At 43.5% G+C, this 65,897-nt stretch overlaps 1 protein-coding gene across 2 annotated transcripts; it reads left to right on the top strand.

The window, feature by feature from the left end:
- Positions 1-5,745: 5,745 nt before the first annotated feature.
- ALX1 (ALX homeobox 1) lies at positions 5,746-36,220 on the top strand. Of its 2 annotated transcripts, XM_033162434.1 has the most exons (5): positions 5,746-6,473; positions 12,593-12,897; positions 22,795-22,923; positions 34,700-34,756; positions 35,543-36,220. In XM_033162434.1, exons 1-5 carry the CDS (start codon positions 6,251-6,253, stop codon positions 35,861-35,863), a joined length of 1,035 nt encoding a protein of 344 aa, XP_033018325.1. In that variant the 5' UTR covers positions 5,746-6,250; the 3' UTR covers positions 35,864-36,220. The 2 variants fall into 2 exon arrangements, with proteins under 2 accessions (XP_033018325.1, XP_033018326.1); XM_033162435.1 differs by lacking the exon at positions 34,700-34,756 and having other exon boundaries at positions 5,750-6,473.
- The last annotated feature ends 29,677 nt before the right edge of the window (positions 36,221-65,897 follow it).

Below are 65,897 nucleotides of genomic sequence, written 5' to 3'. Positions count from 1 at the left end.
CAAGCGAAGAAGGAGCTAACCCACCTGCAACTGGTGACACAACCAGCCAACGTGCTGTTTAATGGTAGCAGCGTTTTTGTCATTGTTTGGACAAGTCGATCAAGTTCAACGACAGATTGGCTGCTGACTTCCACGTCTAATTCGCTGGCTTATTTCGGAACCCGTTTGGAAAAGGAGCATTTAAAAATATCCACCCGTCTTCCTTGGTCAGGCTCAGTCCCTTCTCCGTGGATAATCGCAGGCTTACGTTCTAGCAAACAGCCGGTAGCGAGAAATGCGCGCCTCCCCGGAGTTCGCCTTCAATGAAACAAGAAAAGGGGAGAGCTGTACGCGCGCATTTTGAGTTCCATAAATACTCGCGCCACCCTGGAAAGGCAAGGCAATAAAATCAGTTCCTTGTCTGTAAGGAATAAGTCGAGTGGAAGGAGATGCTAAGCAGGCAGGGCCAAAACTATAGCCGGCTGGGAACGAATTTTGGGAAATTGACACCAAAGAGTGCCTGGGAAAGGCACCTTGTCAGTTTCATACAAAACATAGCTACAGAATACCCTAACAGCTAGAAACTATAGACTTTTCTTTAAAGCTGCAAGCTTGCAAAGGAATTGCTCCTAAAGGCAGGTGAATGTTCTCAGATAGCGAGGCTGCGTGAATATGGAGGAGGGGCGGATAACGGTTGACCCCCCCAAAACCGGTATGATCCTCCCCATATGTACTCATCCTGCTCTGATCAAGACGACTTGCCCTTGAAAGTAGTTAACGTTTCAACTATATCTGATGGTGGGAGGAAATTCGGTGCAAATCTTAATATATAATAATAATAATAATAATAATAATAATAATAATAATAATAATAATATCCTAGAGCTACGTTGCTGACCCGCTGATCAGACGATTCTCCCTGGGAAGCTCAGCTGCTGAGAAGAGGGCTCGTAGGGAGCATATGCTACAGAGAGAGGCAGTGACTTCCTTCTGACAACAACTTTTGCCCACCTGGAAAAGAGGTCCCTATGGGAGGCAAGCCCCCTACGGTGCCCCCTAGGCTGCCAGGCTGCCTTGCCCTCCCTCTCTCCTCCTTGCTTCCTGTCCTGTTCCGTTTCCCTCTCACGCGCAGTGCGGATCTTTCGCACTTTCTTTCAAGCAACCTTTTCTCGAGCCCGCTTTGTAGCCTGCAGGAGTCCGACTCCGCCGCCTTCCCTTCTCCACTTGCCCCCCGCTCCCCCGGTGCGAGGGTCCTTTCCCCCTCCCTCCCCTGCAGAGCATTAGCTCAGTCGATGGCCATCTCCAAAGGCGCCTAATCGAGGCGGACCTGCGAGCTTAAGGGCTGACGACGCAGCGCAGCAGCTGCGCTTTTCAGTGCACTCAGATCTGCGCCCCGAGCCCTCCGCCGGCCTCGGGAGTAGGGGAGGCCGTTTGCCCGGGAAGTCTCTCTCTCTCTCTCTCTCTCTCTCCTCTCTCTCTCTCTCTCTCGGGGTTATCTCAGGGGACTGTCTCCCTCCCCTCGCGCACACGCTCCTCCTGGCCAAGAGCCGTCTTGCGATCGAGCCGACACCCTCTCGCAGCCGGTTCAGGAAAGGCACCATCTCGCGAAACACAGCGAGACGTCTGCAGCCCGGCCCGTATTAAAAAAAAAAAAAAGCGCGGGGTTGGGTTGGGTTGGGTGGGGGTCTGGCTGGTTGCCTGTCGTAGCCGCGGGAATCCGTCCTGAAGAAAGAAGCTTTTCAGAGCGATCTCACCTCCAGCCTCCTCTTGGAAAAGGAAGCGGCCCCGGCTCGCTTCTCTTTGCAAAATATCTTCTGATCCCGCTTTGCGCATCTCCAGGCTGCGAGAAATGGACATCAATGGCCTCCGCTTGCCTGCTGGGACCCTTTGGAGACATAGATGGAGCAAAGCCAGAGAAAAAAGAAAATGTGGGGTGGGGTTTTTGGGGGAGGGTGGGGGGCAAGCAGCTTAGGTCCCGGGCTGCAGCCAGAGGATATTTTCCCCCTTTCCTTCGTAGCTCCCCCTCTCCCTGGTGTAGAGGATCTTGTTTCTGCGCTGCAAAGTCTCCCTCCCCGGCTATACACCCGCGCGGCCCGATCTTATCAAGAGCCGAGGCCTATAAATCAGGGGAGCTCGTCTGGCGATGGTGGGGGCGCGGGGAGAGCTTTCCAGCCTCAGATCCAGGGCGAAGCACAAACTGGGAACGATTGGGGGGGGGGGCTCAAACACGCGCGCACACGCGCGCAGGAGGGCGGAAAGGGGCGACCAGCCAAGTGAAACTGACCAGAGGGAGCCTTGTATCCGTTCTGTTTTTGACTGGGGGACGCGAAAGGGAAATCCCATCCGGGAAGCAGAACGCGCTAAGCGCAGGCCGTGGAGAGCCGAAGAAGAGCCTCGAGGCCGCCCTGGGCCCAGGCAGAGGTATCCTTAGGAGGCCCCGTTTGAACCACGTCTTCTCGCTCGTCCCGGCGGTCCCGGCGAGCCTATCTTGTGTGGTGGCGCTGAAAGCTGCGGCTGAAGGCCGATTCTCTCTCTCTCTCTCTCTCTCTCTCTCTCTCTCCACCGCCCCCCGCCCTGCGCAACCCCCGTTCCTTCCTCCCCTGCAGTTTTGCTAGCTGACTGCCTTGTTTTGGGAGAAGGGGCGCGCCGCGAATGCAGCAGACCCGCCACGTGGCTTTCATTTAGGAAACACCGAGCGAGCCAGCAACTCGCTGCGCCGAGCGCGCTTTCTCTCAGATACCTTCTCCTAGCTCCCTGGCAAAGCGAGGCCGAGGGGCCCCGAGGATGGCCGAAGGGCCAGGGATCTTCAAGCCGAGGGAGAAAGAGGAGGAGGAATCCAGCAAAGGCCGATCGGAGCTCCCGACTCGGCGTAAGATGAACGCCTCCAAAACAAAACAAAAAAAACACCCACACTATTATTTGTGCGCCGTGTGTGGCTTTCTTGCTGCAGTCCCAACTGCTAGATCTCTTCATATCTGATTCTTTTCCCCCCTTCCTTTCTCCATCAGGACTTTTCACAGTGGGAAGAAGGCATTTTTCAACCTCACCTCCACTAAACACGCCGACTTGGAATGAAGGCCTCCCCCCCTCCCCCGTTTGCAATCATTTCTCTCCTGCACACGGAAGCAGCTAGCTTCTGGTCGTAACCCGGACTAGGTGTGTAGAAAAGGTTGGGCTTTGGGAAGTCAAGCATTGCCAGCGGCTGGGATACAGATAGCGATCTGCACACCATTCAAAGTGGTGGTGTAAAATGGTGTGTGTGTTTGCGCCCGCGCGCACACACACCACCACCCAATGAAAACCTCCGTTGGAGAACGTCCAGTACAGACAGTAGCAGGAGCCGACGGATTAATGCCCAGGCCGCCTCGCACCTTGAGCCAATGGCAACGTTACTATGTGCTGCAATAGACCTCGAAATCCTATAAGAATCTCCGGAAAATGGCAATTGTTTTATAGTTTCATAAAAGACTGAAGAATTATTATATTATTATTATTATTATTATATTAGTATTATTATTATTATTATTAAATACACGCCCGCAAATCTGGGCTACAACCCACTGCAGTGATGGATCAAAATGGGGGCTATGAGGAAGAATATTTATAGGCTGATTGTGGCCATTTCTGCTGGTGGATCATAATGATCCCTTAATGCGGGTCTCATTATATTGGTTTATATTGGTCATTTCATTAGAATGGTGTAACAAAAAGCAAGCAAAACACAAGCAAACCGCCCTGAGGACTTTACAATGTTGACACCCCCCCCATTTTAAGTACATGCCTTGGATGTCTATTCTCAGTCTCGTTTAGGCCCAGGGGACACCCCGACCTAGGAAATCCCGCCCCCTTCTTTGAATTGTCTGTCACATTCGTTGTTAGGCCCATTGAAATTAATGGGGCTTATTTAATAAACTTAACTAAGTTAGGTCCATTAATTTCAATAAGTCTACTCCGAGTAAAAATCTTAGCTAAATATCGCCCTTAGAATTAATGAAAATTCTTAGGGTCTTTTGTGAGTAAACTTAGTTGAATACAAATGATGGTGATGATTATATAAAGAAGAAGAAAGGTGTTAGATGAAGGCTAGGTTTTGAAACGACTAGGAAAATGATTGACGATTTGTGCCTCAGGCCAGGGGCTTCCTCCTCCCGCCCCCAGCAAAAATCCTGATCGCCTGTGTATCCCTTCTGACGTCCACACAACAGCTGTTCCCAAAAGCCTCTCCTATACATCTCGACTTCGTCGCAAAGTGCGAGAAAACTTGTGATGGACGTAATCAGTGCCACCGACCCGCAGGCGTTTCTGATGCCCGCTTAAAACGAAGCAAACAAAATACAGTACTCCAGCGACTTCCAATGAGGAAAGCAGCATCGGTTATTTATTTAACCGCAGTCCCTATGAAAGAGGGCGAGGAGAAGGCAGAGACATATGGAGAGATATCGGCAGGTCGAACCCATCGATTCTGCGCTGCAAGAAACGTTCCAGATAGGAATCGAGGCTGCTAAGAAAGGCCGCAGGGAGACGAAGCGTCACATGATTCCGACGATCATTTGACACGCAAAAGATCGCTGCTGGCAGATTAATTATTGACGGGGGCGGGTTTGGTAGGGAAGGAATGGAGAAAAGGGAATGGTGCAGCATTGGAATGTCAGCCCCTCCTAGCAAACACTTCTGAAATAAAGAACAAGGGTTAATATTGGACAAGGTTGTTTTATAGATGAACGATTGTCAGAATTATGTGCATTTACTAGCATAAATAACAAAACACTTTGGAGGCATTTTGTGTGTGTGATGGGGTGGGGATGAGCTTTCCTACCTGCCCATATCTTAAATAAATGGTTAACCTTTAAGGTACCACAGGGACTCTTCATTTTAAAAAATCGGTATATAAAGTGGTTAACAATTTGTAGCTCCCTTATCTGAAGTTCCTGCTGAAAACCCTGATGCACACGCATGCTTGAAATATATCATATCTAAACTTGAAACACACATGTGAGCCGATTAAATATATATATATTTCAAATAAGGAAAAATGCCTCCGCCTTTTGGTTGGCGGAGCCCTGCTATATCATTAATAAAGAACAGTATTTAAACTTTGGGGGTGCTCCTTCCCCTCCTCCTCAAACTAACCGGATCAAACTGTTGCTTTCTATTGCTTACTTTGAAATATTCCCCTTGAAGCCAACGGGGGCTCCTCTGGAGTCAGTGACTTGAGAACGCTTAGTAGCCGATTGCAGTCCTCAACGTGTTTCCTCGCGAGGAAGCAAACGCCAAGGATTCTTCTCCAGCAGGCTTACAGATCTGCTTCCGGCTGTAGGCCGTGTCCTAAAAACGTTTCTCGGAAGTAGAGAATATATTGCAGCCTTGTATGGAAATCATACCTGTTGAGGGGATCGCTGCCCACAAGCAACGCAATATCGGACCCGGAGTTGGAAATCCGGATGTAATGAGACCAAGGGCGACTTACTTCCGAGTTAAAGGCGCAACGCTCCTTCGGGGATGGTGACCCTCCGACTTTATTTCTCCGCATCCTTGAAACCCGGGCTTTCCAGACGCTGTTGGCAATTATTACCCTTCTTCACCTTTCTCGCACCCAGCCAGGACCCCTTTCGATTCTCTTGGCGATTCCCACACAGGTCCCCAGCCCCGAAGTGTAACTCTCCGGAGCTGCCGCTGCAGTTTGGCAACGCGTCGCGGGAACCCCCCTTTTTCTTCCTCTTTTCGTTTACAGCAAAGTCCAGAGACCGCGGGACACCCTCCCATCCCGCCTCCTCCGCCACGCTCCTCGGCCTTCCTTGTGCTCCAGATCGCCGGCCCGTTTCCTGCTGCCCGTTCATACGGGCCGAAAGCAAACCAGAGTCCCTCCGGATCGCGGCGGCATCGCGGGCGAGGGAGGGGGAGAAGGCAGGAAGAAGGCAGGGGGTGGGGAAGACTCCTCTCGACTTGCAGAAGTCAGGGCGAAATGTGAGTTGGCTGCGGTTGGCCAGGGACTCTTCTCCGACCCCCCTCCCTCCATCATTCGCTTGTCTACCCATCCGCTCTGGGCCGCCGAGGTTGCTGCGGGGAGTGGAGAGCGAGGGGGCCAGAGACGGGGTGGAGCCAGCGGAGGCCGCAGTTTGGGAAGGTTGCGCAAGAAGCCCCTGCTGCGCTTCAAGATATAAAAGCGCCGTCGAGGCGCCTCCGCCGCAGCACCAGCGACTGCAAGAGCAGCAGCAGCAGCAGCAACAACGACGTCGACTGGCCAGGCGCGACCGCGGCTCCGTCGAGGATTATGGAGTTCCTGAGCGACAAATTCGGCCTCAAGAGTCCCCCGGCGGCGACGGGCAAAGGAGGCGACTTCTACCTGGCCTCCGGGGGCCCCCTCGAGCACGTAATGGAAGCGCTGGACGGCGGAGAGGCCTTCTACGGCAAAGGCGGAGGCAAATGCGTGACCCAGGCCGCCTATAACCCGCACACCAGGCTGGACAGGGCGTCCCCAGGCAGGGACGGCTCCGGTGAGTGAAGGGCTGGCCGGCACCGCGGCAGGTAGTCCGCCTGCACTGCGGCCCAGGATCTGGGGCTAGTGTGTAGGGTGCGGGGTGGGGAGAGGGTGTCCCAAAAGCCGTCCGGGATCCGCTGCTTGGAGCGGCTGTCCTCCGGAAAGGGGTGGCTTGGCCTTCTGTGTAAACGGGATCCGGGTCGGCGAAGCGAAGCGGGTTCTTTTGGGCGTCTGCATGCCGAACGTTTCTGGAAAACTGATTTTTTTGGGAGGGGCAGTTCTCTCCTCTCCAGCAAAGCTCCCCACATACACACACGCACGCACAGCAGGCCGGACAAGATTGGGGCCCAATCCACCGCAGATTTGGAGTGTTCTTCTCGGGAGAACACCCCCCCTCTTTTTGATCTCATAAGAATCTGGGGCGCAAACGCGGTTTCCTAAAATGTGATGGCGCCTTGGAGGCACCTCGAGCGGGGATGCTTCTCCCTTTGTGGAGAAGCCTCGCCACAGATGGTCGCCACCTTAGTTACAGAATTTAGATTAGTTTATCCGCAATCCCAACAGCCCTGGCCAGCTAGAAACATCCCGATCCGAGGACTTGGAAGCCCGCAAAAAACGGATAGCTAAAACCGGTTTGCTTTGGGGAGGAGAGTGTTTTTAGACGGGCCGCTCATTAAATGATGAAAACGAGATAAAAGTTGACAATGTGAAGGTGATGCTCCTCTTCTGTTGCATTCCGATTTGACTTTAACTGACTCCCGTGCCTGTAATTCCTCCGTCGGAAGTTGCGGCAGACGCCAAGAGCTCCATACAACCAAGATTCATCCCACCAGCAGCCGGATGCCTTCCGACGGCCTCGGGCTTTTCTTCTTCCCCTTTTAAAGTCCTCCTTCGGGTGTCACGCAGCTTGGAGGCGTTCAGCTGCCCTTGCTTTTCTAGATTCCCCCCCCCCCCGGGCTTTTTACTCGTGAGCTCTGAAGCTGCGTCCCGCAGGACCTCAGTCAGATCCGCTTCCCCGCTCATCCCTGTCTTTACGGGTATAAGAAAGAAGGTAGCCCCCAAAGTCAGCATTTCAAAAAGAAAACACTCCCCTGACTCCTTTCCTTCTCCGTCTCTTCCCTGAAAGCCAAATCTGTGGAAGGATTTACAGCCGGAGTCTGGAAGGAGAAGGAGGGACAATAACGCAAAACAGAGAGAGGAACCGCGGAAGGACGCACATTTCGGTCTTGCCCTGCTATAGATTAAAATGGGCCTTTAACTTTGCGCGTGTATATATAGAAAGAGAGGTTGCAAAGGCTTTTGGCTACTACTGTTATTACTCCTACTACTATTAATAGTAGCCTACCCCGCCCATCTATCTGGATTGCCCCGACACTCTGGGCGGCTTCCAAGATATTTAAAACACAATAAAACTTTACACTACAATAATGCCTTTATCAATCTAGTGTGCGAATGCGTTTACCCACGTATTATCTTGATCATCTTCTAAATCCGTCTGTCATCCATCGGTTTTAAGCAACACAAACATAAACGGATAAATTAATAATACTGTATCATCATATCGACTAAATTATAACGACAGGCAAAACGGTGGCGCGCAGTTTAGTTACACAACAGAAGGAAATAAGGAAGGCATTTAACTGTCAGCAACAGAAAAAAGTAACAGCCAAGTATCGCAGGGAGTCGCGAATAAGCCGAAATGATCCTTCGGGGGCGGCTAAAATGTCCCAAAGCAACGAGAGAGCTCTAATGAGTGTGTATGTCCATTATGAATGCTATTAGGTATATCAGCGCATTTTGTATCTTTATGCTATTACTGAGGAAATTAGAAGCCGAAATGTTTAACTGCCCGACTTACTTCTCTCACTCCCCACACGCCAAATATTAATATACATATTTCCTCCTGATCGGCTGCATTCGTCCAGGATCCGGAGTGTATTTGAATGCAGCACCGTTTTTCTGATCTTCTCTCACACTACATTATAGCGACAATATTATGTCGCATCCGATCCATAATGCGGTTAAACTATAGTGCTTGAATCTGACGCCAATGGTTTTAAATTCAAATATTATATCCGCTTTTTGGAGATCAGTCGCTCGCCCTCCCCATCTTTGTCCACTGCTACTTTCTTTACTTTATACTTTTCTTGACTGAAAACAAAATAAACGAATAAACAAACAAAAACGACTACGGAAGGAGCAAGTAGGGAATACTTTCTCCCAAAATCCCGTCGGCCCCCTTTACCCTTTCGCTTAATTTTCTACTCACCGGAAGTGCTGGCTAAGTTCGCTGGAACATCTGGTCGTGTCTGTAGAAAGCCTCCAGTCTGCGAACTCTCCAGAAAAACGTGAGATCACAAACCAAAATGCCAATCCATACCGTCTTAAAAAGCACACAATTTTTCAGATCGTTATTGGCCAGTTTCCTCCTCTTCCTCACCGTCTGAAATGATGGTGACAACAGTCCTACAAAATATGCAAGCCATTACATTTGGTAGTACCATAGAATCATAGAATTGGAAGGAACCGGCCAGGACCATCTAGTCCAACCCCCTCCAATGCAGAAATATTTTGCCCAACTTGGGGGTCGAACCCACGACCCTGAGATTAAGAGTCTCATGCTCCACCGGCTGAGCTATACCACTTGGTGTTAAAACCAAGGGACGCGTCGAGTAGGGAAAAAAAAAATCTCGTGTCTACTCGGAAGTAAATCTCGTAGACTTCAATGGGGCTTACGCGTCGGTAAGTGTGCCCGTTTAGTTGCTGCCGCGGGTCATGTCAGTGGCAATTATACTTCCGCCCCTTATTTATAGACGCCATTTAAACTTCCGGTTCTTGATGAATTCACTTGCCTTTGGGCATCATCTGTATCCTTTCTTACACCTTCCTGATCCTCGAGGCAATCGTGACTTGCAAATAAACCCCACAGATTTCCATTAGCATTGGTTGGAATGGGGCTCGTTAAATGTTCCGGGGTGGGGGGGGGAGAAGACTGTGCTGCGCGTGTTACATTATGTAGCAAAATCTATAAAAACTGTCGCAAAATCTACAAAAACCTGCTTTCAAACACCCAGTTTTTCATCTCAGAATGCGGGCGCGACATTCTCTTCCTCCTTCCTCCTTTAACCTGCTCGCTGCCGTGTGTGCTTTCAAGCCGACAAACCAATGCGATGTGAAATGTTTATTGCAACCTCGTTCAGTTTAACGAGGTTGGAGATCTTTCCCATTATATATAGCGTATGTTAAAGCAAGGCGATTAAAAAAGGAAATTAAGCCAAACGATAAAAGAAGCTTGTCTGAAACCTTTTTATGTCTTGTAAAGTGGGGTGGATTTTCTTGCTAGCAAATGTTCGCCAGGCCAAAGAGATCACAGCAGAATTTTGATTCTGTTTGTTTCAACGTTAGACTCAACATTTGCCTGCAATTTGCCTTGACTGTGAAATCTAAAAAACGATCAGCTCTGTTTATAGTTCAATATTTGGAACAGTAACGAAGAATATAAAAAGGAGGGAAGTATAAGGAAAATTTTGTAATTCCATGCATAAATCTGCCTAAAAACGTCTAAATAGTAACAAGCGACACATTTATTATCCTGCAGCAAGAGGTCTGTAAATAAGATTCTTATTCTGAATTATTGGAATGCTGGATAAAACATTTTGGAATAGTAAACCTAAAATAAAAAAGAGAATCAATACTTCAGTAGGAAGCACGAGTACAGCACAAACCTATGTGGCAGAATATTCTTCTAGGTAAGTTTTTAGATCACAGTCGTAAGAATCAGGGTTTTTTTTATATATCAAAATGCAATATTTTCCTTGGTGCTTATAATAATGGAATCTGTTTGGTTTTTTAAAAATAAAATTAAAAAACACTCCCCTTTTAATATTGTTTGACAGCAAATTCACACATCTTCCAAAGGCAATCATTTTAAGTGTGTAGGACAAAAGTGGGGGAAAAGACCCACAAGATCCCCGGGGAATCTAAGATTGCATGTTTATGATAGGTTTGCCATCATTTGTATAGGTTTGGTTCTTATTTCAATTTGAGTCAAGGACAGTACTAGAGCATTTAACAGAAAGTAATACTATTGGTAGAGTGTAAATCGTTGCTGGTTAGCTTCCTTAAATTGGGTACTTTAACTATATTTTCTTAAGAACTTCCTTAAACTGGGTACCTTAACTCTATATTTTTAAGAACTTATTGCTGAGAAGACTTGACCAACTGTGAACTCCTGTTCTATTTTATAGCCCCAAACTACATTTACTCAGAAGTAGATCCCTATTAAAGTCAATAGGAAATGTGTTTGCAGCCTTACTTGGGTGCTAGCTTCACTGATTTCTAAGCAAGTGTGCTGTTCTAGTTTGCAGCCTGTGTCTGGTTAAAATTACAGCAAATGAACAGGAGGGCGTAAAGAAATTACAGGGAGTGGCAGAGAGCGTTAAAACAATCTTGAAAGGGCAGCTTGGGTGCCATCCTTTGTAATGTTTTACTGCCCTGAAGGACTGGAATTTCTCTACGCCCCACCTGTCAAAAAATAAAAAAGGGGGGGGGAGAGTTGGAGATCATTCAAATCTTGTAACAGGCTGCATCAGTTATCTCAGAAATATTTAGCAAAAAAAAAAGCTGGGAATTAGTTCAGAAGCTAAAGGGGGAAAACACTTTAATCCTTATCTCGGACAGCAAGTGTTTTTTCAAAGATAAATGGTTCTTGTAGGGCCAGTGCAAAAATATAGGAAATAATCCCTTTGACTGAGTTACGATTTTGAAGAGAATCCCCACCACTTTGTAAAAAAAAATACACCTTAATTAAAAGCAAAGCCACTATACAAAACCAAGAGCATTTTAAAAAAAAGTGGGGCGTTTTAATTTCCTTTCACTCCCTTCATTATTCTTGATTCGTGCGTGCGCTTCTTTTCCCCACATACCTTTCTTATACACTTCCCTCCCTTAACAATTTTAAGCTACTATACTAGTTTAAAAAATGAAATAGTTTGGAAATTCATCCAAAGCAAAGCACTTTATAAAAAAGTTTCATTGTCATATTTTTTCGGGTCTCTGCATATTACTCAGATGGAATTCTCTTCCTCCCAGGTAAGCATACAAGGGGCTATTGCTGAAGTACTTGGGTGTGAAAGCTGAAATAGGTTTGGTAGGGACAGGAATGAACCTAAGCACACTTCTAAGAACAGATGCATAGGATTGCAATGTGCCTTTGCAAGTCTATTTTGATCTGATGTTTAATACTACTACTACTACTACTACTGCTACTACTAATAATAATGATAATAATAATATATATGCTGCCTGTCTGACTGGGTTTTCCCAGCCGCTCTGGGTGGCTTCCAACAAATCAAAACATTAAGCACAGTAAAACATCCAACATTAGAAATTTCCTATTACAGGGCTGCCTTCAGATGTTTTCTAAATGTCAGATTTCCTTGACTTCTGATGGGAGGGCATTCCACAGGGCAGGCATGACTACTGAGAAGGCCCTCTGCCTGGTTCTCTGTAACTTTGCTTCTCGCAGTGAGGGAATCGCCAGAAGGCCCCCAAAGCTGGATGTCAGTGTCCAGGCTGAACGATGGGGGGCGGAGACGCTCCTTCAGGTTTATAGTGTCAATTATTTGGTTTGCTTGCACTGCAAAATGCACAGTTGTGATCTTAAATGTAGGCACCTCAAAGCAAATTCTCTTTGAATCTCCATGGGACTTACTTCCAGGTAAACGTGGTACCCGGCACTTTGCGAGAATGTATTCCAATAGCATGACTTAGACAGCAACCTTATAGATCAGGGCTAGCCAATGTGGTGGACTACAGGTGCCACCGTCCCTGCCCATTCCCCAAGCTGGCTGGCGGTGATGGGAGTTGTAGTCCAACAAGATCTGGAGGGCACCACACTTGGTGGACACTTTCCCTGGGAGTAAGTCACATTGAACTCCAGTAGGCATGCTGAGGGACAAGAAAGGCATGGCTAAAGGCAGTTGTTAATATAAGCAGTCTGTGATTCTGGCATGGAAGCTTCATCTTCCGCTGCAGCCATTCCAATAATAATTCCACCCCTCCTCCCCACAAAATGCTTCCAAATTTAAAACGAAAGGAACCCCAAACCAAGCTTGTTTCCCCTTTGCTGTACAGTGAACTATGGAATTACCAAAGTGGAAGGCCAGCCGCTTCACACCGAGCTGGGGAGACCACTGGACAACTGCAGCAGCCTTCGCATGTCCCCCGCCAAAGGGATGCAGGAGAAAGGCGAGCTGGACGAACTGGGAGATAAGTGCGACAGCAACGTTTCCAGCAGCAAGAAGAGGAGGCACCGGACCACTTTTACCAGTTTGCAGCTGGAAGAGCTGGAGAAAGTGTTCCAGAAGACGCACTACCCCGATGTTTATGTACGGGAGCAGCTGGCTCTGAGAACAGAACTCACCGAGGCCAGAGTTCAGGTAGGAGCAGCGGTTCCATCCAAAAACAAAGCCGCTCATTCTGGAGGCTAAAAAAGCTCATTAGGCTGAGCAAGAGCCTTGTCTGAATTATCCCTCATACAGAGGGAGGATGTTGTGTTTCGATCTGAGGCCGGGCCAGCTGACTGTGCGTCTATTTTGGTAGCTTTGCTACTCAACCAGTAAGGCATGTCAGCAGTCATAATACTGAACAGATTGTTTCAAGGGCTTCACATCATTTCAAGTCCCACACAGCTTTAGGTACCAGACTGGATGCCTCTTCCTATAGGTGCCTATCTGGGTCTTAAGATCTTGCAAAGTGGCTTTTCTCCTCTGAGTATGGTCTCCTTTTGAGCCATGAAACAGACGGAGAGGGGCCTTCTCACTGGTGGCTCCCCATTTCTGTGAAATGCACTCCACAAAGAGGCTAACCTTGCAGCAATATTAATGTCATTGTGGTATGAGATGAAGGTTTTCATATTCTGCCAGGCCTAGTTAAAACAACAACCCATCACTTTTAAGTAGTTTTTTTATTATCTCATTTTGGCAATCTTACAGAATATTATATGTCAGTTCCTCTTCTGGTATTGGGGAAAGAGGGTTAGCAACTCAGTGCATTGCCATCTTGTTGAGTAATAGCCATTGTTTATTGAGTAATATTTGTAACTGTTACCTCGGCTTGTTTTTAATATTTTGTTGTGTGTCACCTAGAAGCCGAGGTATTAGGTGACAAATAAATTTGATAAGTCATAGTCATCACCACTAGCAGCTGTTTTTTCAGCAACTCTCACAACAGTCCTGTAAGGTGGACCAGGGTCAACGGTCTGAGACTAAAGCGCAACGGCTTGCTTAGGGACATGTACCAAATTTGTGGGTTTTGAACTGAGCCAGACTAGCCCTATTTCACATATTCAGGGCTTTATTTCTGGATGGTGCCGAAAGCGCCTTTGTGCCTTTGCTGCACTATTTGCATTCTGGATGTGGATGATGTTAATGAGGGATAGAGAGTGGAAGAGAGGAACGCATAGTTCATGCAATACATTAACATTATGGGCTCTGGAAATGCAAATGCCAGTGTAAGCAATCACACATGACAAGGATTTGCATCTGCAGAAGGGTTATACAGTGTTGCACAATAGCTACCCACAGTCTCTAAAGGGTTGTAATTACAATTTTTACGTCTCCGAACCATTCTAGTCAGTGAGCTGACGCTGGTTGCAGTGTGGAATTAGCAGCATTTTACTGCTAATTACTTCTTCTTCTTTGGCGATCACTCGTAGCCGAGTAAGATTGTCTTCCATGAACATGGTTTTAACAAGTGAGTCCGTAAGTGACTGTGGAGGCCAATTCTGGATCCACACGTCCTTCCACAGTGGGGACATTGGTTTCTGGGTGGGAGTTGATCATGGTGAGGGTTTGCCAAATGTGCAGTCCACTTAGCACGTTTTCCCCTTTCATCATATCGGTATCAATGAGGTGTTTTAAAAAGGATGGAATCTTGTATCCTATGGTCTATTGCATTAACCTGACTGGCTTCTATGCTTTGTTGTTGATGCCCCATGGTTAATGAACAATGCCATGCTAATTGTTGGCTTAAATACCCTTATACATCGTTGAATGTGAATACTGGTGACTAATTAGGGCTGTTTAATACACCCCCCATTTTAAGCTCCACACATCTAAGCTATTTTAATTGTACACTTAAAAATGCAAATTATGAGCCATGTACATGCAACCATCCACACAGCTAGGACCGCCAGCCTGTGGTCTGTGAAGCATAAACTCAGTGGCCAAACCATTATGCAATGTATGAAAAGGCTTCACATTAGTTATAGCTATGTTCTTCAGTGTACGTTCTTGGAAGCAAATCCCATAGAAGTCAGCGGAGGCATGTTCAGAAGCTTGAAAACATAATACACACTGATGCTGAAAGGAGAAATGGGTCTGCAGTTTAGCATGGCTACATCACTGGGGTCATAAACACAAAACAGTTCAAAGTAAAAGTTTTTTTTTTTTTTTTAGTACATGCCATCCAATAAACTCTTGCACCTACTGTGGGTGTATTGCTGGAGACAAGATGGGAGAACGTTCTTTGAATCAAAGAATGAGAAGAAGTAAATTAAGAAACTGAAAATTCAGAGACCAAAACTTGTGCTGCAGTACATTACATTGATTCCAGTGTTACTTACTAAACATACATGCTTTGGCTAACTTTTGTAAGTTAAAAAGAAAAGTACCGGTATTGGTTTCCTACCCCACCCCCCTCCTACCCCCACCCCCCAAAAAAGATTAATCCATGGAAGTTTTTAGAAGTAACTGCTGTCCATTTAAAGCAGTCTTCATTGAACTGGCATCTTCTATATGTTTTGGATTCCAACCCTGAAATATCATTTCTAAAAAGTTGGAGTCCATAGCATCTAGCAGACATTGGGTTGGGGAAGGTCATTTTAAAAGCATTTGCATCTAGAAAAACACCCTGAATACCGTAGCTAAGACCACAAAGAATCTTGTGGCACATTAAAGACTAACAGATTTATTATGGCATAAGCTTTTGTGGACTATAGGTCATGTCACTTCATCCGATGTATGGAGTGTTATCCTGAGTTGCAGGTATGTATAAATACCATGGGGTTTTGTGTGTGGGGGTGTGGGTGTGGGTGTTAGCCGAGGTCAGAGGGAAATTGAATGCAGAAAAGTACAGACAGTGATAAGTACCTAATTAGCAATAGGAGTTCACAAAACAATTGTTGATGACACAGAGATCCTGGCATTGGTAAGCCAATTAACATGCATAACGTGCTAAAATCCTTTGTCTCAGTTCAGTCCTCAATCCCGAGGACTGTGTGGGTGTAAAAGATTCATGCAAAAACATGAAGGACGGAAACCTGGATTATGTCTTTTTACTGTTGCATATGTATGTATGTGGGTCTTTCTTTTCATTTTTTGGTGGGGGAAACACCACCCTTCCTCTAGGCTTTGGCTGTCTGGATCACTGCCTAGTACCTATTGGCCTGGGTCCAAAGAGCTGCTTAGACTCAGGAAAGGGATTTGCTTGTTTCCCAGTGGAATTTTTGGCTTTTCTGTCCAACAGCTGACCCCCCCCCCATGGCTATATCGCAAGCCACTCTTGAAACTTTTCTTAGTTTGCCATGTGCCAGGGGAGAATATAGCAAGTTTGAGGCTGCAGTCCTATAGCAACGTACCTGGGAACAAGCCCCTTTGGGCATGTACCTGGGCAAGGGCTGGAGTTCAGAGATGGAGCATCTGCCTTCGACCTAGAAGGTCCCAGTTTCAATCCCTGCTGTCTCCAGGAAGGGCGAGGAAAAGTCTTGCTTGAAATCTTGTCGAGCAGCTGCCTGTCAGAGCAAGCAGTGCTGAGCTAGATGGATGAATGGTCTCTGACTTGGCATAAGGCAACTCCCAATGTTCCTTTCAGGCATGACGAGCTCCCACATTGCTGTTAACAGGCAAGGAGTGGGGGTTGTGCTGAGCAGTCTCACCCCCAACACCGTGGTGTTCAGCCTGCCCTTCCTCTGATGTCTACACTAACAGCACCAACATTTGTGGAGAGGGTGCCATGGAACTTGAATGCTTCCAGATTCCATTGAAAGCTTTGGGTGCACAGCTATGCACAAAACTCTCTTCATTGCAGACCTTTGTAAAGTAAGTGCCACCCAGTGGCATAGCGTGGGTTGCCAGCACCGAGAGCAAGTATTGTGTCCTCTAAGGCAAGCATTGCACTCCCTACCCAGCACCTTCATGCGGCGCTGCTGCTGCTGGATGGAGCTGCGGAGCAGTGGTGGGACACATTTATGCGCCTGCTCAGGCTGGGGCACCGCCCCTGCCATGAGTCTCACCAGCCATCCTCTCCCAGCTCCTGCTTGGCATGCTGCTCAGGTGTGATGGGCAGGTGGGATGGCGAGTGCCTCTGGTCAGGGTGACAGCTGCAGAGGCACACCCCTAAAACTTTTTGCACCTGTGTTTAGCAACGTGGAGGCAACCAATGGTCTAAAGGGAGCTTCCAAGTTGATATGGATAGGATTGTACTGCAAAGCTTTCACAATCAGCCTCTCAGTTCTTTGGATCCTGCCCATTGAGCCGAATAAAGTCCCATTGAACAGCACAAGATGAAAATGGGGATCTACAGCACATGCAGAGAATGCTGTAGATCGCGATAATTTGCAAACCAATGAACTGTCAAATTCAGTGAAATGTCTTTTCATTAGGAGGCAATAGATTTTTACAGTCTCCTAAATGGATGCCTGCCTTTAGGAAGTTTTGTACAGTGCTGAATTGGGAGAACAGCTACAGAAACTGGATTTTTTTAAATAAAAAAAAAATTCTGAACAGAGTAACTGCCAATGTGAGGTTTACTCTTCAGATTGAATACAATTTTGTAATTTAAAAAGGCTTTGCTAAGAAATAAGGAGACAGATATTCAAGCATGAGGAACTGAACAAAGGTGTCTGTTCCTGAACTTTCCAGGGCACTGGCACTTCTTATAAAAAGTCCGTTTGACAAGATATGCTCCTTCACTAGCAGATCTGCACACAACAAACAAACAAACAAACAAACAAACAATATGACTATTCTCAGAATTCTAAAATGACATCCCTTCAATGGCATTCCTTCCCCTTAAATCCAGAATGTTCAGCAACTCTTTAGACTCTGAATTCTCTTTGAATGTCTTGGTGCCATAAATTAAACAAATTGGAGGTTATTTTAAAGTGTGTTTCTGAGAGTAAGCTCACAGAATCCAGGTATCATGTTTTCAGATTATTTCCCCCCCTTCATTTGTACCTTGATGTTGACATAATTGCAATTTCTGACCATGTTTAACATCATTTTACACTCTTTGAGTAGAATCAAGAGATCTGGCCGTAAGTGGGATGGAGCTTGGTTCCGTTTTATCTTCTGGGTTGCAATAAGTTTGGGACCTCTCATGCCACATTGTTGTCCAAGATGGGTAAAGGTGCCAGAATCAGATCTGTCTAGTTTTGTGTGGAGCACGATAAAGAGAGGGTGGATTTACAGTCTGTATATATTATGTGCTCTCCTTGGAACAAAATTGCTGGTTTCAGTTTCCCCCCTTGAGAATGTTTATTTTATGCTTTGTGTACACAGAGATTTCCGCGCTTATTGAACTAAATGCCCTGGATTTTTGCATTTCTGATCAGCCTACTGAAAAAGGCCAATGCAAGAAACTGGGGATCTTTCTTCCTCTGAGTCTTCCATCACAATATTAAGCAATTTTCAAAGGCCTGACATCATTAGAGACCCGCATCTGGCTAGGCAGGGATAACAAGCAGCAGATTGTTGCCTTGTTTTGTATAGGCAAATGGTTACTTTATCTTTGCCAAGAGCCGGCTTTGAGTAAATCGATGTAAACAGAAACATTTTGGGGGAGTGTCAGCATTAAAAAAATGTGGGTTTCTTCCCCGTCAGTTCCTTTAAATTCAAGCAAATTGTTTTATTTAGTTTAGCCAAATGACTGGCTGGATATGCTCCGTACGTCTCCCTTCCGCGGCATTTCATCAAGATCCAATTTAAGTTTCGTCCTGCATCCATGCCGAGAGAGCCAGCCTGAACCTAATTTATCGGAGTTGTTCTCTTTCCTGCCGCATGTCAGTGGATTAATTGGCACCCAGCTTAAGGAGATTGTCAAGGACTTTTTCAATGAAAGGGCCTCATTACTAAATTCCCATAATATGTTCTCTCTGCCTCCTGTGGAGACAGCAAGCGGGGAGGGAATGGTTTCTTGTAGCCTTCGGCACAATAGATAATACAAATTTGCCCACAAGAGGTGCAATCCTGCAATTGGTTAAGGACTGGAATAGCCCCATTGACTTCAGTGGAATTTCTGCATGAATCGCTAAGGATTGCACCAGCAGCCTAGGTTCATAAAAAGAAAAAGAAAAAAAATGCTTAACAGGTTTGAGCCGGGGTTGTGCTTTGATTGTTTGGGGGGCATTTTTCAAAACTGACGCATTAAATTCGCAACGGGTCTATGGAAATTAAAAGGCCGTCCCTGCTGCTTTGGGCGATATTAGGAAGGGGCGGGTACATGTGTGTTTGGGTATCCTGAAGGACTAAAAGCAATAAATAACCTCGACAAATGATTAACACTCAAATCAGTTTCAGAAACATTTCTGTTTAAAGTTCCTGCTCCGATATTAGATTTGAAATGCATTAAGGGCTTTAGTTCTTTCCTCGTTTGCTGATCTTTAAACATGAGCCAGGGGGAACAGCACTATTTCTGAGCTGAGTTTAACACTGTGTAATTTGACCAGAAATGTTGTGGCACAGAGGAGAACAACCTCCTTGCCATATGACACCACAATGCTATTTTGATATTTGTTTCAAGTTGTGTTTTGTTGTTGTTGAAAGAAACAGGATCCATTTATTTATTCAGAGGCTTTGAAATAGGGTGAGTGAGAGGAGGGGAGTAGCTTTGGCAACAGATGCTATGGTAATAACGTGTAACTCACACGGACAACCTTTTGGCAATGATTTATATAAATATGTGACTAGTGATATGATTTAAAGTTTCACACACATTTGTCACACTGTAATGACTTTCTCTGGGTGCAGGAGCTGTGTGTGTGTGTGTGTGTGTGTGTGTGTGTGTGTCTGTCTGTCTGTCTGGAGCTCCTCTGATCACCAATGCTTCCCCTTTCACTTCAATGGAGTGTAAGTTTTCTTAGATATGTGTGGGGCTTCCTCTCCCCAGAAGTGAACAAGGGCAAAGCACAAGTACAGGAGCTCCACATCATTACCGTAGACTATTGTAACATATTAGGCATGGTGCAGCCTTTGAAGATAGTTTGGAAACTTGTCATTCCTTTTAAGAAAGCATTCCACTCTTCTGTTTTTTTGTTTTCAATGGTCACTGTGCTCAGCATGCTTTAGGTTGCCCCCACTCAATCTTTTTTAAAGACTCAGATCACTGCAAAGTGCCTTGCGGATGAAACTCTAGATTTCCACCACCTAAATTCCCCATACACATATTTACATCTAAATTAGCACATGCAGATATCATGCCATGGACCTGTGCCCCAAGTTCTTTAAGTACCTAGGGACTTCCCTGATCCTGGTGGCACTTACTAGCTGAGTTCACTATTTGATGGAGTGAAAGCATCCTCTGTATGCATCAGAGGTGGGGAACCTGTGGCCCATTGCCGAACTCCAACACCCACGATCCTTGATTGTTGTCCATGCTGGCTGGAGCTGGAATCCAACAACATCTGGTTCCTGTTCCAACAACATTACGGGTTCCTGATTCCTCCCCTACTTTATGCAATTGTCATTGGTTACAACTATGTTTCCATTCTCAGTTTTTAAAAAGTGTAAAGCCCTAAATAGCTTAAGAACCACATTTTCTTTCACCTGGTCTGAATGCTGAAGACTGGAGACTGTTCTCCTGCCTTTGGAGATATGAGGGGCAGGAGCTTTCCATCATCATTTACCATTATGGTAGCAAAATTAAGGTTGTGTCAAATTTTTTAAAAGAGACCCACTTGGCTCCATCTTTGATTGTCTTTGGTGGACTATGAAATAATGTTTATTCCAGTATGCTACCCCCCGAATGTGTTATATATGAAATGACATCATGCTGAGGGGTATATTCACATTTTGTAAATGTTACTGCTATGGTGATATTTTAATCTGTAACTTTATCCATTTTGTGTACCATTTCAAGCATTTTTCCTTTTTTTAAATGGACAACAATACCCGAAAACAAATAAATATTAAAAATATGTAAGTCACAGAGACCTAGACTAGAGAAGTCACCATAAGGTATGCTTGGCCCTTAGATTGCTTGCTCTACATTTTTTAAAGTAGGTCATCCCCTTCCACCAATAACATTGTTTGGGAAGGCATTCAGTCAACTCTCCTGAAGGGATTTTGGAAGTAACCAAGGGATGCCCTTTTTAAAGTGTGGAGGTGACAGGTTAACCTGATCCATCATGAACATATGGGAGGGCTGGAACTCAGAACAGGGTGACTCCGAATTTGAAATCTGAACGAAGCCAGGAGACAGTGGGCTGCCATCTCAGCATCTGCCAGAGCATTCAGATAACTGAGTCCTACACAAGACAGTAATCTGCTGCTGCTTTTACCAGATCAGTCACAATCTCAGAGTTCTCCTCTAGCCAAACACCACAAGACAATAAAAATAAGATGTTTGTTACATTAGGAATGAATGAGCTGTTTTATTCAGAGTTAGACGATTCATCCAGCCAATCATAGGAGCCAACTCCTAGGGGGCGAGGTCCCTTTGGCCACCCCAATAAAATATTTGAGCCTCCCCCGCCATGTTGATAGGCATTGCCATTCAAATGGTGTGTGTGTGTGTGCACTGTGTCTTGTGATTGAATATGGGGTGGGGCTTACTTTGCCCCCCCCATATTTTATTCAGGTTGACACCCTTGCAGTAATTGGCACCAATTAAGGAATAAGGAATAAGGAATAAGGAATAATTTTATTGGCTGAGTATCAATCATACTTGGAATTTTGCTTCAACTACATTTCAAATGATCTCTTATTCTGTCTGGTAGCAGATTCTAAGTGTTTCCCAGTGTCAATATTGTATAATTGACTTGGGCCAACTCCACCCTTAGGCTGTGTGAGGCGGCTTCCTCAGGCAGCAGGTGCTAGGGGGCAGGCTGTGGAGGTTAGATACTGGAGGACAGAGTTGTGTGTGCCATGCAGCCAAAACAGCACCTCCTTAGCCAGCCTTCTGTCCTCAGTTGTGGCAGAGGGACATGGTACTGTCACTGGTCATAAGAATACAAGAATAGCCTGCTGGATTGGGCCAATGGCCCATCTAGTCCAGGACTCTGTTATCGCAGTGGCCAACTAAATGCCTGTGGGAAACAAGTGAGCATAGCATGAGTAGAAGAGCACAGTCCCCTCCCATGGTTTTCAACAACAGGCATTCAGAAGCATTGCCACCTCTAACTGTGGAGGTACAGCATAGTCATCATGGCCTGTAGCCATTGATAGCCCTCTCCTCCATGAGTTTGTCAAATCCCATTTTAAAGACCTCCAAATTGGTGGCCATCACTGCCTCCTGGGGGAGTGTGTCCCATAGTTTGACTACGTGCTAAGCGAAGAAATGCTTTTGTTTAATCTGTCCTAAATCTTCCAATGTTCAGCTTCATTGGATGCCCACAAATTCTAGTGTTATGAGCAGAGGTTGGATGGCCATCTGTCATGTATGATTTAGTTTAGATTCCTGCATTGCAGGAGGTTGTACACGGGTGATGCTGTGGTCTAAACCACTGAGCCTCTTGGGCTTGGCAATAAGAAGGTTGGTGGTTCAAATCCCCACGACGGGGTGAGGTCCTGTTTCTTTATCCCAGCTTCTGCCAACCTAGCAGTTTGAAAGCACACCAGAGCAAGTAGATAAATAGATACCACTGCAACGAGAAGGTAAACAATGTTTCTATGTGCTCTGGCTTCGTTGCTCCAGGAATGGTTTAGTCATGCTGGCCACATGACCCGGAAAGCCTTCTGTGGACAAACACCAGTGCCCTCACCTTGAAAGTGAGATGAGTGCCGCAACCCCATAGTCGCCTTCGACTGCACTTAACTGTCCAGGGGTACTTTACCTTTACCTTTTACCTTACTAGAAGACCCCCTGGGTCCCTTCTAACTCTACAGTACTAGGATTCTATGAGTGGAAAAAACCTTTTCTCTAACCACGTTCTCCTTTCTGTGCATATTTTAAGAAACTTATATCATGTTGCCTCTTACTCACCTTTTCTCTAAACTTAAAAAGTAAGTCTTGAAGTAAGATTCAGCTGCCAGTCCAGCTGCAGAGGGCTATGTTATCTTGCCCTTTGCCTCAGGTCATCCCCCTGAGTAGTCTAACCATTGTTGTCTTCTCTGATGTAGGTCTGGTTCCAAAACCGAAGGGCAAAGTGGAGAAAGAGAGAACGGTATGGGCAAATCCAACAAGCCAAAAGTCATTTTGCTGCCACCTATGACATATCTGTTCTACCGAGGACTGATAGCTACCCACAGGTATTTAATATAGCAAAGCTTTGGTTCTTTAACTACAAGATCTCTGTGTTGACACTTCTGAAATCGACTCAGATTTTGGCCATCAATGGCACCCAAGCCAGAGCCACACGGGACACTTTGGCGTGTACCATGGGGTTCTTGCATGGAAATCTGTCACATCCGCTGGGGAGAGAGAGTAAGCTCAAGATGTACTTTTTAGTTTGATAGGAACTCTGATCTTCCTTCCTGATCTGAGGCCAAGAAACAGCCCTACATGCATTAAAATGAATGGGAGAGCCCCTGCATGTCAGGGGAGCTGAGCTCCATGTGTTCACTGGAGTTTCTCCAGCTGTAAGGAGTTTCAGTGACTAGGATGATTGCTTCCTAATTTGTAGGTATGATTTAATTATAATATATATTAAGCGTTTTAATAGAATTTCTAGATGAGTACAAATTCTTGAAAGGCAACCAGATGGTAAATGTGTTACACTTATGATCAAACCATTGTGCAATTTTGCTCTTTAGAGTCAGTGCATTTGTTAACTATTAGAAGAAATCTAACCTCCTGTAATATGATAAGACAATATTTCTAGTTGTGTTTTTTTTTTTTGGCAACTTATACCTTGCTTGACTAAGAATTCTATAAAAACAGTAATTGCAGCCAACCATCTGTTTTCTTTTTATTCCTTTCTGTGCCCGACCGTTAATTGTATAATTTTATTTTCCTTAACACACATTTTTTATCCCCCCCCCCACCTTGCAAATGTCACAAGGCATTGTAATCAGAACAGCTGAAGTGTTCACAAAGATAAACAATTAGCTGTTGGAATATTGTGGGAATGTATTCCTATTAAAAAAAAGACAGTTTGGAGGAAATTCATTAAACTCTTTCCAAAGTCACAAAGTTGGATAGCTAGTAAACTGTCAGGCACTTGCTATTTGTCTGGCATATCAACCATTTTTCTCTTTGGCCAATTTGGCCAATTCTTCAAGGTGATTTAGGCCTTCTCACATGTCATAAAATTAACCAAAAGTTAGCTACCTCACACTAAAACAGAATTTAACTTTGCTGTAATCATAGAGCTAATATTGCGCCTTTATTATTATTATTTTAAAGTCTCAAATACATGAGATTTGCTTCCAAGTAGCAGTATTTAGTCTGGGAACACCAGTGGGGAAAATGGCAGCACAGTTGGTGGCAACTGGGTGGCACTTGCCAAACAGGAGGTGACTTTGTGATCTCAATGTTAGCTTTGAAATTTAGCCTGCAATCCTATGTATATCCATCTTACTTCTGAGTAGGCATGTATAGAATTGCACAGTTAGCCTGATTTCCTGAAATTTCTAGGTGTATGTATATTCCCCCTGCCACATGTGTATACTAGATATGCAGGGGGAGAGTAGTAAAAATCCTACGGGCTCTACTATCCCTAACATCTGGATGTTCAGTGCTAGTGTGAAAGAGACCTACATGTCTATGACTGTGTGTACGTAATCAGGATCCCTGCTGTATGCATACTAATGCTGAACACTGGGATAGAAGACCAGCATCTGCAATATCACTCTCTTTGTCATCAGTAAAATGTGTCAGAGGGAGAATGCATATGCGTCCATTTTATATGTTATATAAATCACAGCCTGAATTAACAGCAGCCAACATAGCAGATTGTCAGGGTGAGCCACTCTCCAAATGCACGACCTTTAAGGAACCCAAGTGAAATTTAGGTTACATTTCTGCAACTGGGCAATGCACGGAATAGCTCCCCATGTATTTAAATGCAAAGTAGTTATTTGAGTGACCGGCCTGGGGCTGTTCAACAGGCTCCAAGTCCAAGAACAGGGACAAAGAACCTGTGGTCCTTCAAAGATGTTGTTGGACTACAACTCCCATCATTGCTGATCAGTGCCCTTGCTGGCTGAAGCTGATAGGAGCTGGGACCTGGGAATGTCACAACAGCTGGAGGGTCACAGGTTCCCCATTCTTCTCCGGGTGTCTAGGTAGTCACTGGTATCCAGTTCATTCATTCATTCATTCATTCATTCATCATCTGTTGAGTACTCAGTAGGAAGAGCAGGTGCCCTGTAAAACTAAGTCCCAAGGTTCTGGGCATGTGGGACATTGCTCAGAGGTGTCCCAGGTGCAAGGAGTTGTGGGACAAATCATTTCCAGAACACTTGATCTTCCTACTGAACACTTGGACACTCAGAAACTACATGTCCCATGATCTCTAGTACATATGATACTGTTATTCATGATAATGATAATAATAATGATAATAATAATAATAATAATAATAATGATGATAATAATAATAATAATAATAATAATAATAATCTAATTTAAAAACAATTATTATAACATGCTTATCATTCTTAGGAGCTGTACAAAAAATAAAAACAGCTTATAGATGTCAAAACATGAGCTGCTTAAAGTTCTGGATCTCTCAGTTTCTCAGTTGCACTCTGTCTCTGTGTGTTTCCCTTTCTCTGTGTTGTTGGCATCCATCTCAACACACACACACACTAATAATAATAATAATAATAATAATAGACATTGAATGGGGCCACAGAATTCAGAGTTGATGCTGTGATTGCTGTCAAGCATTTAAACACTTCTGATCACAGCGGATTTATTTAAATTAATGGGCCTAACTTAGTCATATTAATTCATTTCAGTGAGTCTATTTGGAATAAATCTTAGTTGAATTCCACTTATTGTTATCTCATTTCCTTTGGGTGGCTTACAAAACCAAAAAGATGTGCAAAAACAATCTCAGCACAAATAACACAGAGTGCAGCATTAAAGAACTCCAAAACCAGCATGAGTGAATAACGGTACTTTAATAGCAAATACAAAGCAATTTGTGCCCAGATCTAAGTACACGAAAAACTTATAATTAAGGGCCCTGTGAGAATGTGCTCTTAAGTGCAGACGTTCAGGCAGAATTTCTGTTATTTTATCTGTTTATGCCTGTGTGTCCAAGTAGCCAAGCAATAAGTCAGATGGAGAAAATGGCATGCCAATGGCGACCTGGTAAATGTTGTGGCATAGGAGAGACTGGAACCCAGAGTTCCTCTCAGGAATGGCTGAAGGGACTGGAAGGGAGTCTTAGCTCTATGGTAGAGCAACTGCTTTGCATGTAGAAGGTGCCAGATTCAATCCCCAGCATCTCCAGGTAGGGCTGGGAGAGACTCCTGTCTGAAACCCTGGAGAGCCACTGCCAGACAATGTAGACAGTATGGAGCTGGATAGATCAGTGGTCAGAGGCAGTTTCCTGTGTTCTCGGGGAATCTTTGCTTGAGTCTAGGAAACATGGGTGGTTGCAGAAAATCAAAAGTGGGGGAGGAGAAGCTGAGTCCCAAATCCATGAGTTTAGCAAGGAGTTGTGGCAGTGGGAGCTCTAGATCCATCTAGGCAGAGTTCTCAGAATAGCACAGTCGACAGCAGCATATTTCACTTAGACCACCAAAGCCTGAAAAGTCAGTGGTTTGCTGATCCTCATCATGACATGTCTTTGTATTTAGCTTGTATTTAGTTATTTCTTAAAAAAAAAAAAATTAGATCCTGCAGTGCCCTGGCCTAAATGTTCAAGGTAGCCTGATGCCATTAGTCTAGCTCAATATTGTCTGAAGGGATGCAGGTGGCACTGTGCTCTAAACCACTGAGCCTCTTGAGCTTGCCAATCAGAAGGTCTGCAGTTCGAATCCATGCAATAGGGTGAGCTCCCATTGCTTTGTCCCAGCTCCTGTCAACCTAGCAGTTTGAAAGCATACCAGCATGAGTAGATAAATAGGAACCGCTGTGATGGGAATGTAAATGTCATTTCTGTTTCCTCTAGCACTAATCATGATGTTTTGTGCACCAGAAGCAGTTTGGTTATGCTGGCCACATGACCTGGAAAGCCATCTGCAGACAAACGGCAGCTCCCTCACCTTGAAAGCAGAGATGAATGCTGCATCCCATAGTCAAATTCGACTGGACTTAACCATCTAGGGGTCCTTTACCTTTTACCTAATATTGCCTACACTGCCTGGTAGTGGCTCTCCAGGATTTCAGGCAAATGTCTCTTCCAACCCTACTTGGAGACCCCTGGAATTGAACCTGGACCTTCTGCTTGCAGGGAAGATGCTTACCACTGTGCTATGGCCCTTCCCCATTTCCTGGTATCCTGATCTTCCCAGGTCCTCAAGTATACATGCAGCCTCCATGGATGCTAAAGGTTCCCCACTGCCAAAGAGACTGGGAGGAATGTGCAACCTGGGATGTGAGGCTAGATCCATGGTCCTGCAGCCTCGTTGCACCATTTGTTTGCTCTTCCTTCCAGTAAGCCTGAATAGGTCTTGTGTCACACACAGGGATGTCACAGGGCATGAGTTTCTTAGTAGTGGATGCTGATAAGAACTCTGTTTTGACTTGTCCAAAGGGTGGCAGAGTCCCATTAGGAACATGGTGTTGAATTGCTGGAACCTCTCCAGCATTTAGCTGCCTGATGTAACTTCATGGTAAGGGTATTGAAGTAAGTAGTGATGGGGTGGGGAGAGATCCATTTGTACTGCCTTGAGCTATTTGGAGGAAAAGCTGGATGGAAAAAATAATAAGTAGATCTTAAAGAAAAATGCATTGAGAAAGGTAGGTGTCAGCAGCTGGAGGAACCTGGGCCAAATCTCCCTCACTGAGAGATACCATCTACTGACCCCAGAGGCAAAGGTGTTGTGACAAAATGGGCATTAGCAAGTGACTGGAGGAAGGTAGAAGTTGAGCTGCTGCTCTTACTCCTCACTCCAAAGTGGCTAAAGTAAGAAGATGACATCTCCCCTGAAAAGGGCAAACAAAAGAGAATAGCTGGCTTTGTGTCATCAGGGACTGGGGAACATGCTCATCTAGTTTATGTGCACTGGAGGAAAGGCTACAGCTCAGCAAAAGAGCACATGCTTTGAAGTAAAAGGACTGAGGATCAGTTCTTCGTGTCTCTAGGTGTGGCAGGAAAAGGCTTCGGACTGAAGTCCTGGAGACTAGCTGCCCATCAGTGTCAACAGTATTGAGCTAGATGGTCTGACTTGGTAGAAGGCATTTTCTTGTATTTGATGTATTTAGCCAATGGCAAAGTTCCCAACAGTAAGGCAACTTTGGGGGCTCCTGATTCACAAAGCAAGGGTGTGAGGAACTATATAAATCTGCACATGCTATTTGTTAAACCTTGCATCTTAATTTCACATAGGGGCCCTTTATGACCAGAGCGCACATGGGGGACTTCCATTAGCAATAATCAGAGTTACATGCTCAAATTAAATACTCCATATGGTGCATATTACACACCACATGGCATTTGAGTAAAATATGTTTTTGTTCTGCACGAAGCTGACAAATAACCACAGAGGCGCCCCATCCTTCTTGGAACCAACCATTCTGATTTGTGCTGACCACAGCCCTTTAGTCTGGGTAGGGTCATACAGTGAATATTTTGCACAGCACCCGTCCCCCGAGACTACTCATTGCACAACACTTGACTCTGCAAGACACACAGGCTACTATTGTCATTTTAACTTCCAAGTATGTATTGTATAATGTGCCTTTGCATCATTATCCCCCTTTGCAAGTTTTGTTAGGAGACTTGTCTATAAACTGAGCATAGGTCTATCTGTACACAGTCAGACCATTGGTCTATCTTGTTGCTTGGGGGGGGGGAACCTCCTGTTTGTGTGAGAAATATGACCTCCCAGGAATCTCCATTTGGCCCATGAAGCCATTTTGGGCAAGTCACAGCCACTTGTTGTACATCTGACATCATACATGATGGGTTTCAGAGGTTCAAAGAGCAACATAGGGCTCTTTGCAACAGGGCTTTCATACAGCCCTGTGCTGTGTTTTGAAGTATCAAATCACAGTGCGATCTGATGTCAGAGTGACATCAAGTGTTTGACAGGTGGTGGTAGGGAGATAAACATCTGGCTCATCAGCCAGAAAAGTTTCCCCACCCTTGTTGTAGTTCTTAAGACCCAACCAACCAACCAACACCCCCCCCCCCATAGCTGCCTATTGGGGATTTCCCCCCTAATGCACCCAGCAGGGATTTTCTTCAGAACAGCCTCAGGGGAGGAAAGGGTTTAATTCCCCCCATTCCTGCTGTGATCCTGCTCATTATTAGTCCTACCTCTCCAACAGCAGATGTTATTTGCATATATATATATATATATATATATATATATATATATATATATATATATATATATGAAGTGTGTACATTAAATATGTGTGTACTGAAAGGACCTTTCAGGAGATACAGCATAACATAAATACACGGGAAGGGGTCATACATCTAACCTCTAACTTAAGAGACTCCTTTGGATGAGTGGGACAGAGTCCAGGGGCTCAGGGGCACAGCCTTGTAAACAGTGGCAGAACCAACAGAATCCAGATTCTGTTGTTTGGCAAGCAGAAGGGAGGAAGTAGAAAGGCATGGCAGTCAATGGCTTAGGTGGCAAAAGCAGTCTGGCAAAGCAAATACATATAACACACACATGTGCAGAATAACTGGAGGGTAGTTGAAATTCCGAACAAACTAAAAATACATCGTATTTAAACCACATTGACCATGTTGTCTCCTATTTCACAGATGAGAAACACTGAGGTACAGCAACATGCAACCATCCTAAGTTCCATTAGTGAATCCACATTAGAGAATTCTTTAAAATAAGATATGCAGAATGTTTTCCCTTCACCACTGAGCAACTGCAGCCTCACCCTATGCTCCTCCTGCCTTCTCTCCCCCCCCAACCCCTTTCTTGACGGGGTCTCTGCCTCCTCCAGTTGAAGCAGCCTGGGAGAAGCAGAGAGAAATAGGATCTGATTTATATTTAGCAATTAGGCTTTGGGAACAAAAACCCAGAACAACAACAAAGCAACCTACCATGCTAAGAATTGGAGTGGATATTCCTTCATTTATATAGATTTCCTGATCATCTCTCAATTGGTTATGGGTCCCTGTTTCAGTTTCCCCTTGGTTGATTGATGCCCTGCTTGCAACTCCAGTTATCCTGCATTGCTAAATTTTGGAGAGTGAAGGAACATTCAACATCTTCAAAATCGCTATAGTTGTATCACCGTCAATATTTTCAGGAGGCTGCAGTAAAAGTGGCATAAGCAGGAGAAGTTGGCAGGCAGAGTACCATTGGGGGTTAAGTGTCTGCTTTGCAATGCATTTTGCACAAATCAGTGTTATACTCTGCTTGAAAGAGCTGTCCATCCATGTTTAAGGCACTTCAAGAAAAAATGCAGAGAATGCTAACTATTTAAAAGAAGAGAAACTGAAAGCACCGCACCGTTCAAGGGCAGATCAGGACTGTGTACACACCATATGCTTAAAGCACATTAACCCCCACTCCCCGAATCCTGGGAATGGTAGTCTACCCATCAAAGAGCTATGTTTCTCACACCCTTTGGAAACTACAGTTTCAAGGTTTCTTTGGGGAAGGAAATGTGCTTTAAATGTGCAGTGTGTACATAGCCCCGGTTGAGAGTCTGCAGTGGTAACAGCAAAAAGTGGTTATTGTATCAGCGACATTTTTAAAGGGCCATAACTGAACAATACTGTTAAATCTGGAGCGCTAAGAATGGAGATAAGCCTCTTTGATGTTAAAAGAGTAGCAGCTAAATTGGACTGGAGATAAGCTTTTTAACGAGCAGAGAAAGGCTTTTTGTACCTGCTGGCGTTTGAAGAATAGGCACAATTTTTTTCCTATGTTCCTACAGTGGTAAGGTAAGAGATAAGGAAAATGTTACCTGCAAAGGAAAATGCTACCTGCTAGGTACCACAGCGCTAAGAGAGAAAACAAACTGATCTCTGATCTTAGTACTGTGGCGCTTAGTGCTAAGACTGGAGCTAAGAGATCCTTAGTGTTTAGATCAGAGATAACCAGGGCTTGGAAAGTTTGTTTTTAAAAGGCCCATCCTTTTACGATACAAATAGTTCAAGTTCATCCAAATTTATAACTTTTTACAGTTCATAAAAAATTAGTATTCCCCCCCCCCACATTCTGAATGTTACAAAGCACTGTGCTGAAGTTCAAGTAAATCTAAACCAAATACAAGTAAAAAGAAGTCTGATCGACAGAATGGCAACAGATGAAGCTTTCCCCACAATTGCATTTTCATACTAGAAAAGACTTATCCTGTTTAATTTCTGTCTGTCAGACAGCTGTTAAAAGCTTTGTTCCTGTTCATTTGCTTTGTTCCTGTACTTGTGCTTTTTGCTGCAAGCTGTTGGAAGTCAGCTTTGTTCAACTGAACTAATTCATTCATTCCAAGGGCTGAAGATAACAGATCTCTGCACCTGACAGGCCAAATTCAGAGGCCTAACTAGTATGTGTTTGCTAGTGTTTGCCTATTTATATTGTCCACTAGCAAATATATCAATTAGCACTAAAGAAATTGTAGTTGATTTAACCGAATAAGGCTGTAATCCTTATATCCACTTACCTGGAGTAAGCCCAGTTGAATTCAGTGGGACTTGTTTCCGTGTTGGCATGTGTAAGATTGCTCTGATCAAATGCATCTAAATTAATGTGCACGTTACCACAACGTAGGTGGCCATCTGAGATACTGAAGGAGGTGATAATTTACTAGCTAATAAGAAAAATGACCACCTTGTCAAAACCCCCCACAAACTTAAATATTTTCTGTTTCATTCCTGTTATCGTAACACATAGGAGCTAAAACAGCTTCACAAATTAATATGTGCCCTCACAGATTAAAGTTACCTCTGTCTATTAATCAACTAAAATTGTAGTTGATTAATGTGTTTGCTAATCTGATTGAATATTACAGCGCGTCCACCCCACCCCCACTGCCACTCACACACATGTACTATAGTAAGGAAAAATATTAAAGGGCTCTTTAGTGATTTCACAGTAACCACAAGAGCAAAACTCAAGATGTTTGTGATGTTAACAGAAACCAGAGATGAGATCTATGTATAGGCTTATTCAGAATCGCCTTGAATTGCCTTTTATATACTACACAGATCACAGGAAAAATATTTTCTTTAAATTCAAGTACTGTCTCCTTTCTGCCCTACATTCCTGGAGAGGCACTGATGTTTTCTATGTATTGTAAAACAGGGCTGTATTTATTTTTAAAATTCCAATATATATTTCCAATATATATTTTACACTTAGGAATTTATTTAGAGAAATTTAACAGTTAAACAGTTAACCTGCTGCAAATCCTTACCCATCCACTTAAAATAAAGAATGGCTAATTTGAGGAACAGAGAAGTAGGCTTTTAAGTAGTGCTGTGAAACAGACAGGATCACAACTTTTAAAGTTACATCACGCTCGCAAACCAAGCAACGAGAGTTCTGCTGGATACCCTTTTGTTATCAAATTTATGATTCCGTAAAGAAAAGCTAAACAACCTACTTGCCAACTTTATAAATTTTCAGTTTTATTTGCTTGACATGACTTTTGTGGTTAAATTCTAGCATTTCAAGACAAATTAAAGGGATAGGCAGATGATGAAACATGGGAAGACATTTGCCTGGCTGCACTCAAAGCATGTGTTGTTATAGGAACTTCTGGCTCTTTAAGGATTTAGTCCCGTTTTCCTTTGGCATGAAAATAATTTGGTCCACTGATCCATTTTCTTTCCTTTTAATCCTCCCCTCATATGCTTCCAACATCTTCCCATTGTTCCTTGGCACTCCAAGTATCCCACTTGACAAAAACCTGGGATGCAACAACATTGCTGGAGGAATTGCGTCAAATGAACCTAGGAAAGCTGCTTTTCACACCCATGTTGGGTCAATGGTTCAATTTGTTCAGTGTTGTCTACACTGACTGACATCTCCAGGCAGGGCTGGGAATGTTGTCGTTGTCCCCATCCCCACCCTGATCTGAAATCCTTAGAGCCACTGCCGGTCAGGTTGAAAAATAAAATAAAATACCAGGCTAAATAATGCTAGATGGACCTGTGGGCTGTTCATATGAGACTGCAAATATCAAACGTCAAAAGCTTCCCGAAACAGGATTTGTAGGCTCTGCACCTGTGCTTTGGAATCCCAATCATGCCAGAAGATTCAGACTTTGGTTTTTCAAATTCCAGTGGTGCTCTGTGTGCCACTTGCCTTCTGTTCTGCTTAATTCACTAGGTCATACTTGCAGTGCCCTACGGAGACCCTTAGGTTCAGCGCGCAGTGTGGTGGAGCTGGTCACACTGCCCTAATGCCCCCAAAGGCCCTATGAATAGGCAGTGGTATGTGTGCAGAGGCCATCTCACCTTTAGCTAAATATGTTGGGGGGGGGGGTTACTCCTCCTTTGTGTGGGAGACTAGGAGGGCGATAGAATTTGGTGCTTCTAAGGTGACCCTGGCTTGGAATTTTATCGTGCCCCCGCCCCCTGCCCAGACAATCTGCAAAAACAAAGGCTTGAGGGCATATTTGTCCTGCCACAACTGTAATGAATCTGCGTTGTTTTGCTTTAAGGCAAAATGACTTGGCATTCCTCCCACCCCCTCCGTCCCCATTCACTCTTTGGTCCAGGGCTGGGTCTGAGGCCAGATCAGAGAGATAAGCTGTCCCTTCGCAGCTCTGCTTGGACTTTTACAGCTTGCACCTCTATGCAGAGATCAGAATATACGGTTGCAGCTGCACACATACCTAACTTTTTGAGCTAAGGAATGAGGCCCCTTTTATAGGCACACTCACTAGGAAAAATAACGGGTAAGAACAGTTGCAAACATCCATCAGGGAAAAAAAATGGTAGAAGGCATTTAGCTCCTCATAAAGCAAAAATTAAACCTGGAGAAGATTTGACACAGCAGTAAACCACACACTATTTCTCTTTCATATATCCTTTTAAAAAAAAAAATGAGGAAGGGCTCTTAAAATTTTCCCTTTACTTTCTATTAAAAGCAAATCAGATTGATGAAGTAAAATTCCCATGGACTCTCAGAATATATTTCACTTTGCACTTGCTTTCTTCATGTGATGAAGCAGAAATCCTCCACGTTGGTCTCACAGCCTGCCTGGCAAATAATTCCCACAAAATTACAGCTCGTGGTGTTTTCAGTTTGGGGAGTATGCGTGAATGTTGATGCATATGCACGCACACACATTCTCATCAGCCTAATTTTATTTAGAAAATAACAAGTTCAAACCCTCACCCAGCCCTGAAGTCCATGGGGGGTCATCTTGGGTTAGTTACTATATCTCAGTCTAGCCTACTTTATAAGGTTGTTGTGAGATAAAGCAGGGTGGGTAGTGGGGACACATGCATCTTTTGTTCATTTGAGGAAAGTTCAGATAGAAACATCATTAAGCAATACTAATAGGAGTGGCACCTGGCCAGGTGCAAGACAGGATGGAAATGTGAAACTGGAATTTTGCTATGGAGGGGAAGGGGATGAATTGGTTTCCCAGGAGCTGTGACCCTAGGAGTGCCTGGCACTCCAGGAAGCAGACCATTAAGGCTAAACAGAATCACAGCATTAGTTCAATTGGATGAGGAAAGCCATCTAACTCAGGAGCATCAATATCATGTTCGAGAGCAACATTGCAAAATTGTTTTATTTTTATTTTGCATGACAAAAAGCAGCAGCAGCAGCAACAGAGAGAACACACGAGTAATTCTTGTGACATCTCTGCATGCTTACTGTGTCATGCACAATTTAGTCAATAAAGATGACTGGCAGAAGGTGCAGGACTGACAACTGTGTCCCACAATTTGACGTGATAGAGGTTTATAAAATGACAAATGGGGAGGAGAGCACAGACGGAACTTTTTCTCTCTCATAATTCTAGAACTCGGAGTCACCCAAAGAAGTTGACTGGCAGCAGGTTCAGGACAGACAGAAGGAGGTACTTCTTCGCACTGTGCATAAGTAGCTTGTGGAACTCACCACCACAAGATGTGTTGATGGCCACTAGGTTAGGCGGCTTTAAAAATTAAGGAAATTCATGGAGCATACTTCTTACTGGTTGCTGTCTATAGTACCTCCACGAACCTCTGAATATCAGGTGCTGGGACTGATGCCCCGATGCAAAAGTCCAGAGGATCTGTTGGAGACTATTTGAAAAACAAGATGCTCAGCTAGATGGCTCTTGATTCAGTTCTTTTAGGTGCAAAGGGCAGAATTATGCATCTCTTTCACATTGAAAGATGCACAATGAACTTCAACTTCCTGTACATTTGGAAATGAAAGGGAATTGCAAGAACAGTTTGGGGTGTTGGAAGCAGGGGGTCCTCTAATTCAGCTGACTTTTGAGCACACAGGGCTTATTCCTAGAAGACAATTTGATGCCCATAAATCAGCTTCCATTGACACATTGCTCTCACTGGTGAAAAGTTGGTTGTCATACAGTCTTGTGATTACAACTGCAAAAACCCTTTCCCTGGAAACCTATCCCATTTTGATTTTGAACATTTTTTGTAGAGGCCATGCAAGGTGCTCCTAAACAAGCAAACCTTTGGACCCCTGTTGGCATCAGTTTGGTCATTTCCACAGAAATAAACGTTCTACAGTTACGTGAACGGCAGATGTGTCACCTGATTGCCCGAAAACGGACCAAACAAAACAGAGAGCTATGTTAAGGAGGGGGGTGTCGATTGTGCACATTTAATCTTCTTTGTTTCATATGTTCCAGATTCAGAATAATTTGTGGGCAGGAAATGCAGCGAGCGGTTCGGTGGTGACTTCCTGCATGCTTCCACGGGAGACCTCCTCTTGTATGACCCCTTACTCTCATTCGCCTCGGACAGATTCTGGGTACTCGGGTTTTTCAAACCACCAGAGCCAATTCAGCCATGTTCCCCTCAACAATTTCTTCACTGACTCTTTACTTTCTGGAACCACCAATGGACATGCATTTGAAACCAAGCCGGAATTTGAACGGAGGTCTTCCAGTATTGCAGTTCTACGAATGAAAGCCAAAGAACATACCGCTAACATCTCCTGGGCCATGTAATGTAAGAGAATGTCCTTTTTCAGAGTTCAGGCAAAAGGAAGAAGAAGAAGAAACACCCACCCACCCACCATCATTTCTTATTTCCCATATTTAAAGGACCCATTCATAAGCTGCTGTGTGAAGAATTGCTACCGATCAGGAGATAGAAAGGAGCCTGCTTAAGCCAGATGCCTGATATGCTATTTAACAATCACATTTTTAAGCATAAACATGTAGGAGGACTCAAAATAGAACCATTGTGCCAGTCTCCAGAAGCCCTCTTAAAAAATAGCCCAATATCTTGTACTGTACTGGTTGATGAAATATGATTGTAAAACCTGCAAAAAAGAATAAAACCTACTAAAGAAGCACATCTGCCATACGTTGCTTGGTGTCAATGCTGTGTCAATGCAGAATTCCTTATTCACAGTATAGCAGGAAGTCTTTGGTGGAAAATGCATTTGCTATGACAGTGCTGCAAGGGAAACATTTTAGCAAGCTGTGTAGGGAGTTTGACCACTTTTGGGGTATATAGGGGGCGCCAGGGATAGAGAGACTCCAGAAAAATCACCTTTCCTTTCATCAATGAGCAGGAGTGTTCTGTGAATCCCATGGGATCTCAGAATGCAACCCATAATTTATGATACCTTTATTATTTGTTTTGTACCTTCACCAGTATTAAAGATACCTCTATGAAGTTGTCCTTAACTATTGGGCATCTTTCTTTGAGTGCAACCCATACGTGTCTATCCAGAATGATGTCCTGCTAAATTCAATCCTGTTTATGTCTCAGAAAAGTAGGTAAAAGGATTGCGCAACCTTAATCTGCGCCCCAAGGCAAAGGTGGAGGATTCAGCCAATTTCAGCCTGAGCTGAGCTGGATAATGTTTGGGGAAGTCTGAAGCCTATCTGCTGCAGTTACAGTTTTAAACTGACAGCAGTACACATTGGTGTGTGTGTTTTGAGTTTCAGTGATCACTGCAAGGACTCAAAGGAAAACTCCCACTATTTTTTTTTTCAGCAGGAGAGTGAGATGGAGAGCAAGAGAGAGAGAGAGAGAGAGAAACTTGTGTTTCTGGATGACATGTCACTGCCTCTGAAAGATGAAGGAAGAATTAAAATGTCAGCAAACATTCTGAAATTTCTGATAGTAAAAAAGAAAAAGAAAAAGAAAAAGAGAGAATGTGTGTGTTGGTGATGAAGGGAGGTGGGGAGGAGGAATGAAGAAAAATACTTTACATCTGGCAAATTGCTATCTGCTTTGATTTACTTCTCCTCCCTTTCCCCTGCCACATTCCAAGCTCCTTTGGATGAACGAAATGTTAGCCTCTTTGAAAGAAGCACTCAGGCTCCCAAGTTCATAAAGGCAAACTCAAACTTAATTGAAATAAAGGAAGGCTTGAGACTGAGACTGAGTCGGACAAGATTCAGTCGGGCCTGCTCCTGCTGGCATTTTTCTCACAACCCCAAACCTGAGAGGAAGTGAGAGAAGTTCATGTGCAATAAAACTACCACCTGGATCCAATGGGTGTTTCTCTTACCATTTAGGACCCCTCTAGACTGATATTTTTTCTCTTGTTTCATATGGTATATTTTGCAATATGTCAACGGCATAATTGGTAGTGGATTTATACTGGGCCATCCATCCACCCTTGCACTTTATTAGTTGTTTTGCGATGCTTCCCCAGTGCCATCACATTATTCCCATTTGGAAGGGTACTCTTGTAAAACAAAAGTGGGGCACCCCACCTCCCCAAACTTGGAACATTTGTGGTATGAAAAGCGACAGGATTTCAGCAGGAAGTTATGAGACATGCAGGCATCAACAGAATTGAAGGCAGGACCAGGTGTAACTGCTCCAAAACTACCATGAACCCATCATCATAAATGTACAGTTGTACCTCGGCTCCCAAACTCCTTGGGGGTCGAACGTTCCAGCTCCCGAACGATTGAAAATTGGAAGTGATTGTTCCGGTTTTCAAATGTTGTTTTGGAAGCCGAATGTCCGATGTTCCTGAAGCTAATCAGAAGCCGTGCTTTGGAAGTAGAATGTTTTGGAAGTCGGACAGACTTCCGGAATGGATTCTGTTTGACTTCTGAGGTATGACTGTATAGTAAAATGGATGCCTGGAGGGGCCCTCAGTGTGAAAGGCATTCCGACATTAAATTAAAAATAAATAAATAAACATCCTTTGTTGTCAATCACCTGTTTGTGGTATCTCAAGGATCCATTTGCAAACTAGGCTCCCTCTTGGAAGTGCCCTGAATGAGAACAATAACACCAAGCATTCAGAATCTACTAGGACACAGCACCACCACAAACAAGGACCATAGATTTGTTATTTTATTTTACTGCATTCATATCCTGCCCTTTCTTCAATAACTTCAAGGTGGTATACATGGTTTGCCCCCTGCTCATGGTAAAAGCTCACCTCAGCTGAGCTTTGAAATCCCAGAATCATTTTCCTGTTCAGATTTGTTAAAAATCATAGCAACCCTTGGCTCAGGATGGAGGTTGGGGTCAGGTGAGCAATAACTCATGAGATGTCAGGGAAGTTAACTCTTTATTCAAAGAAACAAAAACCAGCTCAGGCTGAGTGAGCATGGCTGGCCACTCTTACCAGTACAGTGGTGCCCCGCTAGATGAATGCCTCGCTAGACGAAAAACTCGCTAGACGAACGGCATTCGCTAGCGGAAGGCTGCCCTGCAAGACAAAAAAGTCAATGGGGCTGCCTTGCAAGACGGGAAAAAAAATTTTTTGGCGCTAAAACCTCCGCTCTGCATTGCCCCTTCGCTAGGCGAAAAATTCGCTCTACGAAGACACTCGTAGAACGAATTATTTTCGTCTAGCGGGGCACCACTGTAGATCTTGCCCCATTGAGGCAGTTGCAAGGACTGAAGGCCCTTGCTTTGCCATGGTTTCCTAAGTCTCCTCCTCCCCAGCAACCTGAGGCTCCTTCATCTTGTCTTTCTTTGCTCCGCCCTCTTCATTCCTCTTTGTGTTCTGGGAGACCAGGAGGGTGAAGAGCTGGCCATACAGGAGGGGAAGACTCCCTGGCTTCCTCAGCACCCTGCCTGATCTCTTTCTCTTGGCCCCCCTCCTCTCCAGTCTCTGTTCCTGCCACTGACTGCTCTCTGCCACAGCTTCTCTCTGCTCACTAAACCCTGTTACCTCTTCAGCTTCCAACACATCTTCCTCCCAATCTGCTTCCTCTGACTGCTCATTGTAGTCCCACAACCAATCCACTGGCTCCGTGCCTTCCTCCTCTGGGGTTTCCTTTGGGGGCTCCCCAGCTAGTGCCCCCCACCATTCCTCTGCATCTAGCCAGCCCATGAAACCTTGGGAGAACTACATCTCCCACAGTCCACTGTTACCCACAGGGCTGGCCCACCCATGAGGCAAAGTGGCTGGATCCACAGGGGCAGCTGATCCTGATGTCAATCTTTCTTCCCCTTGTTCCTGTTGTAGATTTTCCCTCACTCTTTCTTCCACGGTTGGGAGGGAGGCACCATTTTGGAGTCTGCCTCAGGTGCTAAAATGTATTGGACCAGCCCTGGTTGCCCAGTTTAACAGAGCAATGGAGGTGGAAAAAACACAATTCTTCTCCTTTTGCCATGTGCTCTTTTAGAGAGTATACTTTAGAGCTTGGGTTGAGTAGCAACAGCTTTAGGGATGTGAGAGAGCCAGGGGGGTATTCCTCCCCCCGACTCCTCAGATTGGCTAAAAAGAGAGAGAGACATGAGTTCCGTGTAACTTGTATCATTTCCAAGTTGATTTGGTGTGAGGCCCCCACCTGTGCACTGGCACTTGCTGAATTTCAAATGGTCACTCTAGCTTTATAAGTCTGGCAATCCATAAATGTCGGCCATCCACCCAGGGAGCTATGGATTTAGCAATCCTTCACCAGCCTCCCTAACTTCAGGCTTGGAGCTCTTTCCATTTTTTTTATAGACAACCCGGTAAGTGAGAATTGCTTAAAAAAATGACAAAACTATTGTAAATTGATTTTTTATAAAGCATCATTTGCTTATGAGGCGAGAGTCTTTGTCTCTGCTTGTAACCGTAAAATCAACGCTGATATGCCTTTGCAAACCATTTACTAATTGCACCTCACTTCTACCAAAAACACGTCCACAGTTACTTTGGAAAACTGGGAATGTTTACACATGGGAGGGGGTAGAGAGAAAGGAAAAGGAGCCTGAAGAATAGTAGCTTGTAAAATGCTTTAGTTTAGTTTTGTTTTTTTTACTGTAAAATTTGTGGGCCATCAATTTGTACATTAAAGAGGGCTATTGTACCTACATGCAAGGATAATAGAAAGTACTGGTATTTGTATGTGTAAATACAGCAGTTTTCCAGACTTCCTTATAAGACATGGAAGAGGAAAGGAGAAGACTAGAGTTTAAAATTTAAGACAGTGAAACTCTGTTATTGAAAAATGTGTTTTTAATCTTTTGGAAAAAAGTTTCTCCATACTCATGTTCAAGGTGTAGCATGTGGTGCACGCCAAGTCAATTTCCAGATAATTTTTATTAGGGATTCATCAGTAGGGAAGTAGCTCAGGCTTCACTTGGCAATCTCAAGTCCTTTTGATGTGGCTTCCGCATCCATTTTCGCATATATTGCAAGAGCAGAAATTCCTCTGGTCATCCCATGAAATTCCACGTCGTGCTGTTTTTGGCGTTGTTCATCATCAGCACCGAGGCATTTTATGCTGGAATTGAACAGCACAATCCCTGCCAGTGGACGGCAGCAGTGGACAGTTTGCAGCCCAATAAACCTTTGTGTTGAGAACACACACCATAAAGTCATTTCAGCTGGAGCGAAGAGGGCATGGAAGCAGATTTCCTGCCATTTACACATAATTGGAAAGACTGTGCTTAAATTAAACTTTTCCTCCCTGCATTTACAGTGGAAATTATTCCCATTACACACTGCAGGCATCCCTCGATTGCTGCACAAACAGGTATTCACGACCTTCTTGAAGGAGAGGTGTGACGAGATACAGATGCCCAGCTTTGGACTTGCAATGAATGAGAGTCTTTAGAAGCAGTGCTCTACGTGATGAAGGATAACTGAGCTACCCTGGGCTAATGGCTCCAAACTGACTTGGGTTATCTGGTTCCCCATTCATCATGTGAAGCGCTGCCTCTGTTGCTTAGCTCCATTAGTTTCAGTGGCCTAAAGACACTGTAAAACTAGAACCACAGCTTTGGTTCAGGTCACTAGTGACAGACAAACTAATCCACAGCTAGGGATCATGTAAGAACATGAGAAGAACCTGCTGGATCAGGCCAGTAGCCCATCTAGTCCACAGCTTGTTCTCACAGTGGTGAATCAGATGCCTAGAGGAAGCTCACAAGGAGAACCTGAGCACAACAGCACTCTTCCTTCCTGGGGTTTCCAGAAACTGGTATCCAAACACAAACTGCCTCCAACAGTGGAGGGTGGAGGAGGTGGGGAACATAGCCAACAGAATGGTGGGGAAATCAAATTTAGTTTGATTTTATTTCAACATATTGTAAAAGAACGCACAAACTAAATGCAGCTCACCTCCCAAATTTTGAACCTCCCAAATTCTACAATACAGTTCTCCAACCAAAAGTGTGAGTACAAAAATGTGTATATTGGTATGCGTGTGTAAAAAGGTTATCTATTAGCGAAAACAGCACACACTGTATTCAGGGAAATTGCTTGCAAAAATGTGCAGATTAGGGAAAGCTGCATTAAAATGTGCATATTTTGGAGAAATATACTCTAAAATGCTGACATTTTTTGGTGAGGATTTATTTTATTTTATTTTTAAAAAATAATCTCTGAGTCCTGCAGGAAAGAGGTGAACTGAATATAAGATTGGAAAATTGATAAAGCAACACAGATACAGGTAGCCATGCAGGTAGGTAGCAACACAGATAGATTCACTCATCCTTATGGCAGGGGTCCTTAATGCTGAAGCTTATTTCAGTCTTAAAGGAGGTCAATTCTGACTTGCACAAAATGGCATGGTAGCCACTTGGAATGCAACTGACGTAGATTTGTGGCATATGGACATAATTTGCGTGGCATGTAAACACCACCGTCTGCTTCCAGCAATTTAATGAAGACTGCCTCCACCCCTCTCTCAAGGCTGAACATTTCCAGAGAAATCAGGTGTACGCCTCCTGCCCCATTTTTTTGCCAGGTGAAGCCATCACACCGTGGTTGTGTTTCGGGTTGCTTCCCTATCAGGACACAGATTGCAAATGTGAAAAGGGTCTCAGCTGTAGTAAACCGCTACCTTCCCCCAAGCAGAGTGCCCTAACCATTTGTCTACCATATGCTAGAAGATGACTGTGAATACAGTACAGCACACTCATACAATGCACATCTGTTTCCATCAGGTACAGAAAGAGATATAAACTTCCCTTCTCTCTCTTCTGAAAATATTAAGGTTTACAGTGCACTGGGCAATGGTGTTACATACACTCCACACCTTTTTTCCCCGGAGCCCCTTTTGCTCACAGTTTTAATTTTTTTTCTTGATAACCTCCATGGAAGACAATCAATCCCAGGGCAACAGATTGCTGCAATATCGATTGAACTTGCCTTAGTTCATTCCTCACCAAAGCTTTACAATGGGCTCATGTTTAATCTCCAGTTCAGTGACTTCAACTGGTTGCTTCCATTCCTGTCCTGAAAAAAACCCAATGATTTATTGATTCCTCCCTGGGAACAACTCCCATGAACTCTGTGAGGTTTACTGCTGTATTGGACTGTAATGTAAGCCCAGGGTTGTTCTTACTTCCGGAATCTCTCAACTGATCTAGGTTCTGTTACTTATTCAATACAGTATAAGCCAGGCACCCCCAAACTTGGCCCTCCAGATGTTTTGGGACTACAACTCCCATCATCTCTAGCTAACAGGACCAGTGGTCAGGGATGATGGGAATTGTAGTCCCAAAACATCTGGAGGGCCAAGTTTGGAGATGCCTGGTATAAGCCTTCAATCTCTGATTCAACACAGGTCCAAAACATCTCCCTTTTTACCCAGGAATACATTCTGGTTTTCATTTTATGTTACTTTTAGTTTAGAACAGATGCTTCCATGTTTAGATTATTCTTCAGCACAGAATTGTTACCCATATCCCAGAACCATGATAGCCTTTCCTTATCTGGACAGTATACTCTACAAAGAAGGGAGTAAGTACATGAACATTCTCTCCGCAACACTTTCACTATTTTCTGTGCTATCAGATAATCTTGAAATGAGAAGGAAATTTATGGGAGTGAGGCAAGTGCTCTCTTATCTTACCGAAAATGGCTGTGAAACATTGCTGGAAAGTTTCATCAAGAATTATTTTATGACTGGGCCCTCTCTTCTAAAACGAATCCATATAAATGTTTAAAGCTAAATGTAAAATACATTTTTGTTTGGGGAAGTATTGTTTTCCGCAGGTAAATAGGCAATACTCAGTTGCCCCAGTCCATAGATGACAGATCAGTGAGCACGGGTAATGAATGAATGAATGAATGAATGAATATTGTACCCCATCCATTTGACTGGGTTGCTCCAGCCACTCTGCGTGTGTTCCAACAGAATATAAAAGAACACAACAAAACTTCAAATATTAAAAGCTTTCCAATACAGGGCTGCCTTCAGATGTCTATGGAAAGCCATATAATTGTTTATCTGTTTTATATCTGCTGGACATTCCACAGTGTGGGCACAACTACTGAGAAGGTCCTCTGCCTGGTTCCCTGTAAGTTCACTTCTCGCAGTAAGGAAAATGCCAGAAGGCCTTCGGAGCTGGATCTTAATGTCTGGTGGGCCGAAGTTCTGTAGGGCTTTAAAGGTCAACACCAATACTTTGAATTGTGCTTGGAAACGTACTGGGAGCCCATGTAGATCTTTACATGAATGGGGTGCAGGGCTTTTGCTGCACTTACCTTCTTTTCGATGCAGCAAAGGAGCTAGTATGTGTGTCCTTTCTTTCATCTCTATAGTGGTCTGCAGTCTTCAGCCTTCCCAGCTGCCCAGGATTCAATCAAAGGCTAGTAGAGAGCAACAAGCGAAAGCTCCTCCCAGGGTTCCTTTTCCAGATTAGAAAGCAGAGGCAGCTGGGGGGGCTGCAGACTGCTGGGCAAATGTTTCCAGGAAAGAAAGGCACACCCAGCACCCTCAACCACAACACAATGAGAAAGTAAGCCCTAAACCCTGCACCTGATAAAATTATTAAAAACAAACAAGCTGAAGTACCATCAGAATGAGACAGGGAAATGAGAACCTCTCTCTCAGTGTCAGAAAACCTCAAAGAAATTGGAGGACAGATTTTTGCACAGTGCTAAAGGAGGCATATCAGAAGTTATACAAATAGTAAACAACTTGTGAGAAACATGCTTAGATTTTTACTGTGCTCCCAAGGATTCCTCGATTGGAGGTTTGGCAGTCAGTTAGTGCAGCAGCACACATAGGCTAATTCTATGAGCCATATTATTTTTCTGGTTGCCATTGTAAAATTCATTGAAAGAACTGTTTTGTCCTGCAACCAATTACGCTAATGTTTTAGTATCTGTCTGCTCAGAGGTTCAGCAGCTACAATTACTGCCTGTTAAATTATGGATATAATGGGAAATGGATGTTATCTTCAACTCAGAAACTCAAGGCATTTACGGAGGAGCAATTCACAATCTAAACAGGGTATCAATGAATAAATGAGATATTTTCCCACTAGTTTTAATAAGAATTTAAATAAACCAATCAAATGCATATGCCTGAGGTGCTGGTTTGGGTAGCTGGGTAAGTAATATACTTACAAATAACAATTCCAGCACTTTATGAGGTATAAACGTTATGGAGAGGAGAGTTGCAGGGAAGACTGTTGTAACAGATTTAACAATCTGGGCCCAATGCAAAAAATCTACAAAGACCAAACCAAGCAATCACACACACAAACAAAAACAAAAAAAAACTTACTGGCAAATTTATTCTTTTAAAGCAATAATTATTAATTTTAATGTACTTTAATTTTAATATGGCCAACCCCTTTTAGATAAAATCTCAGATCAATTTTAAATTGCATTTATTATTGATTCTGTATGTGTCTTTTTGTGTGTGTGTGTGCTGGTCGTTGACTGTAATAAAGTACTTACTACTACTACTTACTGGCATATAAACTATTGATTATACAGGCTTAGGAACATATTTTCTTTGCTCTTAAAGGTCCTTCCTTCAACAAGAGTTATCAGACTGTAACCAAGGCTATGTACACACAATACTGCAGACTACGTTCACTGCACATTGAGATTGTGTGTTTTTTTTTACCTCGAAAGCACACAATCTAAAATAGTTATTAAAATATCAAAGAATCCAAACATTAGAAACAAAAAAACTTGTTTTAGTTAAAAAAAAAATGCTAAAAATACATGTAAGTTAAACCTTCTAATGTCATGAAGTGAAGCATTTCTTGTTCCTTCCTCCATGGTGCTGAGCTCACTTTTATCCTTGGCAAAAGGGGATTGATCACCGCAGCTCAAAGGCCCCTTAATTTCAATTCCTGCAGAAAACTCTGAGAGTGAGGACCCAGTGTCTTCTCTCACTCTCTTTCTGCCCCACTGACTGCAGCAAGCAAAGCTCAGATTGTGCAAAAAAAAAAAAAAAAGTAGAGCAGGCAAAATAGTGGGGGGGGGGGATCCAGAGAAAAGAAGGGGATACTTTTGTCATATCCCAGTTAGGAAGCAAATGTAAAGGTGCGTCATAATTAAGGATTCATTAGCTGTGATTCCTGCATTGCAGGACACTGGACTAGATGACCCTTGGAGTACCTTTCAGTTTTACAATTCTATGATTCTGTGATGCCTTTCCATAACTATCAACTGTTTCAGAATGTTGTGTTTTGTTTTTACTAAATGAGACTGTTTTAGCTTGGCAAACACATACAAGAGGTGTTGTGCTAAATCGTTCTCTCCATTGTTTCTGAAACACACTATCTATTTGTTTGTTTGTTTGTTTGTTTATGACTATTTATACCCCTTCTTTCTCCTCACACAGTTTCGACAATAAAATTCAATAGCTTATTTAATTAGCTCTCCCCCTCCTCCAAGCTAATTACTTGCAGCAGCTCCCACTCTTGTTCCCAGTTGTGGCTGGTAAGATCCACCAACGTGGATTTACAGTGTGGCTTGGACAAGGGATTTGCCTAAGCTTTTAAGGAGGGCCAGCTCTAGGAAATAATATTGACTCCCTTTTCCTTTACTGTTTCCAGCATATTCCCTCTGTTCTTGGACTAGAACTGACCTGAACCATTAAATCCATTAATTGACTTAATTCTCCCCTGGACTTTAGACAAACGATGGAGCAGAGATAGACAGAGAGCTACTTAAAATCCCCACGTTTATCGACACTTCCTATTTATACTGCTAAATGTTTAAAACAACACTGGCTGGGCTCCTGCGTTAGCTTCCCCCCTTTTCAATTCCTTTTGGCAACAGTTTCTACAAGCAGAACTTTTCAAGGGTGGCAATTGGGCCTCCACTCAAATAAATAAAGATCACAGAAGCACAAAAACAAAAGTGAAATAAAAATCTACAGCTACAAAGTAGTTCTGATCCGTTCAATGCAGATGGCCCACAGAGGGGTTTAAATCTCTAGGGAGTGAACACACATCCCGCTGAAATATAGAGCTGTTTTCTATCACTTGTTACCACTCGACTGTCTGTCCCAGGAAAGTGAATCCCATATATCTTCCTGGCCATCGGTTGCACTCTGTTTGCTCCTTTCCCCTCTGATGTAGCGGGATTCTCTTATAGGACATACAGAGATGAATGAGCTCTTACAACACGTCGAAGTGAAAGAAAACATTTCTTTCTGCGCCAGAGCAGATGAGATTCATCATTAAGAGAATGGATTTGACCTTGTCAAATGGACCAAAGTAATTTATAAACAACGCCTCTGGAGGAGGCTACTTTCAGCCGCATCCTGAACTAGCAGGGTTTTAAGCTGGGCCCGTGGCTAGCTTAACAATAACTGTAACAGCAAAATAAGTTGCCTGTGAAAATATGTGCTGCTGCTGCTCAGTGGTGCCTTTGATTGCATTCCCAAAGAGACTCTCAGGATGAAAATCCACAAGGAGCTTTGAAAGTAGGCATTTCATTTCACAGAATCTCAGAGTTGGAAGGGACCCCAAGGGTCATCAAGCCTCCTGCAATTCAGGAATCTCAGCTAAAGCATCCATGACAGATGACCATCCAACTTCTGCTTAAAAACCTCCAAGGAAGGAGAGTCCACCACTTCTTGTGGGAGCCTGTTCCACTGCTAAACAGCTCTTACTGTCAGAAAGTTTTTTAAAAAAATGTTTAGTCGGAATCTGCTTTCTTGCAACATGAAGCCATTGGTTCGAGTCCTACCCTCCAGAGCAGGAGAAAACGAGCATGCTCCCTCCTCCATGTGACAGCCCTTGAGATATTTGAAGATGGCTACCCTATCTCCTCTCAGTCAACTCTTTTCCAGGCTAAACACACCCAGCTCCTTCAAGCGCTCCTCTTAAGGCTTAGTTTCTAGACTCTTGATCATATTGGTTGCCCTCCTCTGCACACGTTCCAGCTTGTCAACATCCTTTTTAAACTGTGCTGCCTAGAATTGGACACGGTATTCCAAGTGCGGTCTGACCAAGGCAGAATAGAGTGGTACTATTACTTCCCTTGATCAGGACAATATAATTCTGATGCAATCTAGAATAGCTTTTTTTCGCTGCTGCATCACACTGTTGACTCATATTAAGATTGTGGTCCACCAAGACCCCTAGATCCTTTTCAAATGTACTGCTAGTAAGTCAGGTGTCCCCCATCCTATTTTTATGCATCTGGTACATTTGTCCCTATTGAAATTCACTTTGTTTGCTTGTGCCCAGTTCTCCAATCTGTTAAGGTCATTTTAAATTCTGATTCTGTCTTCTGCGGCATTAGCTACCCCTCCCAATTTGGTGTCACCTGCTAATTTGATGAGCATCCTTTCAATTCCTTCATCCAAGTCATTTATAAAGACATTGAACAACAACAGACCCAGGATAGAACCCTGAGACACCCCACTTGTCACTTTTTCCCAGGATAATGAGGGACCATTAATGAGTACTCTTTGGGTTCAGTCAGTCAACCAGCTACAAATCCAACTAACAGTTACCTCGTTCAACCCACATTTTACCAGCTTCCTCACGAGAATATCATGGGGGACTTTGTCAAAAGCCTTATTGAAATCAAGATACATTATGTCCACAACATTTCCCTGATCCACCAAGTTTGTAATTCCATCAAAACAAGAAATCAGGTTGGTCTGGCATGACTTATTTTTGAGAAACCCATGCTGGGTCACAGCATCCTTTTTTAAATGCCCACAGACTGACTGTTGAATTATCTGGTCTAGGATGTTCCTTGGTATCGAGGTCAACCTCACCAGTTGGTAGTTACCTGGGTCTTCCACCCCCAGCCCTTTGAAGATGGGGATAACATTTGTTCGCCTCCAGTCTGTAGGGACCTCACCTGTTCTCCAAGAATTCTCAAAGATAATAGACAAAGGCTCTGAAATTACACCTGTAAGCTCCTTTAGTACCCTTGGATGCAACTCATCAGGCCCTGGAGATTTGAATTCATTTAAAGTAGCTAGGTGTTCCTTTACTACCCCCTTTCCTGTCATAGGTTGCAGCTCCCTCCTTACATCATTTATTCTGTTATCACCAGATTGGGCATCACTTTCCTTTTGGGTGAAGACAGAGGCAAACACTTGCTTGTTCTTCCTCTTACTTAGGACATATCTCCCAGGGTGCTGTTTAGGGAAGCTATTAATATTTGACGGATTACTGTATTTTAATATTTTGTTGGAAGCTGCCCAGAGTGGCTGGGGAAACCCAGCCAGATGGGCGGGGTATAAATAATAAATTAAATAAAGTACTAGAGAATCCACAGGCAGTGAAGGCTGGTCCATTAAGGCAAATGAGGCATGAACATCACTCTGCCCTGAGGCAGCCCCCATTTGCCCACTTTCTTACATACAACCATTCCAAAGAGAGGCACTGCCTGTCACCTTCGTCCACCTTAGTCCTAGAATTGTCTTGTAGGAAGTAGGTTGGAACTATAATCAGCTGGTTCTGCCTATCATTGGCTCTAGCTCCACCAGCGACTGGGCTCCCTAATTTCCACCCAACAAACCCCAGTGGATACCAGCCACCACTGTCCACAAGATACCTGGAAAACAGGTGTGATGGGAACCTTTCAGTGAGACATTTCAGTGAGCTTCTGAGTTGGGGTTGAGACCTTTGGATTCACACTTTCAATTTGCTCCTTCATTGATCACCTTTATTAGGGAACCCCTTAGCTACAAGGGGTTAAGTTTGCTTTACAAATGGCCCAAGGCTATACAATGGGTGCATGGCAGGGAATGAGTCATGGGTCTCCTCTCTGTAAACTGGTAATTACCTTCAAAGCCTTTAAAGTCCTAAATGGTTTGGGACCTAAGGAATTTGATGGGCTGTCTACATCCCATCAAACTTCCTTGGGCCTACCATTTTGTCTCACAGGGCCACCATTAAATAGTCTAGTAAATGGCTTTTTCAGGGGTGGCCAATAGCAGCCCATATGGTGGGGTGGAGCCACGGAGCTGTCCTCCTGCCCCTTGCATTGCTGCAGCATTTCTGGAAGGGGCGGGGTGGTGGCAGTGACAAAGCTAAGTGGGCTCACCAACCAGGGTGCTGGATTGAGTCCACTGGCTTACTTGCACAACCCCATTTTGCTGCCACTCCACTCCACCCCTGTCCAGGTAAGCTGAAGGAGGCCTCACCATATGGACTCACCTTCCTAAATAGGTATGGATGAATCCTAAACTGATGACTTTTAAATGGGCCCTTAAGCATTTTGTTGTTGATGTTCTAAAGTGCTTTTACTTGATACTTTAAGTTCTGCCTTTAATGGCTGCTGTTTCAAATGCTTTATGCCCTGTTGCTTGTTTTTGCATTCATACTGCTTCTCTGCTGACATTGTCCATCTGCTGCTATTATAACAATTTTTTATGGGTGTTTTAGTGCAGGGGTAGTCAACATGGTGTCATCCAGATGTTGTTAGCCTTCATCTTCCATCAGCTCCAGCCAGCATGGCCGAGGGTCAGGGCTGAAGGGAATTGTAACAACATTTGGAAGTGTACCCCATTGACCACCCCTGCTTCAACATATTATAGAATGCATTTTATGACTTGTCATTCTGTATAATGTGAATCTTTTGTTTTTAATATGTTGTGAGCCTCCATGGGAGGATGAATCCCTGAATGGTGGCTTAGGAATAGTACAGAAATTAGACAAAGAAACAAAATAAATAAACAAGCCTTACTCTAGAGCCCTAGATGAAAATCCTATATATAGACCCTAAACTACAATGAAACTATTAGCAGGGGAAACATGGTACTTTTGACTGCTTTGCGATTAACAAGGAGTTCATTGCTACATAGATAAAGGGATGTGACCTGCAGTTATCCCATGGGAAAGTTTCAGATGCACAGCTTGTTATCTTAGAAGGACTCATCAAAGAGGGTATGAGAGAAGAGGTGACCTCCATTCTCTGCCACTGGTATGTTATGAGTAACTATTTTTTTTAATACAGTAGACCATCTGCAAAGTGCATAGGAGAGATAGGATCTAAACTCTGCTCTGTGACCAGAAGATGACACTATTTACTCCCCATATCATCGGTTGGGACTGGAGCACTACCAAAAGAAAGTTTCCCAAGCAGATACACAGGACCACACGGAAACTGTTCATAGCTCTTTAGCAGATTTATGTTTCAATTCATTAATGGGTCAGATTGTCAAGCGCAGTCAAGCTAAGGGAAAAAGAACAGCGAAAGATCTCCGGTGACTCTTCCCTGCTCTTATGAATCATGCACTCTCAAGCTATGATAGGCAATTTAACCCTCCGAAACCAGTGGGGTTGTTGTGGACCCCAGCTGCTGTTGAAATATTTGTAGAACTCTTTTTTTCTTTTTAGCCAAACCTGAGTCATTTACTATTCTACGTATTCCTCAAGAATTAGGGGATCTAATAGTGCTCCCTCAACTGGACTCCATTAAGTCCCCAGCAACTGACCCAGAAAACAATTTAGTAAATTTCAATTGTTTTTAGTGGTTATACCACTTCAAAAATGCTGGAATAGATATTTGTTCCATTCTTGTATTACCCTGCCCACCACAGTACATCCTCTATTATGAACCAAACCCACAAGCCAAACCACATTACAAAGACGCCAGAAGTAAATTTTACCCTGGGGCTTAACTCTGCTTCAAATTGGCTTTATGGGAGTTAACACACTCTGAGTAGTGGATGGCATGGTGGGGCTACACCCCTAACCTGACCTCCCCTTGGGGGAGTTGCTGCTCTACACAAGGTTGAAGAGTGGGAGGAACAAGGTGGTGGAAAAATCAGCATGGTGCGAACGGACTGAAATGAGAGCTAGATTGGCTCTGCTGGCATGTTTGCACCACACCAACCTTGCCCTGCCACCGTTTCATTTTTTCTATGTTAAAAATAACAAGCCTGGGAATTGTTTCTGTGTATCTTTTAGGAATTGCTTGTCTCTTGTGCAAGTGGGTCCTGCGTAATGTGTTTTGATTATGCTCTTAAATATGTTGCAAGTTGCTTCTGTCCGTGTGCCTGTGTGACGCTTCAAATCTTACAGGTGAGCCATTCTCTTGAAAGATGCTCATCTCTACCCTTATGTAATTAATCCAGTGGGGCCTGGGTGAGTATTGTGATAAGGATAGGGATTTGCCTCTAGATGTGTATCTGCATCTGCAGCAGCTGTGCAAACAGAAGAAAGACTGCTTCCTTGGGCAGATCTCCCTTACTGGACTGGAGCAACTGTGAATAAAGTAAGCAAATGCACTGATTGTTGCATTCTTTCTGCTTTATAAGGTAGGAGGAAAAAGCCACCCTGACCCATGTGTATTGGTGTTCCTTTATAAGCACACATAGCTAACTCAGGGATATTAATTTTAAAGGGCCTGTTCTGAGTACCGGTAAGTGTTAGACGTATACAATGCAGAGTGCCTGCCCCCTGGAGAAATATAAACTTGAAGTTGCTTGCATGGTAGGAAGCCTGAATGCAATATAACTAACTGAGGCTGTGCAGCACGTACTACCAGACTTCCAGTATGTCAATAACTTTGCAGGATTTAAATACTATTATTAAAAGGAACATAATGGGTGTCAACAGGGGAAGGAGCTGGGGAATGCACATCAACCACAGAGGACACACCCTCTGTGTGTGCAAATGACAATGATACATCAGCTGCTCATGCTGTCTGCAAAGTGATGTCTGCAAAGAAGCTTTTAGAAAGATACAAGCCACAGCGCTTCAAATGCTGAAGTGTAGCTACAACCTTACGATTGTGAGAGAGAAAGGAGTGGGGAATAAGGATGAATGAAGATGGTGTAATATTGTTCAAGCTCTATACATTACAAACTGAATCTATGCTACAAAGACCTTGGGTGCTTCCCCATTTTTTAAAAAAACATAAGCCACACAGCATCAACATACCAGCCTGTATCCCTCACCTCAGTAAATCTTGTAAGTGAAAAACAAAATTGCCAGTTACCGGTTTGTGATCTCTCAAGCACCTGTTTGCTCTTTTAAGCTTCTATCGAAAGGTGCACATGGTTTCTGTGGAAGTTTTTCTTGTTCTCCATTGAGCACTGTGCAATTCCAGAGGAGTTCCTTAATAAAATAGGCATGCTGTGGCACAGGGAACCACTAGGATGGCAACAATGAATTGATTTTTCCAGCAGCAACCGTGCAAATGGTACTTTACAGGTTACAGAAGCAAGGAAGCTCTTTGCATCAGTGAGACTACAATCTACATTTCAACTGGATGCTGTGTTTGGTTCAGGCATTGTTTCAGAATGTGCAAACTAAGTTAACTGGCATTTAAATCTGCAGCTGATGGAATCCATGTCCCCCCCCCTCTCTAGGTGAGGCCTGCATTCAAAACCCCAATCACAGGTGCAGGTGTATAAGTTTTAGTTTCAGTCGAGAATAAGGACTAACAGATTAAGATAAAGGCTTGATCAAAGTGGTGGATGAGATGTTAAGCTAGACTGTGTGGACTGCACAGCCTATGCTGCTCTCTCCTAACAAGATGGAATGTATTGGGGAAGCAGACTCCAGAGGGACTGAAACCCACTGTCCTGGAGAATCAGCTGATATCGTCCAATGATGCCAGTTGATGGACTGGTGACTGTGGTTTTGGAGAAATGGCCTTGAGAGCTAACTTGGACCCTTTAGTAGGCCAATATAGGCCTGCAGGCTGGAAGTTCTCAACCACTGCTGTGGAGTAGAGGACCAGTGTAGACTCAGTTCCAAGCACACAAAAATAGGTGGCACATCTGAATGAAACGTGTGTCCAAGAAAACCCCCAGATAAAGACAAATATATATCTATAAGTATCCAACTGCATAAACTTTTTTTTTTGCGTGTGAGCAAGTCGGATGGAACAGGGAAGACATTGGAGTAACGGTAAAGCAAGGTTGAGAAAGGTCTAAAAAAAAAAAAGCAGCGAATGTTGACGCGTGAAATTATTTGGAGTGCAGAGTGTTAGATCTTTGGCACCTCCGACCCCCTGCAATCAAATCCAGGAACCATAGTTTGAAACACATCATTTTGAAAATGTTACAGTGGAGGGGGGTGGGGATTTCGGCTGGAATCTGGTTATCTCTCTTTCAGTGGACAAGAATCAAAGAGGGAATGGCACACATATAAATGTATCTTTCTGCGTACAAGTCATTTAGCATGTGGGGGAGGAGGCTTCCTTCCTTTCCCTCCTTTCTTCTTCCCCCTCTCCAGAGCAGTTTGCAGATGTTTTAATGGGCTCTTTATTCTTTTGTTCATCCTGAGCTCAATGACCCTCACTCCCAATGGATTGATTTTTTCCCCCCTGGTCAAATTTTGCTTTCTTCTGAGCCTTTGATCCTGAGCTCTAACTCCTGTAACAACTAACGCCACATTGCCGTGATAATCTTTGGATACGCTGCCTCGTTCCTCAGGATGATCAAGCACTCTCCCTTCCCGGTTCCTCATCTCCTCCTGGCTGTTGCTGCTGCAGAAGCCAGAGGAGAAAGATTTCTCACCTTATCAAATCTCTGACATGCGATTGGAAAGGGTGCAATATGGCTCACGAAAGCAATGAACTCTGAGAATGGAAGCATGTGTGCAAATGGTTACCTTCTGGACGTAGATTCTGGGTTGTGTCTCATATGAAGCTCTTAGACACTTCACAATGTGCTGCAGTCATTAACAGAGGCAGAGACACACAAGGACTTCGAAAGGCCTGACACACAGAGAGACTTATTGTTAGGCTTGGATATTAAAGCAAAAGAAAGAGGTTAGCTCCTTTCTCGAGTTGATTTCCCCCTATCTCTACTTTATAGACATGTTTTCCATTAGTGAAACCAGAGGTTAGGATTTACCTTGTGGGAGTGGAGAAGACCTCGCACATATTTGAAAACTGGGTTTGGCAGCTGCCCCCTTCTATAAAGTTTATAGAACACAGTAATTCGTACTCAAAATTTGTATGCTTCCAGCCAGTACAGCTAGAGGCTGACAACAGCAAACCCCAACCAAGCACAAATGCTTCAAACCAGGCTAAAAATGGTAGATATTTAAACAAAACCAATTCCAACTACAGTAAGCAAGATGGCATGGCAATGGCCATAGAGTGGTGGAAAATCCACCTTAAAATAAGTTAAACTGGTTTTACTAATTTTCTCCAGAAAAACTGGTTAAGTGGTAATTTCTAAACCAGGTATAGGGATTCTTTGGTCCACCAGGTGCACTAAACTACAACTCCCAGCATCCCTGGCCATTGCCTACGCTAGTTGGAGCTGACTGGAGTTGTAGTTCAACAATATCCGGAGGGCCAAGGCTTCCCAGTCTTGCCTTCAGCAGATAATAGAAATGGATTTGGGCTGAGGATGGAGTGGGGATGATTTGGCATGATGGTTGTGGAGAAGGCAAGGGATGATGATGAAGAAGAAGAGTTTGGATTTGATATCCCGCTTTTCACTACCCGAAGGAGTCTCAAAGCGGCTAACATTCTCCTTTCCCTTCCTCCCCCACAACAAACACTCTGTGAGGTGAGTGGGGCTGAGAGACTTCAGAGAAGTGTGACTAGCCCAAGGTCACCCAGCAGCTGCATGTGGAGGAGCGGAGACGCGAACCCGGTTCCCCAGATTACGAGTCTACCACTCTTAACCACTACACCACACTGGTTGGTGTGGAATCATGGCTCATGATGTATGATAAATCAATTTTTAAAATAAATTTGATTTTTTTAAAAATCAAACACAAAATTCCCATTGCATTCTGGTTATCATCAAAATAAAACATAGTTAAAAACAATTAAAACAGCAACATTTAACAATGTATAATACAAAATGCCTAAAATGTCAAGTCGTACTGATCCCACTTAAATATGAGCACCACTGTAGGAGCCATAGAAAACGTAAAGGACCCCTGACAGTTAAGTCCAGTCACGAAATGTAAATATAAACAAAGGAAAGAACACATAAAAAGCTCCCCTTTTACTTCCCAAGGAAACAGTTTCAAAATCATTGATCCAGCCCACAATAGGAATGGATTCATGCTAAAGAAAGGATTTTTGATGATTTGAGAAACTGCCTTATAAATACCACTCTTAAAACACTGGTGTAAGGAATCTACCAGACCTTGTTGGTATGACAAGTTGGAGCCACAGAGCCACGAGTCCTCTGGTTTGTGCGCAGGTTTCTGGTTTCGTCAGGACATGCAAAAATTGGCACTTCATCTCCTGTGACATAATCCAAATCAGCAGGAAAGCCAGTTCACACATTTCTCGAGGGTTTTTGCATAAATATATCATTCCTCGTCAGCCTCAATTTGTGTGCCAGCATCCACACAGTTATGGCTGGGAAGGCGAAAGATCGGTCCACTATCATGTTGCATTTTTAATCCTCATCATGTTCCAGCTGAGCATGATGGATGAACTGTGAGCAAGAAGTGGCATGAGCTCCTCTTTGAAAACTGCAGCTGCCCTGACATCAGAGCCCGATAAGTTAAACCAAAGGAAAAGCATATAAAAACAAGAGAGATTATGAAGGAAGCCCAATCCCCGCACACCGGAGAAATTTATATTTAGCAGAGGAAATATACGAAACAATTTAGGAAAGGAAAATATTTTAAAACACGGATTGAATGTCTGAGAAAAGAGCAGCCTCTTCTGGATTTTAATGTATTTTTACTCTTTTGTTAGAAGCCGCCCAGAGTGGCTGTGGAAGCCCAGCCAGATGGGCAGGGTATGTATAAACAAACAAACAAACAAACAAACAAACAAACAAACAAAACTTTATTAATAAATCTGAATGGGTTGGAGCCAAGGGTGAATTTCTTCTGATCGAAGGATATTCTTCCAAGAGAAAGAAAAGAAATATTGACTGGTATGAAATAATAGGGCCTTCTCTGTAGCAGCCCCAACTCTGGACTTGTCTTTTTTGGGAGTTCTTTCTCTTGCAGTTTTTCCAGATGTAACGTGGGAACCAATCCAATGCAATATGTTTCCATCAGATGGCTAGAATAGTACACTTCAGACTTCATTTTCATCTCCCCACTCTTAAAGCCCAATAAATCAAATATGCAAATTTCATCTAATGTCCTAAACTTGATGTTCATGAAAAATACGTATCAGGGATTTGGGTGCCAATAGATGTCAACTCATAGGAAGACTCATTGCTTTCTAGGAAAGCATATAATAGGTCTGCATACGATTTCAGGTTCACTTTCAGGTATTCTTGTTGTAGCTGTTGTTGCAACCCAGTCAGATGGGCAGGGTATAAGTAATCATCATCATCATCACCACCATCATCATCATAAACAACAACAACAACAACAACAACAACAACAACAACAACAACAACAACAACAGTAAAGGCACATTTGTCTTATGGAACACAAGCCCAAGTAGCCAACACCACCAGTCTAAAAGACAACCTGATCGCATTGTCCCAAATGCAGACTAAAATATGTGCAATCAAAACCTAAAACCTCACATGACAATGTTTTATTTCCAAAAGGAGTCAATTTTCATGCATCCAGTCACTTCAAACTGCACAATATTAATAACTGCAATAGCCCCTTGTATGGTCAGTGCAAGCCATTAGTTTACAAACAATTATTTGCTTTGAAGCTCCACATTTCATTTGCACCATCACTGCCCCGGGAGTTGGCTATGTGAGCTGCCTGATGCCCATTCTTCAAAAGTAAAAGCCCAAATTTCATGGGTAAAATCATTCATCTAGCCAGATGTCCAGGAATTTTTCCCTGGAGTGCATTTTAAAGGCAATCTCCAGTTTATAATAAACAGAATCATTGCACTGCATGTAAGATTTATTTTGCTGCAGATCATGTGATTGTTGTATTTGTAAATAAAATATGGGTCCCAGGCAAAGCTTTATTTTATTCCTCCAGAAGGGAGGCAGGATCTGTTTCACTGCCGCAATTATAAATGATGGGGGGAGTGAATGTTTGCATTTCGGTTTCTTCAGCCAATGTAAGCTAGACAACAAGGCAGCCGTTGATCTCCAAGGATTATCACAAAACAAGTTTGCTTTGCTTTGGATGGCCATTTATCACTCCAGACAAAAACCCGATTGTGTTTTGAAAATACTTGAAATTTGGGGATTGGATGAGAGAGTTGGGATGATGAAATTCTCGTACATGAGAAAGTAGACATTTCCTGCCAGTTCACAGGGATCATGTTGAAGAGAAGTATTGCTTGGTGTGTTCAACAGTTTTGCTATGTACTGTATAGCCATTCCCATTTTATCTTCTCTGACTTCTTGTTGGATGGCAGGAATTGTCCATTTAGGTTTTTCTCTGCTATCTTTCTGTCTCTCTGCTTTCAGAAATCCACCTTATGCACTTTCTATGTCAACCTCCCTGTTTTCAAATTAGGAGACCCTGATAGCCATTTTTCTTTCCAGCAACCTGCTGACCCCCTCCCAAAGGTCAAATACCAGCAATGTATAGTTTTGAGGGATTCCCTTCTCAGATCTCTGTGTTCCTGCTGTTTCATGTGAGTAAACGCATGAACAGGGTGATAGACTCACCAACTTTAATAGGGTCGTTCCGGATTGAATTGCAGATATGATGACTGTGCTCTAATTCAATTTTTTTAGTGATAATTTCTGGATAATTCTCTTCAATTGATATAATATGATTTGATTCCGATTTAATTCTTCTTCTTCCAACTCTGCTGTGTTCATACGGCAGATGTTTGGTGATAAATTGTTGGCCGCTGAAGTAAGTTAAGCACAATAAGATAAGTGTTCATTTATCCTATTTCCAGGGTATGTTATTATAGATGCATTTCTGCTATTACATAAATAGGAAATGCATTTGTGTGCATTGTCCTATTTATTTAAAAGCATTTCCAGATAATTTAATATTGAAAACAGATAAGCAGTGTAAAAAAATGCATCTATAAAAACAGTGAAACAGTGTGGTAAAAACAGAAATCTAGTAATAAAAGGGCCCACTCTTATGGGTCAGGGAAAGCCTGGATGAAAAACTATGTCTTTATGAGACACCTGAAGGAGATGATGGATGGTGCTTCTTGTATGGCATAGGGAAGGGCATCCCAGGGTGCAGAAACAAACAGAAGAAAAGCCCCATTTCTGGGTCACTACCCTGTTCTGTAGAGTGTGGGACCACAAGTACAATTTCTCCAGATGATCTAAGTTACATTGCAAATAAAAACACAGAATTATTATTATTATACATATACACTGTATCATTTTATTATCACGAGTTGCTGTAAAAAAAAAATACTATAACTGATTTGAGAGCTGTTTCTTCCTGCACTCCACCTCTCAATCACAGTACTGTAATCCCAAGTAAAGTCTTGGTGTGTGTTCTTCTTCGTGCATAAAAATGTATTTGTGCCTCAAGCCCCCCCAAACCCACTCCCCAGAATAAAGACAAGATGACACAGAAATTAAGGTTAATGTTAGTGGGCGTAATTTAGGCCACAACTTTATTGATTACAGAACGCAAGCGGTATTGGCTTAGGCATTGCCAAACAAGACTATATCTGACTTCCGGCCCACTTTGCAGGAAGTCTGGTAAGGGTAAACCCCAAAGGGGGATCCCTGCCGATGTGAACCGACTCAAGCGTCCCCTGGGTTCCCTAGGGTCGTGGCATGGCCCTAGCCCCTCCGTGGGGCTCGGACAAGATCCAGACCCCCTGATTCCTTTAACGGGAAGGAAATGGTGTCGCGCCAGGGTTTAAATCATCCTGGCCATGCCCCCGAGCCTCCTGATTGGGTGCTCGGTGCTATGACATGGCCGGGACACCTTGTCGTGATGCGGGACGTTGTCCCGCCCACGCCGAGGTGGGAGGAAGTGTGCCCTGGAGGCCATAGCACAACACGCCCCAGTGTGAGGAGGAAGCGACTTGCCTGACTGGTATTAGGGCATAGAACATGACATTTTCTGTAGAGTTCTGCTGGGTTTATTACCCACAGGAATTCTTTTTCACTGTTCCATTCATTATAACAGGGAATGTCAAGAAGAACTTCCAGGTGGTGGATTGTGTCCCTTGACTATTGATTAAGCCTTTTACTCACTCCCTGTTGACGGCAGTACTTATAACATAAGTGGACTGAGCAGTGAAACCAGAGCTCTTTCCTACCCCCAGCAAACTCTGTAAGACTTTTCACTAGAGGACGTGGTTGTTACTTCCACATACTCTCAGTCAGATTTTTAAGGATTACTCTCTGTGAATTTTCAGTGATTCCTTCCAGCTGCCTGCTGTCAAATCATACTCTCATATACTAAGTGTTCTCCCTCCAGAGTAGACACTTGATCTTAGGGTCAGAGGTCCTTTGGCTCTTGACTAATGCACCTCATTAGACGAGAAAAGCAGAATCTCTCTAGCAAGACAATTGTCATGAGATACAACAGAACCATATAAATTTTGATCGTGTTTAACATGCATTTTTGTTAAAGTCTGACTTCAAACATTCAGGGCTTAAGTTCAAGGAAAAGTATGCAAAACTTGAGATGAATTTAACATCAAAATGTAATCTTCATCTAAACAGCAGGGGTGCAACCCAATTAATATTTTTTGAAGTTTGCATAAAATTGATCGGAGAAAATTGTTTTACTGTAGCTAGAAACACACTTATTTGATTACAGGTGTTGAAAAAGACCTCTCAGCAACCACACCAGAAAGACAGAAGAGGAAAAATGTCTCTGAAAATGCTGCTTGTTTATTAAATGTTCTACCCAATTAATCAGAGAACTGTTTTAGTCAAATTAAGTCTGGGATTCTATACACCCTTACCTGGAAGTAAGTGCCGCTGGGTGCAATGGCACTTACTTCTGAGTAAACACATATAGGCATGCACTGCAAAACTTACAGTGCAACCCTGTAGATGTCTGTTCAGAAGTAAATCCCATTGAGGTCAATAAGTCTTTCTTCCATGCTTCCATCCTGTATTGATCAACCCAACCAGTCAGTTAAACACTGCATCCCTGCTAAAAAGCCAGTGTATAAAAATGAAGCATACTATACACCCTGAGTGCCCAGGACAAGCTGTGGGCACAGGAAAGAATCATATTAGGGCTCATTTGAGCCCTTGCCTTGCTGGTCCTTGATCACAACTGCTTTGCCATGTGCTAGACCAGGCTTCCTCAACCTCTGCCCTCCAGATGTTTTTAGACTACAATTCCCATCATCCTAGACTAATGGTCCCACTAGCTAGGTATCATGGGAGTTGTAGGCCAAAAACATCTGGAGGGCCGAGGCTGAGGAAGCCTGTGCTAGACATTATTTCCTATGTAAGGCTTGGGTGTGTCTCCTATATAAGCTTGCTTCCCAGCTACCCAGGTCCCTAGCACACAAATACTCCAGCCATGTAATCTTCCAAAGGCCACCTACCAGTATCCTTACCTCGCTACAAGCAAAGTCCATTCACATAATTTTGTGGGAAAGGCTTATTCAGTGAAAGGAGAGCTTGGTAGGCTATAATTGGCCAATTAATGTAAATATTATGGAGCCTGGCTTTGGCTACTGTCTCTGCTCTCATATTTTCCTCTCACTTCCCTTTCTAATGCACTGGCCCTGTTTTTGATTTAAAAAAGAGGGGCCGGGGAATGATTGGATTACAGAGAACATATTTCCCTCTGCCCTTCTAAAATGTGGTAAAGCAAGTTCAATGGTTCAGGCTGCCTGATAGCGAGCACATTTCTTTCCGAAAGTGTGCTGCCCTCGGAGATGGCTTATGGCTCACATGCTGGTGCTAGTTCAGCAGATGCTGTTTTTATGGAACACCACAAAGCAGAGTCGCAATAAAACCCACGTTAATGTCTGGGGCACAAATTGGGAGGGCCCTTTGATTTATGCACTCTCCTTTGGTCTTTATTTTTTTTATTTTTTTTAATGCATGTGACTTGTGGAACTGGATAGCCTGTTAGCTACTTCATCCTTACCTTTAGCAGTGCTCCCAGCCCAGTCAATTTCTGCATGTAGAATTGTGGGGAAGGAGGATTCTTATCTGCTTCAGGCAGCAAAATATATTGAGCCGACCCAGCATTATTGGAGGCAGCAAAAGATGTAATCGGGGGAGGCAGAAACCACTTCATTCAAAGAAAGGAAGCCTCAGACCAGATAGACATTGTGCTGCATGTTTCCCACACCTGTTATCGATTCACTGTGGCTATCGTTTTCTTCTGTAAAAGCATATGAAGGAAGTTTCTGAAGTGTGATTGATCAACCTGGCTCTTGTATCCCAGAGCATAAAGACCAAAAGAAAAAGCCCAGCAATCTGCAGGTACTTTCCTGTCAAAAAAAAAGGGGGCTGCGTTTTATATTTTTCTTTTTTAAACTCGATGGGAACCCCCGTCCTGCAAAGCGCCCATTGAAACAGAGAGGCTTAGAGAGGCTTTAAAGAACTATGATCATGGGAAGGCGATTAAGAATAGTCAAGATTGCATTCCGCATTGTACATTATACTTGTCTCATGAAACAAGGCTTAGGGCGGGGAGTCATTTTTCAAATGTTATTAATAGATAAAAAGTAATCCACAAGTAAATGATTCCAGACTGTAGCTACTGTGTGTATCTAGGCTAGACATATATATCTCTGCATATTGTTTTTCTAGTCTGACTAATTGTCTTTGCTTTTAATGACTCTCCTTGATACGTCTGCTTTATGTTTTGCAAATACTTAATCATGGCATTCTTTGTCACCAAAGGCTTCTATCCAGCCATTTGAAGGGTTGAACCACCATCTCCTATGTAGCCAGCTTTACAAGGAGAAAACCTGCTCCCTGTTCATCATTAAGGTGATGATTTCATTGTTTGTTGGAACAGTAGGTCTCCCGGAGCTTTACAGACTCAAGTGTAGAAGGAGAGAAATCTCTGAGTGCTGATATATTTTTATTTTTATGTTTATATTAGTATTGCACCATGTGGTGCGTAACTTTGCATAAAGAATAAATGACCAGTATTCCTCACTCATGGGATGCATGCCTCTTAAGCATTGTACACTGGGTTGAGCATTGGACCAGGAAGAAGAGTTTGGATTTGATATCCCGCTTTTCACTACCCAAAGGAGTCTCAAAGGGGCTAACATTCTCCTTCCCCTTCCTCCCCCACAACAAACACTCTGTGAGGTGAGTGGGGCTGAGAGACTTCAAAGAAGTGTGACTAGCCCAAGGTCACCCAGCAGCTGCATGTGGAGGAGCGGAGACGCGAACCTAGTTCACCAGATTACGAGTCTACCGCTCTTAACCACTACACCACACTGGAAGTTGCACCACACTGGAAGACTCCGTTGGCATGGATATTCAGTCTTGAAGCTCGTGAGCTGACATTTATTTTATTCAATAGATAGTATTCCTAACCTGCTTGATATTTTTAAATTGCTGAAGTGGTGTACTTCAGTGTAAGGATGTCACTATTTTGCAGGAGTGACTCAATTGCATAATGGGAAATTTCATTCTGAGCAATTAAGGTGGATTAAAGCACTTGGTTGCCCAAATGCAGCAAATAATCTTTTTAAAAAAGAATAAGACTTCTTTGCAGTTTGGAAAGCGATGGAGAAATGCACTGAAAAGTGTGGGATGAAGGAATTACCAATGGGAAGATGTATAAACACACGGCAAGCAAGTCAGGATGCATGAAAGATGAATTCCCAATGTTTTCCCTGCAAACAAATCACTAAAGACCAGATATAATTCAACCTTTGCATAAACTTTGTGCAAGCAAATCCAGATGACTATCCAATAAACAGGAAATCTGTAGGGGTCCTAAATCAACATCAAGACTCTATGATAATACTGTAAAAAACACACCAAAGATTAAAATGCCACCCAGAATTACAGTGGCACAGGATACAGTCTTATGGATCAGGGAAAGCCTGTGCAGATATCTAGTCCTAATAAGACATCCGAAGCAAATGATGGATACTTCTTTCTGTGTGGCAGAGGGAAGAATATTCCATATGTGAAGCAGCCACAACATCTCTCAACCTGCACTCCAAGGTTGTTCTGGAGGTAAAGGGGTTGTGGCAGTGTATGTGGAGGTATGTTCACCATCATGGACACCTTGGACAAAGGGTGGAATAAAAATGAAGCATGTAAGCCTTACCCGCTGGAATGATGTTTTGAAGACTGCCCTGCTGATATTAGGGTAGCATGATGTCAATGGAATGGCATGCACCATTTCTCTTCATAGAGAAGCTATTACTTAAAAAATTACATTCCGTTTTATCTACATTCCGCCTCTGTAGTATCAGTTCTTTGGACAGTCAGAATAATGACAGTTTTGTCCTTGTCACTATCTTACAGGAATAGTTTTCTATTCTCTTAATCAATCACATAGTATCAGGATACATGCTTTCGATATTAATACAAGAGCATTCCCCTGTAGCTAGAGTTTTCAATATCTCAAAATTGCTGATAGATCTAAATGTGTTTTAAGAAGAATGTGTCCATTAGTTATGGGTGTGTCCTTTCCATGGGATCCTGGGCTAAAAGACATGTCTAGATTATGAAGAATTCTGGAAGTGCTGTGCTGCATATTGCTCTGAAAGGCACATGGTAGAAGAATGAATCTTGCCTAAAGCCATGAGGTGCCCATTTCATCTGACTTGTGTTTGTCATGTCAGTGCAGAAGTAAAGCACATGTTCGGTGCTGCAAGGTCGTTCATGTGAAACTCCAGAGTTAGGCGATTGTCATCTCTCCCTCTTCTTTAATTCTTTCTTTAGGGAAATGTTACAAAGGCTGCTTCTTTGAACAAAACAAATCATCTTCCTGGAGAAGGGTGGATGGTTCCATAGCATATGAGGGAGTGTTTTTTGTTTGTTTGTTTGTTTGTTTTAAAAAAAAACCTCGACAAAAACTACTCAAAGACTTGACATTTTATTTTTCACTTGTGTAAACCAGTGGGAGCTTCAGAAAAGGGGCAACCAAAATGATGAAGAGGATGGAGCAATTCCTCTCTGAAGAAAGGTTGCAGTGTTTGGGATTTTTGTGACATGCTAGAAGTTTTTAAAAAACTATGCATGGTATGGAGAAAGTCAATAGAAATACGTTTTCTCCCTCTGTCATAACACTAGAATTCGTGGTTACCCAAGAAAGCTGAAGTGGAGATTTAAGACTCACTCAGAAGCATATGTATATCTTTCCACAGTTTGCAGGCATGTAGGGGGAACCTTAGGGCCTCAGCCACTTGCTGGTCCTCTTCTAAAAATGTTGCAAAAAGGGCAAACTACTTTTGGCCCTACTGACATTACAGCTGCAAAATCAGTTGGGACAGTGCACCAGTGGCTTCAGCAGTAATAAGGAGCAGCAATGCAAGACTTAGGTTCTGTCTCTGATGCCATTGCAGAAGACAGTACTTTTGTTTTTAATTTTTTTAAAAAATGAAGTGCTGATATTCATATAAGTGCCATATAAGAGCAGTGAAAAAAGATGGTGGTACTCTGTATCAGCGAGCATCGTTATAAGAAAAAACTCTGAGAGAGGATTATGTCTTATGACCCCTGGACACCCTTCACTACTTATAATAAGAGTGGCTCAGTGTGTGAAAACCAGTGAGTTAGTGAGAAATATTGGTTCTTCCCTGGAATGGTCATGCATGGTGTGAAAACACAGGGGTGATCTTTGTGTGCATTTTTGGGTGACCACACTCTCTAAACCACATTCTGAAATACAGGCAAGTTTCCCTTACAATGTCAGAATCCTTATCTTCTTTAATTAAAAAACAAACAAACCCCAAACTTATACTTATACTTACTTATACTTTCCTAGAAAGTCCAGTTCTAATAACAGCAGCCACATCACCATCTGCTGGTAGTGATTGCAAGTGACCATTTGTTTTGCCTATCATTCATATTCTCAGCAGTTAATATGGTAACTTCTTTTTTGGTATAATTCCAGTATTGTTCCTGCGACACATTGAATAGACTGATGAAAGATAACTTCCCCAGTGCAGCTTCTTACCCTAATAGAGAAAATATTTCCTGGCAACACATCAATTGTATACATTCAGGGCTTTTAGGTTAAGCATATGATGAACTTTATAGAGTAAGACCTGGTTCAAATTGAGTGTTTCAACCTAGTTTGCTGAGGGCCTCTAAAATTCCTCACAGCTCAGAGTATGTGAGTTGTTGCTACTATTAGATATTATGATCATTATTTTTATTATGTAGATGCCCCAAGAGACTTACAAGTTCACAAAACATACACTGAAGGGAACATAGGAAGCTGCCTTCTATTGAGACAGACCATTGGTCCATCTAACTCAGTACTGTCTACACTGATTGGCGGAGGCTCTCCAGGGTTCCAGATAGGAGTCTTTCTTCCCAGCTATTATCTGGAGAGGCCATGGATTGAATCTGGAAGCTTCTGCATGCAAAGCAGTTACTCTCCTACTAGGCTATGTTCTTATGAACTTTCTTCAGCAGTGGCTGGTGAGGTGGCTCACGGGGTAATGCCACCAGCACCTGC

Source organism: Lacerta agilis, chromosome 10 (genome assembly GCF_009819535.1).
Source record: "Lacerta agilis isolate rLacAgi1 chromosome 10, rLacAgi1.pri, whole genome shotgun sequence".
NCBI lineage: Eukaryota > Metazoa > Chordata > Lepidosauria > Squamata > Lacertidae > Lacerta > Lacerta agilis.
Note: the sequence above shows the minus strand (reverse complement) of the source record. Positions and strands in the feature narration are given on the sequence as shown.

Excerpts from the sequence above, each read along its gene's own strand:
- ALX1 (XM_033162434.1), top strand. The coding sequence starts at position 6,251 with ATGGAGTTCCTGAGCGACAAATTCGGCCTCAAGAGTCCCCCGGCGGCG. Across the intron at positions 12,898-22,794 it reads TCACCGAGGCCAGAGTTCAG|GTCTGGTTCCAAAACCGAAG; the intron begins GTAGGAGCAGCG and ends TCTCTGATGTAG. Across the intron at positions 34,757-35,542 it reads TTCAGGACAGACAGAAGGAG|ATTCAGAATAATTTGTGGGC; the intron begins GTACTTCTTCGC and ends CATATGTTCCAG.